Below are 55,778 nucleotides of genomic sequence, written 5' to 3'. Positions count from 1 at the left end.
GGACGTGACAACTAAATACAACCACAGTAGACTACGGATATAACAAACTCAAAGAGAGCTCTAATTCTAGTTCGTTATAACCGCAGTTCGTAATAAGCATGTATACAGTATATATACAGCATATTGTCGGGACCAAACAGCAATGCCACCGCGATGCAACCACCTGGCGGCCAAAGTAGTTGACAATCGCAATGAGGATTCAGGGGTCTCTGAAAGGTTTCACTGAGGTCGCCACAAGGTTTCGGAACAGTCGCAAATCCATTCGTTCGCAATCAGTCCTTTGCACCTGCACAAAAGACTGGCTACGACCGATTTGGTCGCTCGGAGGTTTCATTGGTCTCCTAGAGGTCCCCAAGTGGTGTTATTTTAATCGCAGTTTCGTTCCACTGTGCGGCGATAGGTTTCGTTGACCCTTTGCAACCTAGAGGCGACCTGTCGGTGATTGATCAGTAATGGTGCGGTGATCGACCGGAGCTTCGTCGGTGACAACTTGCAAATAAATGATTTAATTCAGAAAAGCACCCTTTTTATATGCATTATGTTTTGATCGGTGATCGATCGACAACTAGTCACCGGCCAGTCACTGTTCAGTTGCAACAAGTCACGGAAGATTCGCGGACTAGTCACCGATCGGTCTCAACCATTTGCAAACATTTCGCCGTATCTGCGGTGAACAGTTGCCGATCGAGCACTAACAAGTTGCAAAACCTGTCGCCGATTGATCGTCGATCCTACTCTAATTCCAAATATGGGCAGAAGTAGTTGCACCGGTCTCAGCGATCGCCAGTCATTCGCAAAGGAAATCAGTCGCCAGATGTTGCATCGCGGTAGCATTGTCTGCGTGACTGTAGCTTAACTGTAATTGTAAAAGCACTTCGAAAAACAGGATTAGGACTTCAGTCTGCTATCATTAATCATTGGATCGTTTATACCAGAAACACTTCACCTTCGATTTGGCAAATATATTCTGGGAGTAAGCAAAACAACTCATAATATAAACAAGTAGAGCCGAATTACAGCAGCGAATCCTCATTGGTTTTAAAATCAATAATCAATAGAAGTCAGTCTAAATCTAATATTCTGTTCCTTCACCCACGTAATGATATATCAACTTCTGAAGGTGCGGGAAGTAAGCTCAGGACGTACAGATTTGTGAACAGGTGAAGTAAAATTAGAACCATATCTCAGTCACTGTCAACTTAGAGGTGAGGTGGAATTGGGTTTAATGTCGCGTCCAAGATTATTGCACCTATAGAGCGACGTGTATGTGTGTGTGTGTGTGTGTGGCTGCTTGTACTAGTCCGGACTGATGCCGATTTATAGTGCTAGCACACTGAGATACCATGCCGCAGTTTAACCTGAATACCCCACTCAGACACAGTATACTGACTCCGAGCCAACCAGTCCTTGTTTTAGCCCCTTAGACAGGGTAACAACACGTACCATATTTTAACGTCTTTCGGTATGACGCGGCCGGGATCGAACCCCGGACTTTCCGCTCTCCTGGCGGACGCTGTACCACTAGCCCACGGAGGCGATCCTGTCACCTTAGAAAATATCCCATTCATTTCGCTGAACAAAGTCTAAGTGACCATAAACTACATAAACTCCCCAGACCACCAGTGCCTGTAAATCAAGGACTTTCTAATGGAGCCATCACTGAAGATGAAAAACACTTATGTATATTACACTGTGCCAAACATAAACATCAAACATTTCTTCTGTATAAAGTGACAGAGACCAATAATTTGAGACAAATGGACGAAAACGATTTATGCTTATACATTTCAGCAAACAATTATGTCAACATCCATAAATTATATATGTCACCATGTTTAAAATTTCAGTCAATAATCTGCCAAATTATATATCCAACAAGACTGAGTCTTTGTGTGTTTACATCTTATATTTTGTTTCTTTACTTCTGTAAATATGTTCCAAATGTTACATGTATGTTTATATAAACTGATTGTGTGTATGTCTACTACAATTGTCTTTGTTCCGTAATTACTAGATAGATATACTAGTAGATAGATATTTTATTCGGTATTTAAGGCCAGATATTACTCATTGCTAATCAGATAGAGAATCTCACCCGAGTGTCTTTTGATATCAAATATACCAACACAAGTTGATAAAAGTGGAAAAACTCCGAGTGTTGATATATTTGATATCAAAAGACACGAGGGTGAGATTTTAATTATCATCCAACACCATTCTTCCAACATCAGTTTGTAGACATTAATAAACAGTGTCTTAAGTGTAAAAAATACTGCTAACAATTTCAGTAGCAGAGCCATTAGTGATGTCATTTCATTGTGATGTCATGTAACAATGACGTCACAATGGTCTGCAAAGCATTGTGATGTAATTTCATTGCAGCGATATCTACAATGTAGATATCGCACAGCAATGAAATTACATCACAATGCTTTGCAGACCATTGTAGATATCGCTTGATCCCACCGAAGCCATATCGCCTGTGGGAAACAGTTTGGGATGATAAATAGAGAATACTAAACGAGTCCCCGTGTAATACCAATTTTATGAAACGAGTAAATAGTACTGGTATCTGACGGGCGACGAATTTCTTGATAAAATTTTCTCTTTTATTTTACTTTGTATCGAAACCTATGAAGTATTTAAACCTGTAAGTAACAGACTCGCCGTTTTGTCGGGGAGTGTACGTAGGAAGGGACATAACTCTGCACGCTACTTTTCCTAATGATACATCTGTTTGCATGTCAGTGAGTCCCCGCGATGTCTGACGCCGCCCTCCCCGCCACCGTTGCCGACGTCCCCACCCCGTGTCTGCTGGTGGACATCGACAAGGTGAAGAGGAACTGTAAGAGAATGACTGACACTGCCAGGAATATGGGAGTCCAGCTGAGACCGCACGTCAAGACCCACAAGACCATGTAAGTAGAACCGCCATCATACATGCCGTCTCGGCCCCCTTTTTCTGGCTATCGAGCTGTGAGTATATTGTCAGGACACTGTCTGGCGACACACGCAGGTGATTTTCTCAGTCGCCGTGTCAAGTAACAGTTTTAGATGCTTATATTGACAGGATTGAATATTCAACGTATCGGGGCTTCAAGGATAATTAAAGTAGTGTCACATACGTCGACTGCTGACCTCGTGTCACTGGGAAAGCCGCCCTCCCACTCGGAGCCTTGACATATTTTAAGGCTGCTTCGTGTGGAAAAGTTGATAGATCAAATCAGACACCATAATTGGTATATGGTCTCTGATTCAAATCAAATGTAAGTCCGAAATTGATTAAGTCACCTAGGTTGTTTTCAATTTAGTCAGACCTGGATGCTAGTTCTGCTGTACATACCCGCAGGGAGGTTGGTACTTTCCCCTTTCCATGGATTAGCCTCGGTAAAGAAAAATGACGAAAAATATCTTGAGACTTGAATCATGGCAATTTTTTAGTTGGAAATAAAACTACAAAGAAAATTGCAGTCATTAATGAATCGGTTTATAACAACCAAAAACAATATGTACACGTTTAAAACTTATAGATATTGATGAACAGAGAATGTCATCAACAGCCCGTATCCTACAAAGTATCGTAGGCAGGGTATAGGTTTTAACAGGGAGTCTATATATTTTAACAGGGAGTCTATAATCGTTGAATATATTCCCTCAGTTAAGTAAGTTTATTATCTCTATTTAGGTATTGAGAGTGATGCCAATACAAACTAGAACAGCAGCTGGGCTGTTATTACTATGGCCAACAGCACGGAGTCATTGACATTGTGGATGAGGTGCGGGATACTGCAGGCTGACCAGAGAGGTATCGTATTCGATACGTGGCAGCTGGTTAGTGATTTGACGGGTTATAATTAGAATACTTTCTGTTAGTCAACGTTTGACCTTCGGACAGCGGCTAGGGAGGCTGGCTCTCTGACGCCTCTGATATGCTGCCTGGCCATGTCTGTCCCATTACCACAATCGTGATTATACATATGCTGTAATTATTAACTCACAAATAAAGTGGTGTGGACCCACGGATTGACTCCTGTGTTTGAAGAAGGACAGATATCCCAAACTTAACAGCCCGGGATAAAAGTGATAGGCTCCCAGATTAGTATTGTTTACACAGTGACCAGTGTACATGTCCACGTGGCCACGTGACCTGTGTCACCATCCCCCGCGAAGCTGGCGCGGGGATATATAGGTAATAGTGTTCAAAGCTGTGTTAAGCCCGCTTTAACCAGCCACCGTCCTACAATCACCGGTTGTCTGTCTCCAACCATCAGAAATATCATCTCCACATCAGCTTTGTACAATGAAGTCAACCAGTCATCAATTATTTCAAGGTTATGTTTTCATTAATGCGGACGAGTTAGTGAGTATTGCTATATGTTGTATTCGGCAATATACCACGGCGGTCCATAAATACACTACTCAAACGGGGTAGAGCGACACCCGAGTCTTTCATATTACTATAGTTAATCTGATATACCATTAACTATTATTACTTAAAACAAAGTTACGTGAACTTTAATGACAGTTGGTAGACGCAATCGTTTTGCTAACACTCCAATAGTTTGAGTATGGGTACTAAATCGTCCCATAGTTTTCCTTGAAAGGTTCCCCTCCCATAGTTAAACAAGAGCGGTCACCCTCCCATAGTATAACATAGTATAGTGAGTATCACTTGAAGATTAGTTTGGGACATTAACTTGATCGAACTTTGTTTTAAGTAGGAGAAGGTCCTCAATCCCGCGATTATTTTCGGACATTCTCCAATACATAATTAACGTAATAAGGAAGGATCGGGTGTTATTTAACTCCTTTTGAGTTGTATAATTTATTCTGGTGTAGGCAAATTAGGTGATGGTATGAAAAGTGGTCAAGGGCAACATCAAATCATCACTCATTAGCAACCGACCCGTGAAGATCCGGGATAGAATCGGTCTTTAGCAACCCATGCTTGCCGTACAAGGTGACTATGCTTGCCGTAAAAGGCGACGAAGGGGATCAGGTAGTCAGATTCGCTGACTTGGTTGATGCATGTCATCGTATCCAAATTGCGTAGATCGATGCTCATGGCGTCAATCACTGGATTGTCTGGTCCAGACTCGATTATTTACAGACCGCCGTCATATAGCTGTAAAATAGCTGAGTGCGGCGTTAAACAACAAACAAACAAACAAACATGAGCCATCCACAATCCCTCCGTGTTTGTCCTCCAGAGAGGGAGGGGACATCACGACTGCCGGCACCAGGAGGAAGATCGTTGTCGCCACTCTCAATGAAGCGGAATTCTTCGCTGCAAATGGCTACGATGACATTCTTTATGGTTTCCCGATATCGAAGGAAAAACTACCCAGGTGAGACATGTGTAAGCTTTAGACCTTACTGAAGACTAACAGATCCGTGAAATCGTTTATGGCACAATACATTTCCCTCCTTTAAAACATAATTCTTTATCGGAATTTATCGGAGCTTGATTTTTTGTAATCTAGACTGATTTGTGTTTCATAAAATACATTCATTGCACAGTCAGGGAGGATAACGAACCTGGTAGAAATTAACAGCGACAACCATCTATTGCCTTTCCGCAGCACTGAGCGTTAATAGTCTGTGTTGAGAACTTGCGTAGAGCCTGTGTTGAGTACTTAGCCTTCCTCCAAGGCTGTACTGAAAGAAAAGTCCATAGATGTGTCGTAATTCTATCCTCCTAATAGGCAAGTCTAGATATGTGGCCATGAGGATGGCTTTCTCTTATAGGGAGAACATGTTCTTATTATTTACATAATCTAGAACTTTTGATTTGAGCTAATGATTATTGCCTTAGGGACCTGTGCCAGTCTAGGTTGTGCTCAACTCAACAAAGTCAATTTACTGCTGCCTCAGATCATACAGTGACTGACGAAGCGTGACATTAATGTAAATTTAAATTGACGATGTCACGGACAGGTGGTGATGTGTACATAGTCTGCATCAACAACAGCAGCTGTTGTTGTTGAAAGATGCTTTCAAATATAACAGCAATAAATCTACTAATAAGGAACAGATAACATCTGTTTAACAATTTAACAACTGGTATAATTATCCGAGGTGGGAGATTTAGGAATGTAGTCTTCAAGTACATTCTCTTTGAAGCGCCTGTAAAATATACCGCAAACGGAGATGGTTGTGTCTGTTTAGACTGATCAGAAAAGCAAGCTCAATGGTACATTTTAAAGGGTAGAAAGCATTGTTCATTCCACACTTAACTTCAACAAAGATTATTCAGAGAGTTTCTTATATGTTCAGTCCAGTTGTTTAAACATATCATCGAAACTCATTCTATACAATAAAGCAGATAATTTAGTATGTTCGCCAGTTAGAAATTGCCCAGAATAAGATCATTCTTTGCTGGATAACAAATGGCCACCTTTCTAGTTCTCCATATTACACATAAATCGGAGTACTTTAAAAAATTAAGTATATATTTAAGGAAATCTGTAAGAACTTTTTCAATTATATCCAATGTACTAATCCCAATATTTCTGATGCAGAAGTGAATGTTGGTACAACCCTTTGGTCAAATAACTGGCGGTCTATTGGTAAATCCAGATTTCTCAATCCTACATACAATAAATACAAATGTTTTGGTCCTGTGCAAAAAGTGCATTTTATGCTGACTGACTTCTTAATACAATTCCAAGATACTTATACTGGTCAACAGTTTAGGAAGTATAACACCTAAAAATATAATTATCAAAGGACGTTCCTGGTCCAAAGATGACAACTTTTGTTTTATCTTCATTTACAGATAAAAAATTTCCAGGTTTAACAGCAATCAGCAAAATTATGCTGTAAATCGAAAGTACTTTCTGCAGTCAATACAGTATATGGTTGTATAATCGTATTTTTCCGCAGTTCTATAGCATCATCATCAACTATTTTAACTACGGAAGCATTTAAGGGCCATTTTTTTATGTTTTTCTTGAAATTTCAAGATACATACTAAGTTGAAATTTCAAGATACTAATTTGAAATTTTAAGAAAAAATATATAAATGGCCCCAAAAGGCTTCCGTACCATCACACATATTTGTATATACATAACCAATAAGATGCAAACAACACAGGTGACATGTTTCCCCCTTGTGAGAGGATTCACGTTTACTGGAAATACAAGACTTAATATCCTTATGAATATTATGTTTCAGATTTAAACACTTCCCATGTTTATTAGACTTAGGTAATGTTTTTTGCAAAAGACTTTGAGTATTTTTAAATAAAAGTACAATAAACTTGAATTGTATATTACTTAGAAGTGGAGGGATGACGAAGTAGACACAATTAAGGATAACAACTTCTTTGTTTACTGTAAAGGCAACGGTACAGATCCCTATACCTTCGTCAGCCTGATCACTAGTAAAATATTTCAAGCAGATCTCCATTCCTGTTGCTATGCATACAGGTGCCAGAAGCTGGCCAATCAGCTGTCCGAGTTCCACATCATGTATGACAGCGTGGAGGCCATGCAGTGGGTCAAGGATACCCCGCTCAACCCGGACAAGAAGTGGTCAGTCATCATGAAGGTGGACACAGGATATGGGCGAGGTGTGTGTCGAGTTGTTGTCTGTAGGAATACAGTATGGTGCATAAATATATATATTTACACGTCACAGTGACCGTATCGCTCACTCTCCTACCCAGAGTTCCATGCGACCACCCTAGTCCCGCTGCAACAGACCAGCGCCATATACTTCAGTCATTTAAAAACCTTAACAGAATTTTTTTTTAAATCTGAAAAATACAAACAAAAGTAATAACAGATATTTCAGGTCACTAAAATTCTTTATCATATATTTGGATATGATAATATACAAAATCAAATTAAAAAAGCCTTCTTGAAAGCTACGATGCCGGTTTTGGAAGCGAAAGAATACACACCGGTCAAGTCACAAAAATGGCGCTTTGCGAAACGAACAGTCTCGATTGGTGAGTTAAATGATAAATTCACAGTTTATAAGGAAACATTGTCAAAAGAATAACAAACGGCAAGAAGCGAAAGTAAAGAGGGAGGGGAAGGCTGAAGGGGAAAGTAAAGAGGGAGGGAAAGGCTGAAAGGGGAAAGTAAAGAGAGAGAGGGAAAGGCTGAAGGGGAAAGTAAAGAGAATGGGAAAGGATGAAGGGGAAAGTGAAGAGGGAGGGAAAGGGGAAAGTACAGAGTGAGGGAAATGCTGAAAGGGAAAGTAAAGAGTGAGGAAAAGGCTGAAAGGGAAAGTAAAAAGTGAGGGAAAGGCTGAAGGGGAAAGTAAAGATGGAGTGAAAGGGGAAAGTAAAGAGTGAGGGAAAGGCTGAAGGGGAAAGTAAAGAGAGAGGGAAAGGCTGAAAGGGGAAAGTAAAGGGTGAGGAAAAGACTGAAGGGGAAAGTGAAGAGAGAGGGAAAGGCTGAAAGGGAAAGTAAAGAGTGAGGGAAAGGCTGAAAGGGGAAGTAAAGAGGGAGGGAAAGGCTGAAAGGGGAAGTAAAGAGGGAGGGAAAGGCTGAAAGGGGAAAGTAAAGAGTGAGGGAAAGGCTGAAGGGGAAAGTAAAGAGGGGGAAAGGCTGAAAGGGAAAGTAAAGAGTGAGGGAAAGGCTGAAGGGGAAAGTAAAGAGGGGGGGGGGGGAGGCTGAAAGGGGAAGTAAAGCGTGAGGGAAAGGCTGAAGGGGAAAGTAAAGAGTGAGGAAAAGGCTGAAAGGGAAAGTAAAAAGTGAGGGAAAGGCTGAAGGGGAAAGTAAAGATGGAGTGAAAGGGGAAAGTAAAGAGTGAGGGAAAGGCTGAAGGGGAAAGTAAAGAGAGAGGGAAAGGCTGAAAGGGGAAAGTAAAGGGTGAGGAAAAGACTGAAGGGGAAAGTGAAGAGAGAGGGAAAGGCTGAAAGGGAAAGTAAAGAGTGAGGGAAAGGCTGAAAGGGGAAGTAAAGAGGGAGGGAAAGGCTGAAAGGGAAAGTAAAGGGTGAGGGAAAGACTGAAGGGGAAAGTAAAGAGTGAGGGAAATGCTGAAAGGGAAAGTAAAGAGTGAGGGAAAGGCTGAAAGGGAAAGTAAAGAGTGAGGGAAAGGCTGAAAGGGAAAGTAAAGGGTGAGGGAAAGACTGAAGGGGAAAGTAAAGAGTGAGGGGAAGGCTGAAAGGGAAAGTAAAGAGTGAGGGAAAGGATGAAGGGGAAAGTAAAGAGAGAGGGAAAGGCTGAGGGGGAAAGTAAAGAGTGAGGGAAAGGGAAAGTAAAGAGGGAGGGAAAGGCTGAAGGGGAAAGTAAAGAGTGAGGGAAAGGGAAAGTAAAGAGGGAGGGAAAGGCTGAAGGGGAAAGTAAAGAGAGGGAAAGGCTGAAGGGGAAAGTAAAGAGGGAGGGAAAGGCTGAAGGGGAAAGTAAAGAGGGAGGGAAAGGCTGAAGGAGAAAGTAAAGAGGGAGGGAAAGGCTGAGGGGGAAAGTAAAGAGAGAGGGTTAATGCTGAGAGTTTTGATGAAGATGGTTAATAAAGAGAGGTAAAACCGAGGATTACTACGTAGAGCATGTGGGAGGATTAATACAGGAGTTAATTCAGAGCGTTGATATACGGAGATGTATTTCGGAGCGTCAATAGGGAGAGTGTAATAGGGAGAGTTAATATTGAGAGTTAATACGGAAGGTAACTTCTCAAATGTTGTAGCCGGCGTGTTGTGGGACAGTGATGACGTCGTTACCGTCGCTAAAGCGGCCGTTGACGCCGACAACGTGAAGTTCCTCGGCATCTACACCCACTGCGGTAGCTCCTACGACTGCACGGGTGTAGACGAACTGAAGAAGTTTGGCACCACCAACACAGACAGACTGACCACAGTGAGAGACAAGTAGGTAGCACCCTTAAAGAGGCAATCTTGTACGTGTATTAATAATTTAACACTGGAAGTAGTACAAGACATAGGCATTTCCTGTTGACCGGCGGCGTGCGGGACTTTCACAGGACAGGTGTTTCTTGGCGACAGTTTGCATAAAGCACGACCGGTATTTTCATCTAGGATAGAGTTTCATGAAAGTATATTAATGTCTTCCAGGCTGAAGTCGGCGGGGATCGCCTGTGAGACGGTGGGGACAGGCTCCACCCCTTCCTGCAGTAAACCTGCAGACAACATGGCCGCCCTGACGGAGTTCCATCCGGGCAATTACATCTTTTATGGTAGGGACTTACATTTGTTTGTTTGTTTGTTGTTTAATACCGCACTGAGCAATAATCAAGTTATTTGACGGCGTTCTGTAAATAATCTAGACTGGACCAGCCACTACAGTGATTGACATCATGAGCATCGATACAGGCAATTCGGATACGCTGACATGCATCAACAAAGTCAGCGAGCCTGACCAAACTATCCCGTTTGTCGCCTGTTACAACAAGCTTAATCACCTTTTACAGCAAGCATGGGTTGATGAAGACCTATTCTACCCCGGACCTTCATTGTCGGGAGGGACTTACACTTTCACAATCTATCTCACTATCAGACAATAGTAAACCGATATCAGTGGAGGAATGACACATTAACTGCATAATGAACAACGCTCGTCACACAAACATTTGTTTGCAGCATTCATTATGTTGTGCATCACTATCAGCGCCAGTTGCAACTCATAAATGATACAACACTAAGCTGAAGGTGTATGCCTATGAAGCGACATGTTCAATACAATACAAGGCCATCCTTGACAACACTGGCAATGGGTTGTGTGTTTTCAGACTACGAGCACGTGCGGATAGGGGCGTGTACCCTGGATGACGTGGCAGTACGTGTAGCCACCAGGGTCATCAGTCACAAGCCCTCCAAGAACCAGCTGGTCACAAACAGCGGCTTCACATCAGTCTCGCACGACGGGATCAAACAAATCGGCGAGGAGTTCTGTGTTGTGCAGGGCCACCCCAATCTCAGGTCTGTTTGTTTGTTTGTACGTTTGTTTGTTTGTATTTTTGTTTGTTTGCACGTTTGTTTGTTTGTACGTTTAACGCCACACTCAGCAATATTCCAGCTATGTGACGGCGGTCTGTAAACAATTGAGTCTGGACCAGACAATCCAGTGAATGATGTCATGAGCATCGATCTACCCAGTTGGGATACGATGACATGCATCAACCAATTGAGTATTATCTTACGCCGCTTTCAGCAATATTCAAGCTATATCTCGGCGGGGGACATCAGAAAAGGGCTTCACACCAGTCGAACCAGTGCTTGTTGCTATGGTCAACGTCCTGCACGACGTGGTAGGATGAGGCGTAATCGTCCACGAAGCCTGACCACCTGACGCTCCTTACTGGGATCGTATTCTGACATTCTGAAGAAATTCGAAATAAATCTTCTTACAATACTTGGAACTGATATTGAAAATCACATTTACTCTCAGGATCATACACCCAAATATTCAATTATTATGTTCATGATAACTCAGAAAGGTGTTCACTGTGATAGAATGACACTTCCGGGTTAGAATAGGTCCCCAGCAACCTACACGTGGATCGTTGCTCATAATGTCAATCACCCGGTTTTCTGGTCCAGACTCGATTAGTTACAGGCCGCCCTTACATCGATGGAATATTGCTCTTCAGATATATATATATATATATATATATATATATATAAAAATAGGACACCGGAGGTGATATGACTTTGTAATAAAGTGGACGGAGGATATTTCTGTTTTACAAATTGCGCTGCAACGCGTGTTTATAAAACCGGAAGTGTTGTGTCGGCAAAGGTACAAGAAAAATCCTCATTGGAAGCTTGGTCGGAAAATGCCCTGCAAGTCTTGTGTCACGCACAGCAGTTACATATACCTAGTGTGCATCATTAAGTACCTGTTCCGACAACGAGCGGAATTGATGTCATTCCAATTATGACACAGTCCTGGTCTTCTGTTTGTAGACTTGTCGAGATGAGTCAGGAACACGGAAAGATCCGACCTGCCACGGGAGATCTTGACTTCGGAGAATACCCGCTAGGAACCATGTTGTTTCTGTACCCGTATCATGTAAGTTGACCAATCATAATATTTATATCGATAATCAGTATTTTATTATATTTATTAATAACAACTAACGCTATCAAATACGACAAAAAAGTATCTTCTGTTCAAATTTTAAATGTAGGACATTGTTAAGATAATATTACACGTACTTCTAATACAAGTCTCTATGTCTGCTCATTGTCTGTATCTCACCAGCGTTCGGGTGCACGGGTGGCCCAGTTGTCTAAGGTGCCGCGATTCGCTGATCAGAGTTGCGTCCCTTGGACACGCCAGAAACCTATGATTGTGGTTTCACCCCGATTATGTTTCTAGGTTTGTCAGCACCATACCCGTGCCCATGGGTTTCACCGAAGTAGTAAATGTCTCAGACCTGCATCACTTCGGGCTTTCCTCCCACATTAAGCTGACACGCCGTGATATAACTGGAACACTGTTAAAAGTGGTGATAAACTCAACTCACTCACTCACTCACTCACTCACTCACTCACAAACTTTGTGTCTGTCAACAGTTTGCGTGGCGCCATTTATTTCCAAATCAGACAATGAATGATTACCAATTACACACGGTTAGGGAACAAACTCCCCCTTTAAGATAATAAAACCAAAATTCTGAAAGACTGATATAATTAGATGCATGGCTGAATTATCTCACAAAATGCTGACCTTGTGAATGGTGTAAACACAGCTACTGACGCCAGGTTAAACTAACAATACAAGGTGAGCTTCTGTACCCCTGGCATTCTTATTTACAGGTGATATTTGACCACATGTATGACACGTGCCTTTTTTGTTGCAGTCCTGTGCCACGGCCTACAACCACCCCCTGTATTACGTCCACTCCGGGGAGAAGATCGTGGGGGTGTGGCGTCCAACCCGTGGGTGGTGATAATCAGGGTAGAGAAGAAGATTTTTTTTACGTAATTGACATTTTACCTCTTAGTCCCTGTTACAGATAATGCCTGGCATCCAGGGTGGTGCCTGGCGCAAGTAAGAAAATATATACAGACACCTGTAGAAAACACAGGCAAGGTTAAGGGTGTTGGTGTCCCTATTAACTGTAGATGTATAGAATTTGGAAAATCAAATCTCAGATCCAAGATCAGTGTCATATTTTTAATGCATTTACTTGTACAGGAAGTGGAAAGTGAACAAGAACTAAATAACATAGCAGTGGTGCTGACACGGGACACCATTTACTGCGTTTGCTAATTGGGCAGTTGTATATAGGGCCCCTCCAGTTCTGGGGCAGTCTGCGGAAATCTTTGTTTTGTTCTGATTTACGGAGCTCCAGACCCGAGAAGCCTTGTGTGTAAGTAACCCGCCATTACTTCCTGCCTGGTGAAATGTTTTAAAGTTATCAAGTTCGGAATATAGCTTGGAATCATTTTGTTAATAATCTTAAATATTTCCGGAGCCTTGTCCTTAAGACGATTGATATGAAGAAAATTAGTGTAATAATAGTAAATAGAAGTGAGCTGTCATCATCATCATAAACAAATTTAGAGGGCTCTCTCCTGATTTTCTTATCCAATTGTGTTGTGTTGGCTTTAAATGATGGTGCCCAATAAGGGGACGGTAATTAACGTGATGAGATGAATGTTTTTTTATAATAACAATCTTCCCCTGTCGCTTAGAATACTGCTGTAACTAGTTGTGTTGCGTCCTTTTTGCATATTTCAGTAATGTGGCAATTAAACATTATCATGGGGTCGATAGTAGCAGCAAGCAGGACAACACTGTCACCACAAGCTTTTTCTGTTAACCAAAAGTAAACTTTTAAATAGTAGCGCGACCTCTTTCCTGAAACTTCCCTGGGTTAGCCTTCATGTCATTGTCCTCCAACCATCTAAGTGTGTAGTTTCAGTCTTTGTAGAGGACAGATGTGACTTTATCTGTCTCCCTTTGGGAGGACGACAGCGTGTTGTTGTGCACACAAAGGATACTCACACATAACATTCAATGAACAATGATGATGAAGGTTCACAAGCAGGAGACACATCTAAAGACATTCACAAGACTAGCTATTCAGGGACTTTCAATAAAGTACCAAAAATTCCAAACCTACCAGTTTCTCATCATGAGCACAGTTGTACAATCAAGACTCACCCAGTGAATAAAATATCTCATTTCTACTAATTTTAAATAAAACGGCCTTAAGTAGAGCCTTGAGGTATTTATTTGATTATATTGAGCCAAGTCACCGAGCCTGAACGCCCGATCCATTTTGTTGCGTCTTGCAACAAGTCTAGGTTGCTCGATTTGCGATGGTAGGGCGAGGGTGTGGAGGCGCCGTCATGAACGTTACGCCCAGTGTTGTGTACAGGAAGTTGACAGATTTCAAGGCGGAAGTGTCATGGTGTGGGGTGCTTTCTGTGGCAATGCACGTTCCGGGGTTCTTGTCATCCGTGGCAACCTCAACGCTGCTGCTTACCGTACCAGGTACTGGCACCAGAACTTCTGCCTTTTATGGCAGCACATGGACCCGGTTTGATCTTACAACACGACAATGCCAGACCCCACACAGCAATTTTGACAAGGAATTTCCTTCAGAATGCGGGAGTCAACGTCATGGACTGACTGTCAAGGACTCCCGACATCAATCCCATCGAACACGTCTGGGATGCTCTTGGCAGAAGTCTGCGCTCTCTCCAGAAACCAACCACAGAATTTGCAAGATCTTGGCACCATTTTGCAGCAACAATGGCGTCTTCCCAATCATGTGTTCACAAGCATCACAAGGTCCATGTGGAGGCGTTGTGTGGCAGTTGTCAACGCACATGGTGGCCATACACGCTACTGAACTTGTGTGCCATCAGATTCTCGTGCTTGGGACTTATGATTTAAACTGTTGATGTTATTACCGAATACTGTAGGTGCTTGGAACAAATTATGGTTACCACCGTTAATTAAAATCCTTCTTTGGACATTAATGATTAAAAATTACCTTCTCTGATACATTTGTCCGTTGTATATCATGTATGGGATTACTTTTAAAAATGTGAAGTTTTTAATTTGACTCAGTATATAAATACTAAAATGTGTATTTGCATTGTAAATTGTTCATTTCCATTATGCAATATTATGTTAAACTGTATATAGGGAGAAGGCGGTAATAAGTGTTGCACTTGGGCCCAATCCCTTTGTGTTTTTGGACAATACAATATGTTTAATACTACTACTACTACTAAAAATAATAATAATCTCTTCTCCATGCAACAACGACGTCTTCATATCCCAAAGAATTGTTATATCTGGCCAAATATGTGTAAACGATGTAAAACGTTATCACCTAAAATATATCCACTTTAAAACATTTGTCCTGATCCATTGTACATATGAACACATTGTTACGTTAAAATTCTAAATCACCCAAGGCCTGTGACCATCTTGATCTTCATTGAATACATATTATAGCTCGTGTGTGCAGGGGATTTTCAGAGGAATAAACTGAATTTAACCGTTATATTCCCATGCATACCCGGATGATATCCCAATATGTTTGTTTGTTGTTAAACGCCACACTCAGCAATATTCCAGCCATTTCACGACGGTCTGTGAATAATCGAGTCTTGGCCAGACAATCCAGTGTTTGACATCATGAGCATCGATCTACGCAACTGCGATACGATGCCATGAATCCACCAAGTCAGCGAGCCTGACCACCCGATTCCGTTAGTTGCCTCTTACGACAAGCATGGTCGCCTTTTATGGTAACCATGGGTTGCTGAAGACAAATTCTAACCTGGATCTTCACGAGTAGGATGATATCCCAGAAACCTCGACTAGTTCTAAACTAAATATTTCACCTGAGCATTGCTATTTTGACGTGTGTGTGCGCTATGGTCAGTGTGTAAAATGACTAAAATTTTCACTTAAGCAATTTATTAAACGCTTAAATATTAAATTATTTTACAAATTGACTGAAAGAGTTGTCCATCAATTTTTATATGATGACGAATTCCAAACATTTTGAGGTTTATTTTCATCACCGAGTCACTGAAAATGATTTAAAGAAAACGAAAGTCAAAGTTTATTTGTATATTTTTTGGCTTCTAATCCCAGCATAATTAGTCTACTGTGATGGTTTAAGTCCTTTTGAACGTCTTAACTTATAGTCAGTCTGTTTAAAAACTGAACAGATATATCAGTCAATTTGTAAAATGACTGAAATATGTGGACATTTTATAAATTGCCCGAGCGACTCACATTTGACATATTGACTATACACGCCGACAAGCGAGCAGGCTTGTGAAAACAAGGATCAGTGTTGTCTGTCACGCATCGAGGAACATCCCAACGAAAACAGGAACAAGAATGATTCTGTTCAATACTACAGCAAATGAAAACAAAATGCAAATATCGTAATTACAACCGACAAAAGTTGTATGTATAATATCAGGCTAATACCTTATTCGTGGAATGTATCCGTAAATATCCACATAAAGGAACAATATCCCATACGTCTGCAACTGTACAAAACATTTTTAAGATGCCACGTGTTACTGAAACAAACTAATATTTTTAAACATAGATAACTTTTATGGATAATAACTGTTCACGACAGTTTGTTTCGGGTGTTTCACATTGGTTTGAAGTCTCATTGGTCAGTCGAAATAGAACACGTGACAACTATTTTCATGAAGTCCACGGTTCTTAAAAAATCCATTGAGCTATAAGGTAACACCGAGCAATCAACGTATTTTCGGTTAGTCCTTTGAACAAAGTATGTTTTTATATCGGCACTTGTCTGCTTTAGTAAACCTACACATGTAAGCACTTTCATTGCACAAGATAACATTGATTAATCAGTGAACGTATTTTCGGTTAATCATTTAATGGATGGATTTCATTTTTGGTAACTCAACTGATCATTCCCGTTGTTGCGCTGTCACGTGCATATTACATAATATACATTTCACCCCCCTTAAAACCTGGATTTAGATTGAATAATTACCCCAGACACAAGAAATGCCAAATGGAAACTTTTCTAAGGTAATGTGAGCGGTGCTACCCCTAATCATACCTGTAATAAATTCATAAACTGAGTATCAGGTGAATGACGACAAATACACAGGTGTAGGGTCATACCAGGATACATGGATGATAACAAGGGAGCAGTAATCGTCTTAGCCACGTAATCCGAAATCCGGGCGGTCAGGTAGCCTAGAGGTTAAAGCGTAAGCTTGTCACACCGAAGACCCGGGTTCGACTCCCGACATGCATGGGTACAATGTGTGAAGCCCATTTCTGGTCTCCCCAGTCGTGATACACTATACTTGCTGATCATATTGATTTACTTTGAAGTGTCAAAGTGTACCACTTATTTGCAATTGCTTCAACATTTCCAGGAACCCATTAAAAACTCCATTACTTTTCTCCAATACAGTAAGATGCATTTAGTCTTTTGGTTTGGTTTGGTTTGGTTTGTTGTTTAACACCGCACTCAACAATATTCCAGCTATATGACGGCGGTCTTTAAATAATCGGACCAGACAATCCAGTGATTGACATCACGAGCATCGATCCACGCAATTGGGATACGATGACAACCAAGTCAGCGAGCCTGACCACCCGATCCCATTTTTCCCCCTTACGACAAGCATAGTCGCCTTTTATCACAAGCATGGGTTGCTGAAGACCTATTCTACCCGGATCTTCACGGGTCGTCACTGCCACTAAAGTCTTCAGGTTCATCATCATGTGCAACGTTTTGGCAACCAGAGCAGGTGCAGTGTTCAGTAAGTGGCAGTCATGGCATGATACAAGGACACTTTCCTGAGATGACCTATGATCGGTCACTGCAGATGAGATGAATGATGTATCTGCATGGCATGTGTTGCTTGAAAGCATCTTCTGTAGGTGGAACATTGTAGCTGCCTTGTCAGTGTTGGAGGCCTGGACATAGCCCAGGTCATATATCCAGGGTGTTCAAAAGTATAGCAGGAGTTCTGCAACATGTGTCAGCGACAATTCTACCATGAATTTGGAATTTACTCGATTCTGATTGGTCAATCAGAGGCTATTAAATCACCATAAACCCCCTCTGATTGTAACAGCTGGTTTGACGACCGCATCACCGCGGAAGCTGCGCGTTCGGTTCCAAATTCAATTTAGCGGGGTTAAATCTACAGGTAACCTAGCTCTACATTGAAAACACAGTATGTTTATCTCCTAATTAACAGTTGGCTCCCTTGTTGAGTTTCCACCTTTGTTATGTTATTACGTTTGCTGTTCATACAGGAAAAGGGGCGTTCGGGTAGCCTAGTGGTTAAAGCGTTCGCTCGTCACGCCGGAGACCCGGGTACATTGTGTGAAGTCCATTTCTGGTGTCCCCCGCCGTGACATTGCTAAAAGCGGCGTAAAACTATACTCACTCACTCATACAGGAAAATATATGTTCTCTGCTTCATAGCATGAATTCACCCGATGGAGTAAGCATATACTCCGAAACCTTGTGCTCCTTCTTAATGAAGATGGTGGCATCGTAAATTCTTTTCCGTATACCTTTATGTGTCTAGAGATTGACTCCAGAGTATCATCTGCTTGTCCGTTTGAGGGAGAGCAATTACCTTGATATTGTTCTGCACATTTTTTTTGGTTTCTTCGTATACTTTTATGGGCTTTACCGTGCATACCCAGGACCATAATGATAGTTGTATGTGCACGTGTTGCATTTTTATACTGTTTATGTATTACTTTAGGGCTTGACCTTCAAAGTGATATTGACCTTCAAATTTATCTCTTAGGTGGTTGAACAAATCATTTATTTTAAGTAAACCTTTAATAATATCCGATATAGAAAAGGTATTTGCAAACGATGATATGTATGTTTTGTATAAAGCTATTATTAAATGAAATTAACAATGGGAATAAATTGACAAAATGGGGGGGATAACACATAACCAAATTCTTCGAACATCATAAGAGTGAATATGAACATTGCCATCTCATCATAAGGCGTGTCGGCTCATTATGAGATATCAAATGGCTTGGTTGATAATACTAATAATTTAAAGGGGTTCATTTTCCAATAATTGGAAAATGAAAATAGAGCGAAATTTACCATTTTTCGGCTTATTTTTAATCACAACTAAGTTTGTGAAAGGCTGTAAGTAATTATTTTTTTAATTCAAGTCTACTTTGTGTAAACTATCACATAAATGATAAAAACAAGGACTCAATTTATACACTGCTTTTTTAGGGGACTTTATGTGATTTTCTCTACTTTTACAACAAATGTGCCCCCAAACCAGTATCTGCCACCAAAACATTTGACCAGAACCATAATTTTCTAGCCTAGGATACAAAAATAAAGAAAATCTATTAGGAGGGTATGTCGGCAGTTTGAGAGCCTGGCCACTACTTTATTAGCCCCTTAGAAATAAGTAAAGGTCGTTGCTATGGAAACTCGAAAATATTTTTTTTTAAATCCCAAACTATCAAAAGGCACCATTTCACCACTAGATCTATCTGTGTGCCAAGTTTGGTAAACATATTTTTCATGGTTTCTGCTCCGGACGCGAAACGTGGCGGACAGCACCCATTCCTATAACCTCCCCCCCCCCCCCTTCCACTTCGTGGATAACAGTGAAATCCGATGAGCTTCCACCCTTCTTTTTCGGCTGATTGTTTAGGTTGAATAAATTAATTAACATGTGCCCTTTGTAAAATCGAAATGTTCATAGATCACGGGTTACCAATCAGTGTTCAGAAATGCGTATCCATATCGCCTTCAAGCTTATTTACGCTGCCCTTACAGACTGTAGCCCAGTCTCTCGTCACTCTCAGTGGCATTAGATCATATCGACTCACGGCAGCTAGTGAGCCCTAGCGGGCAGTGTTAGACAGCAGGGAAGATCTTTTGTTTGTTTGTATGTTGTTTAACGCCGCACTCAGCAATATTTGGGCTATATGACGGTGGTCTGTAAATAATCGAGTCTGGACCAGACAATCCAGTGATTGACATCATGAGCATCGATCCACGCAATTGGGATCGATGACATGCATCAACCAAGTCAGCGAGCCTGACCACCCGATCCCGTTAGTCGCCACTTACGACAGGCATAGTCGCCTTTTATGGCAAGCATTGGTGGCTGAAGATCTATTCTACCCTGAATCTTCACGAGTCCAGCAGGGAAGAAGCCAGAGATTAGTGCCTGTAAGATTTTGACCGATGCTGCTCTGATCGATGGATGTTCAACACAACAGATACTCGATGCCATACTTGTTTATTGGGTTCTACCAAAACTGGAATCACTTCCTGTTATCAAGCTGGTACAAAACAAGGAATAAAGAATTGTACAACGAATAAGAGTCATAGATATTACATCATCCCTAAGGCTTCTTTTAGAGATATTGCACACGTCTCTGAGGTATGTAACTGATTACTAAGAAACAAAGGCAAAAACAAAAACTAGATAAATTATCATGACTATACTAATAAAATAACAAGTAAGAATACTTTTTACTTAGAAACTTAAAATGAAGTCAGACAGCTTACGTCCTTGTCAAGCCAGGGGATTGGTGTGTTCCCATCTACACTACTCAACACTTTCCCTCTCTATGGTGCATTAGTCACACTGATAGTCTGCAAGCTTCACTGGCGGCTGGGTTTCCCTGGAAGAGTGTTGCAGCACATTCTGGCTGGAACTGCTGTCTTATCAACACCTGATGTTATATCACTACTTCCGTTTACAGGTTTGGCATCGGGTTGGTGATTTATAGTTTGGAAGAAGGATGATTCCTTGTAATGCTTCTTTCTTCATTTGCCATTGTGACCATCGAACCTTTCTTCGATGAAACTGAGTGGTGTAAGGGCGTAGCAGCTTTCCTGTTTTGCTGTCATCTGTGACTGTGTCATCAACATGAATGTTGGGAGGTTGACCATTTACTTATACATCTGCATAGTGTTTCATGCATTGTTTGCCTAGGGCATCCAATCTTTCTGTCATAGAGGACAAAGGGAAGTTCTGGAAGCATGGTCTTCATTGGTCAATTGAACAACACTGTAGCTGCTGGGGTGAGTGTTGCACAATAGTTCCTGAGAAAGTTGTTTAGTTCTTCTTTCCAAGGCTTGCCTTCCATGTGCGTGTCCTGACTGCCTTCTCAATGGTCTTCATGAAGCTTTCTGCTTCAGTACTTGCTCTTGGCCACTCTGGGGTGATTTTTCTGAGTGAACTCCTCCCGGCCATTGTTAGTTTTAATTATGTCAGGGATGCCAAGGGCAGACATTGCATGGTTCAACTTTGGTACAGATGGTTTTGATGATGTCTTTACAGCATATACTACTGGATATCTCGAATACTCATCTATAAGCAACAGTGGGTATTCACCAGAAGGAAACGGTTCACAAAAGTTAATGCTGATATTTTGCCATGGTCATTCAGGCAGAACAGACATGATGTTTCTCAATGATCTGTGTGGGTAGCTGGTTGACATGGTATGCAATTGGATAGTATTCTTCTACCATGTAGTCGATGCCAAGAAACCACACCTTTTCTCTGAGCAGAGGCTTGGTTTTTGATGATTCCCTAATGTCCCTGGTGTGCGATCAACACCGCATTGTTGAGATTTCCAGGAACTACAAGTTTATTCCCTCAAAGCTCCTCCCTGATGTGATAACAGGATCTGTTGGCTGGACTCTCCTTGATCCTTTGGCGACTGCACTGATCACCTGCTGCAGCGACTCATGTGTTTGAATTCCGTGAGCGTCATAGCCTTTGGTATAGCTTGTGATGCCAGAAGTTGACAAAACTTTCAGCAAAAGATGTTGACTTTTGCTATTATTGACATGTCCGCCGGGTGGCGGGACATGTAATCTGTGGGATTGTCCTTACCAGGATGATACTTCACAATGAAGTCATAGGCCTGCAGTCTGAGATGCCAGTGTTCAATCCTTGCAGGTGGCTTTGATTTTGGATTGTTGAAGATATGCTCTAGAGGTTCAGGATCAGTCACTAGGGTTAAACAGGTTCCAAAGAGATATAGATGAAAGTGTTCACATGCCCAGACATGGGTGGCGATAGGATTCTTCATAAAATATGTTCACATCAGTTCTGCATTCGACCATGGCTGATATCAGGGTGTCCATTATTTGTGAACAGCTGTATGGGGATGACATTCATGCTTATTCTGACACGCAGATGTTTCACGTGCCTCTTACTCCGTCTGATTCTAACCTGAGAAACTTGGCTGAGGATGGTTTGAGTGCCTCAGTTTAGGACACATGTTGGCAAAGTGATTTGGAAGGCCAGTTACTGCACATACTAACTTTGGCAGGGCACGCTCAATCAAGGGATAACTTCCACCACAAAAATAGCATGTGCTTTTGACACATGGTTTTTCCCATTGACTTTTCACCCCCTGGCTTTTCCCACTGTTGCTCTTTTAGTTCTTGTCTTGACAACACGGACTACATCTGCAGCATGCTTCTCCATACCTGAAGCTTGTCTGTCTGATATTTCCAACAATCCGGCAGCATAAACAAGATGTTGGAGTGACATTCCTTCTCGAAAGGCTTTGTTATGTAGATGACTTGATGAACACTCTTGAACAAGTGCATTATTTTCCATCCAAGTGCCAGTAAATTCACATGCAATTGCTGCGCGTCTCAGTCGGGTGACAGATGTGTCAATAGGTTTAACAGGTTTCTGAGCTAGGTGGCGAAATTCCTTCACAGAACAGTCAAGGTGTATAAATGGGCTGAGATAAGTGGTTAGAGCAGTCGTTGATTCAGTGTGGGGAGAATACTGAAAATGTCACGCAGTGCTTCACCCACCATAGTGAAGTGACCTCGCTTTTCTTCTGGCATTACCAGTAATGTTCATAGCAACAATCATGTTGTCAAACATGTTGCCAGTGTTAGATTGTGACAGATGCTGATCTGATTGATGGATGTTCAACACAAGAGATACTTGGATGTTTATTAGGCTCTACCAAACCTGGAATCACTTCCTGTTGTGAAACTGGAACAAAATATGGAATAAAAGATTGTACAGACAAAATACAACTTGAGGATATTACAGTGACCCTTTAAGGATCAGTTTATACAAAAGTGGAGGGAAGCTATTGAGACGAGTCCAAATGGTATATACTATAAACACTATAAGCAAATCCCAAATTATCTCCCCTAAAGCAAGTACATGCCGATATCAAAATTTTGTACTTAATTTCGTACTTCAAATCATTTGAGAGTGGGCAATAGCAGAATATACCAAGAGAACTTTTGATATACAAGAATGATTCTTGCTTGTTTCTCCGCGATCCTGATGTGTCACCGTTTAAAGGTTCATTCTATTACAAGTATTTTGGGAGGCAAGATCAAAGGCACCACCCAGCATATATTAGTCAACAGACAAGGTCGGTCTCACCCCTTTTGTCAGATACCGTAACATCACAAATGTCATGGTTGAGTTGTCCCATTAACCAATACTTGTTATCCATATATAAGATTCTCCATCTGTCAGACACCTCAAGAGAATATAAGATCTCCATCTGTCAGACACCTCATGAGAATATAAGATTCTCCATCTGTCAGACACCTCACTAGAATATAAGATCCTCCATCTGTCAGACACCTCATGAGAATATAAGATTCTCCATCTGTCAGACACCTCATGAGAATATAAGATTCTCCATCTGTCAGACACCTCACGAGAATATAAGATCCTCCATCTGTCAGACACCTCATGAGAATATAAGATTCTCCATCTGTCAGACACCTCACCAGAATATAAGATTCTCCATCTGTATGACACCTCATGATGTTTGTTTCTTTGATGTTTAACACCTCACTCAGCAATATTCCAGCTATGATGGCGGTCTGTAAATAATCAATCTGGACCAGACAATATAGTGATTGACATCATGAGCATCAATCTACGCAATTTGGAAACCATGACATGCATCAACCAAGTTGGCGAGCCTGACCACCCAATCCCGTTAGTCGCCTACTTACGACAAGCATAGTCATCTTTCACAGCAAGCATGGGCTGCTGAATACCTATTCTAACCCGTATCTTCACGGGTCATGATAATTAAATATACAAAAAGACTTTCATTGTGTATCTGTATCACAGGCTATATTTGCCAGGCAAATAATTTAAAAAGGTGCAATGCAGTACTCTATCAAGGTACATCGTTTAGCATGTTGGAACCGATTACTGAGTCAACCCAACGTCTGTACAGGTCTTAATGATGCATCTACAGTGAGCACATAGCCTCATAACTGGGTCATTCTACAGCATGTACAGAAAATGGAAAATGTTGTCACCGACTAAAACATAATATTCTTTTGTGTTCATGAAAGCAATTTTAGCTTGTTTCAACACTATCGACAGGATAAACTAAATCATAAAAACACATTCTCTCATGCTGATTCTGCTTCTCATTTTGGATGTTATTAGTTCAAAGTTCATCGTTTTAAACACATTAATTTTATAAAACAAAACACTTAAGAAATATAACACTTTGGTATGCTATTTGGTACCTGGTATATACTTAATCTCCATATTTAATACCCAGACTGCAACTTACATGTGACATCTGATGTTAATTTCAGATGTTCGTTATGTTTCATAAATTAATATCGTGCAAACTTCTCTGCTGAGGATACTTTCATAAATGCTAGTTTACAATTTATTGATTCAACTTGCGATGAAAGCATGTCAATATTGCCACTTTGGGTAGAATCACCAACTCTTGGTCCTCCTGTGTAGGTGACATTGAAATTGTGTTACATCGCACGCAGAGAGGTATACCCCAAAGTCAACTTTGTTCAAATCTGCCATGTTTGTGACAAACTCATATCTCTGAATTTAGAAAAAAAACATGTAAATTGAGCAAACACGATATTCTTGTAAAAAGCAGAGATGAGAACTAAAATTGTTTTCATGATCAAATGGTTCATTAGTTATATTCTATAAGAGTAGAACATAAAACAATACATTATCTATTGTGTTTTAGTAGATCAATTATTTTACACATTAACTTAGGCATCGTTCTTTCTTTTATCCTACTTTATATACAGAGGATGAAGTCTATTAGGTGAGGTGAGGTGAAATGGGGTTTAACGTCGCGTCCAAGATTATTGCACTTATATAGCGACGTGCATGTACGTGTGTGTGTGTGTGTTTGTGTGGCTGCTTGTTCTAGTCCGGACGGATGCCAAATTATAGTGCTAGCTCACTGAGATACCATGCCGCAGTTTAACATGAATACCCCACTCAGACACAGTATACAGACTCTGAGCCGACCAGTCCTTGTTTTAGCCCCTTAATGCCAAGCGCCAGACAGGGTAACAACAAGTACCATCTTTTAACGTCTTTTGGTATGACGTGGTCGGGGATCGAACCCCGGACCTTTCGCTCTCCGGGCAGACGCTCTACCACTAGACCACGGAGGCGGTTGAAGTCTATTAGGACTCATCCATAACATGCATAATACCATCACAGGTAAATCTCACATGATTTGATGAGCCATCTCTACTCCAGTGTCTAACAAGTGCAGTATCTGACAAATAGGGCATGGCCATGTTGTATACCTCCCCACCCTGTCAGCATGGTCAGTATGGGTTATATAATCGGTAAAGAAATAAAATTGATGCAGTGTCATTGTGGAAGCATATTGAATTAAGTCTGTCACTGGCCACAGAAATCCTCAAAGAATATTAACATTCTACAAGGCTGGTACTGTCCAAATCACTTAGCATGCTTAGTGATGCACGTAACTTGTTGATAACAGCTGTGAATCTGTCCGCCACAGCTACAAGACAATCCTCCCTGTCACATCTGTTGTTTACCTTTTTAAATCAAATTTTTAAAAATTAAATGTAAAATCTCGTGTAAGTCGTATACAGTCCTAGCTCTTATTTGACAAAAACAGTAAGTAGGCTAACTTAGAAGGTCAAGTGGATGTCACATTCCACATATCAGCTGACGACCCTGTTTGTGAAAATATGCACTAGAAATTCGATTAAAAGAAATAAAAATCAATTTTAAGACCGCACAGATAAAAGAACCAAATAAATGTGTTTTGGCCTCATCTGTTGTGTATTAGGAAGGAGAAACATAAAAGGACAAGTTCACAAGAATATGAACCTATTTTTCTTGTACTTTTTCAACATGAAAAGTATTTACCTTGAATATCCATTGTCAAAACAATACCAATATCACAAGTAACTTTATTTTTCACATTTATCAAGATTATTTAATTATTTCCAAGTACAGCGATCCCTCACTACAACGCTACCTTCGGGGTCTAAATAATTGATGAGCGTTAAAGACCATCAGCTGTTTAGCCAAATGGAGTTGTTGGAGGTAGATTACCATCAAAACAGTTTACATGCTCTGCCTACGTAACACGATCTATGTTTTCAGAGTTTTTAAAAAGGATCAGAGTAGTAGTTGTTTATGATTCATAGTGTAAAAAAAGATTTATCAAGTGTAATGCGCTTTCAAAAACACATCCATCCAGCTAATTCAGGTGAATGGACAGGTATAACAGGTCAATAAAAATAGGAAATTTGACATGAAACATCACTAGACATGATAACTTACCAATTAAATTGTATTTTCTGCTCTCCAAGGCATTGTACATATATTACAGAGCTAACATGGTCAAAGCATTTTAAGCATATTTAGTGAAAACATAAAATTAAACAATCGCATATATTGTATTTTGTTATGGAAATTTAATTTATTCGATACCATGTATACCATGGTATACTGAACCGCAAAAGAAAAGACACCCAAAGTAACATTGCATGAAAATGAAATTTGATGATAAAAAACAAAGCAGATGAAAATAAAACAGGATAAAACCGATCGCCAAAAACGCATCACGGCAACGGCCATAGTAACCCGATGCACGCGAGTTCCTTGCAAATTGAAATGCACATGTGTACCCCCATTTCTTGCCCTATAAAAATCACCCCAGATCGGGTAACATTCATTCGTTATTGAATTGCTACCATATGCCAAGATTGACAAGAAATCAGCGACGATTGCAAGCTGGACAAACCGCCCGGCAAGTAGCCAATGCATTTCAAGTCCACGTAAGGACCATATACAGGCTCCAGCAATGGTACCAGACCACCAACACAACAGGGTGGCCACCCAACGTCGGGATCGTCAGATTGTGCGACAGCATCTTCAAGATCGCTTTGTTACTGCTGTAGAAACTGCTCGACAGAGCATGGGGACACACCGACGACACATTAGTACGGACACCTTGCTTCGACAATTGACGAGCACACACCTAACAGACAGGCCCATGACCCATTCTAACACCACGTCAATGCCGGGACCGTCTTCAGTGGGCAACACAGCACCAGCATTGACGTCACCAGCAGTGGAGAAGAGTCCCCGTCTCAGACGAGACCTGTTCTCAACAGCAGATGGCAGAGAGAGAGTCTGGCAATGCCGTGGGGAACGTTATTCAGATGCTTGTGTTGTTGAGAGAGACTTGGGTGGTCCAAGCATCATGGTGCGGGGTGGAATTGGTCTTGCACAGAGGGTCGGCCCTGTGGTCTTCCAGAACATTGGTCCAGGGAGAGGCAATGGTTTCACAGCAGCTTGGTACATTGATCAAATCTTGAGACCACACGCTATACGTTCATTTGGCACGTCGCCGCAACCACAAGTTTCAGCATGATAACGCCCGTGCCCATACTGCGAGAGCAACAAGAGACTTCCTCCAGCAGAATGGCAGCAGAATGGCATCAAAACCATGCAGTGGCCTTCCCTCAGTCCCGATTTAAATCCCATTGAGCACCTGCGGAACGAGATTCAAAGACGGCCGAATGACGGCCGACCAAGGCCGACAACTGCAGCTGAACTGCATCAAGCGTTCCTCAGAGTGTGGGCTCAAGTGCCTATGGCCTTCATCAACCGCCTCATCCATTCCATGTGTCGACGTTGCACAGCAGTCATCAATGCACATGGCAGACACATGAGATACTGACTTGTGAGGCCATTTTCTCAGAGACTCGTGTTGTGTTTCACTTGAAGAATATTTGACACTTTAATTTCAACCTTGATGATCAGTTTTGCCAAGTTTCATCTTTTTAATATGTCTCAAAGTATGTTCACAGTGTTTGGATAAATAAGGTTTCTCATTAATCTATCCATGGTGATGTTTCTTTTGCAGTTCAGTATACATTATATAAGGTATGTTAACATCTAGAACACCCTGAACACAGGGTATCTGTATAGCATCCATGATATATGAAAGATAAAAACTATTAAAAAACACCAAAATAGTTGTTTTCATGGTAATAGGGTAGACCTGCATGTGAATAGATCCAGTCAGTTGGACAGAATTTTTTGGAGGTGTTTTTCTGCCAAAATTCAGGTCAGGCGGTCAGAAATAGAAAAATAAAAATTTACAACTTCAAAATCTTTAATTATAGTATTTTGAATAATTCATATATCAGTATATTAATAGTAATATTACAGCAAATGAGTTTTTTGTGAACATTGTACATATTTGTGGTCAAATCAAACCACCCACTGTTTCTGAAACTTAATAATATAATTAACACTACTATTTGTTGGAGTTTAACATTTTCTTAAAGATCTGGCCTTAAAGTGCTGGATCTTTAATACCGTATTCAACGTAATAAGTGCCCAGGGCGCACTCAAAATTAGACATAGGGGGCTCTTATTAGAATATTATTTTGGTGGGGGAAAAAACAGTGTTGAAAGATTGTTAATTTCGTGGTTAATGCCGACAGCCTGAAAAGTTTATATACCACAGATACATTTTTCCTGAATTTTATTGCCAATAATTAAGGGTGCATATAACACACGAGTGAAAATATGGCGTTCATTTTTAATTCATAAGGGGGAAAAATTAAACAGAATCTATTTTTCCAGGATGTTTCCACTCGGCAACTGACTTTAGAAACGGACCAGGACATATCCTATTTTCGTGTTACTCACGTAATCAGCTGGTAATGCATGTGTAATCTTGGTGTGACAACATTTAGCAACAGATCATTTTTGTTTCTTGATATTGCCAAATAGCCTTGATATGTAGCCTTAAGGTGATGGGAATAGTTATATCCTAAAAGGACCAAGACAAGTCTAGATTGACGATATGCCGATACCAGAGATAGGGCGTTACAGGGTGGGACAGGTTGAATAGGCCAATGACTTATTACATTTCTGCTTCTGGAAATGTGATAATGAGCAGATAGGTATACAAAGTGATATTCTTACCACTGTGTCACTGGTGATTGCTGTAGTGTACATTTTCTTTTGTTTCTTTGTTGTTTAATACCGCACTCAGCAATATTCCAGCTATATGAAGGCGGTATGTAAATAATCAAGTCTGGACCAGACAATCCAGTGATTGACATCATCATGTCCACGCAATTGTGATACGATGACAGGCATTAACCAAGTCAGCAAGCCTGACCACCCGATCCCGTTAGTCGCCTCTAATGACAAGCATAGTTGCTCTTATGGCAAGTATGGGTTGCCGAAGACCTATTCTACCCCAGATCTTCACAGGACAGTGTACACTGGTGCCATTACTACCCCGACACTAGTAGTAACAGTGGCAACAGCTGACACCAAGTGGAATCAATGTTGTAATGACAAACAAGTAAGGTGTAAAGTAGTATGTGCACTTACTTGGCTTGCTTGATCTCGACTGTCGCCATATGGAATCCCCAGCCCGCTGATTGGCTGGGTGATGCCTGGGTCCTCTCGCCTCTCTGGCACGGGTCACGGCACTCGGATAGCTTCAGCTGGTCGTCCGGACATCACCGATCACCACACTCTCCTCCATTTACAGGAACCCTTGGAGGGATGGGACCCATTCCCCCGCAGATACCGATCAGGGATTTTCCCATGGCAGTTGGGCTTCTTGCACATCTTTTGCTGACATTTGGCTCCCAAGGATAACCTGGGACACAGTGACCTTGGAAGATGTTTCCATTCCAGAATAGGTCTTCTGACCAGGCTTAACCTGGTCTCTGCTATCTGCCCAGCAAATCTACTGGGCCTGCTTCCCACCACTTCTGCCCCCTGTGACTCCAAGGCTGTAAGGTATCCAGTTATAACCTGGGACACAGTGACCTTGGAAGATGTTTCCATTCCAGAATAGGTCTTCTGACCAGGCTTAACCTGGTCTCTGCTATCTGCCCAGCAAATCTACTGGGCCTGCTTCCCACCACTTCTGCCCCCTGTGACTCCAAGGCTGTAAGGTATCCAGTTATAACCTGGGACACAGTGACCTTGGAAGATGTTTCCATTCCAGAATAGGTCTTCTGACCAGGCTTAACCTGGTCTCTGCTATCTGCCCAGCAAATATACTGGGCCTGCTTCCCACCACTTCTGCTCCCTGTGACCCCAAGGCTCTACCGTATCCAGTAGATAGCCCTGGCATTACTGGTGGTGTAATGTAGGACTTCTCTCACTGAGATGCCTCTAGCCCGGGCGACGATCACGGCAATGTCTCTAATGTGGTGCGAGTCTGTTTCGAGCAGCAGCCTCTTCAAAGGGACCGCCCGCAACCCTTCCAGTTGCAGCCAGTCAAAAGTTTCCACTTTGGTGTTGAAACTAAAATAGGTCTTCGGGAAGTCTTGGCGCCAAGCTGCGACGTCGGAAACTTTGCCTGTGAAGTTGTATACATGGACCACTTGAGTTGGTGGTCTGGCTGTTCTCATCAGCTGGATTCCATAGCGATGGACATCCGAGCCATAGGGATCCCGACTTGTACCTCTTAGTTCCAGGACAACCACCTGGTCCATCAATTGAAGCCGAAGAACCGTCTTCAAAACTTGTTCTTGCTTGGCCCAAGTATGTGGAGGCGTGGTCCTATCCAGCCCTACCACACCCAGGGCCCGGACATTCGAAGAAGAGGTCAACAGATCAACCATCCTTCCCAGTTCTGTATGGCCGAAATCCCTGACATGTTTAGGATGGATCCCAATAGCTGTCTTCCAGGAGGGATTATCGTCGATTTGACGGGGATAGGTGGCAGGGTCACAGTAGAACATGACCCCTCCCTCATTCTCCACGCGAGTCTGTGCCTGGTCTTGGGTTTGAGGATGGTTGAATAATTCTTCGACCAAGGTGTCATACCGCCTCCCCAAGATGTCTCCGCTCATCCGGTCATGTTGACAGTGTGAATCAATTGCCTCCGGTAAATTCAGCGAGGAGTGTTGCGCAGCCTCCACCGGGAACTCTTCATCCGAGCTTTCTTGACAGGACCGAGTAGGAACCAGGTCAGCAGTTCGCCTCTCCACAGGACTTGTGGACGCCTTTACAGCATGGACATTAATTCTCTCCAGCTGCCGCCGAACCCTTTCTCCGACCGGCTCCAACAGCGTCCGAAACTCTTTCAATTGATGCCAATCCAAGTCCACCAGCAGTGCCACCAGGGCCCTCCAGTGCACCAGGCATGCCAGTGAGTTCATCGGCTGCAACTGGAATTGGGCTGGCACACGCCAACCCTGGCTTCTGCACATCCTTCTCAGGTTTTCAGAAGCCTTTTGGGTCACTGTACAGTCTGCTGGTATTCGATGGCTGGTGTTCAGATGGTGCTGCAGTTCTTTCAGAGTGGATCCAGGGCCAAGGATCATGCCAGACAGACAGTAGAGGGCTCTCATGCGATCTTCCACTACCTCCTTGGTCAGGGGTTGGATTCGCTCGTCAAAATAAATAGGCAAGTGGGCCTGTTGCACATGCATTTTTAATTTTCTAGACCTTGTTGTGCATCCCGGCAGTGGGCACACTGACTTCCTGTCGCCCCTCCCCCTGTGAAAGCGCTGGGAAGCTGCTGCAGACTTTGTCCGTGGTGGAACTCTTCTTCTGACTTCCGGTCCAGACTTCCAGGATGGAGAGTGCCTCTGGGTTGGTGTGTTGTTGCGGCCCACTGCCCCAGCTTGGACATACGGCACTTCCGGCAACACTCTTCGCTGCACCTTCCGGACGTGTTCAGTGGATTCTTGAGATGAACTCAGCCTCCCCCGTTTCCTTGATTGCCTTTTCTCAGCTCTGACTGTGACAGTGACAGTGACAGTGACTCCTCTTCCTCTGGGGGTATCTCTGACTGTTTCCAAAGGGGATCCAGCTCCAAAGCTGGATATCCTTGTCCTGTCAAAGGATTCACTTCTCTGACGGACTTCTAACTGACATGGTTCAGGGGCCTTCCTGGACCGATATGACTCCGGCAAGGGGACATTGTCAACCATTAAATCCTGACTGGTAACGCTGCTGGATCCTGTCAAGGTCAGTTCACTAGTCTTCCGCACAGGGTACCTCATCCTCCTTCCGACCCATTTCACACTGGGGAACTCCATAGGGGGGAACTTGCTCATTTCTCTTTCAGAACTCATTTTAGTGATTGTAGTCTGATCCCCACGCTGATATTCCTGAAAAGAAATATACCATATTAAATCCAAAACGTGTCAAGGAACGTGTGCGCGTGTGTGTGTGAACATTCCATCATCAGGTTTTTCAACCTAGAACAGCCCTTCCGCAGCAGCCTCCCCTTACTTAGAACCCTTCCACAGCAGCCTCCCCTTACTTAGAACCCTTCCGCAGCAGCCTCCCCTTACTTAAAACAACCCTTCCGCAGCAGCCTCCCCTTACTTAGAACAATCCTTCCGCAGCAGCCTCTCCTTAATTAGAACGCTTCCGCAGCAGCCTCCCCTTACTTAGAACAACCCTTCCGCAGCAGCCTCCCCTTACTTAGAACAACCCTTCCGCAGGAGCCTCCCCTTACTTAGAACAACCCTTCCGCAGCAGCCTCCACTTACTTAGAACAACCCTTCCGCAGCAGCCTCCCCTTACTTAGAACAACCCTTCCGCAGGAGCCTCCCCTTACTTAGAACAACCCTTCCGCAGCAGCATCCACTTACTTAGAACAACCCTTCCGCAGCAGCCTCCCCTTACTTAGAACAACCCTTCCTCAGCAGCCTCCCCTTACTTAGAACAGCCCTTCCGCAGCAGCCTCCCCTTACTTAGAACAACCCTTCCACAGCAGCCTCCCCTTAATTAGAACCCTTCCGCAGCAGCCTCCCCTTACTTAGAACAACCCTTCCGCAGCAGCCTCCCCTTACTTAGAACAACCCTTCCGCAGCAGCCTCCCCTTACTTAGAACAACCCTTCCGCAGCAGCCTCCCCTTACTTAGAACAGCCCTTCCGCAGCAGCCTCCCCTTACTTAGAACAACCCTTCCTCAGCAGCCTCCCCTTACTTAGAACAGCCCTTCCGCAGCAGCCTCCCCTTACTTAGAACAACCCTTCCGCAGCAGCCTCCCCTTAATTAGAACCCTTCCGCAGCAGCCTCCCCTTACTTAGAACAACCCTTCCGCAGCAGCCTCGCCTTACTTAGAACAACCCTTCCTTAGCAGCCTCCCCTTACTTAGAACAGCCCTTCCGCAGCAGCCTCCCCTTACTTAGAACAACCCTTCCGCAGCAGTGTCTCCTTTCTAAGATGACTGACTGTTTCAGTAACTCTACATCATCTACCACCTGGGACTGCTTTAACCAGATCAGCAAGTGCATGTCTTTACAGGGCTAAATCCAGTCATGATGCAGGGCTCCAAGTTCCTATCTTTACATGTTGGCCATGCGAATTCACACAACGTAATACATGTAATATTTCAACGTCTGCCATTTAAGTTGGATAACTTTTGCCCAATCCCCTTGACCATATATGTCAACAAAATATGTTTAAAAGAAAATAGACATGTAATATGCTCATGAAACTGTACCTATCATAATGATGAATAAATGATTATGTTAATTTGAAACTTGTTTTCTTATTTACTTGGAAACGCCATTCCTTCTTTTCCAATACAACCTGCAGTAGTGAATTTAATCTTCAGTTCATCCACATCTTCTCATCTGTTTTGGTATAGATCTACTACATGAAATTGTAGCGCAATAGCTGATTTAGATATGGATGCTTTTTGTCTGTTGCATAACTTGTAGTCTCTAAATTTTCTATGTCTGTAAGAATCACTATGCACATTAATATTAATTAACTTCTGACTGCCATTAAAAAAATCAATATTTCCAGCAATAGATGACGAAACATTGTATGCTAAGATTTGTGGTATTGCAACTTACAATTTTTTTTCTTGCTCGATAGATTTATTGGTTTCAGTCGTGTAAACTTGAAAATATTATGCACATTCTAATTCGGTTTCCTTTTGAATTTCCTTTTAAATTGACAGGATTCGCCAAGTTTACGAGTCTACTACACAAGGGATCGTGGGAACCCTTTCTCATCCATACTGGGTGAACTACATTGCAGTTACCGGTACTTTTTTATGATCGATAAAAATCACTAAATTTTGCTGATACCATGGATACCGAAAGCATGTAACTCTGGAAATACCATTTAGGCAAATCTGTATTGATGTACGGAATTTATGTAGTAATTACACTGTCTGGTTATAAAAAGTGTTTATTGTAAATCTGGAATTATGTTTGTAACCTATTTTAGTAATTTTATTCAAAATTTTATTCAGTATTGTTTATATTCATTCCAGCCATATCTTGTGTGAAATGATTGGTAGATCACACAACTCACCGTTATTTACAGCAACTACGGTCAGATTACCGCTATTGACGACTTGAAAAGAACTTCAGGGGACAGAGAATGTTTATATAAATAAATATATGTATCATAAACGCCATACTTTGACTCGTTAAGTCACATTTGCTATAGTTTGACTATTGTATGTCAACATAAAGTTTTCACGATGGCAAGCGCAGGACCTTTGACGGTGATAGGTCAAATTGTTCCATACGAAAAAGAATAGCCCACAATGGCGATCAGCTGTACCAAAGTGCTATGTGCATGGTTATTAATTTATTCCAAATATGTACATAGTAAAGCTGCAACGAAAATAACATAATATTGGAATATATTATTCCTGATAAAATAATAGTTTCAGATACAATTCTTCCGATCATTGTATCAAAAATCTATAATGCTATTTTATCAGGTACTAGTATTATTAACCGAATCATCGGTAGATTCCGAGAAAACTTGTGTACAGCTGATTGCTTAGTTTATAAGACAATACACCAGTAATCTTAATCTCTGCATACAAAACAATGCCTAGCAGAACAGGAAATACAATTTAAACGGTAAATCATCCTGTCCAGTGATGTTTTATCTCAAATACAAATTGAGCAGGTTTAATTGTGATCACCTGTTCTTTTACCTGAATTCGCTGAAGGGATACAATTGACGTAATTTCTTTCTGCGGGAGACAAACACATTTTTATTACATATATAGGGATTGTGTATGTTTTTCCACACTCACCAAGAGCGATGTATTTTAAACTGTTTTGTGGCATTTCCCAAATCCTTCACAAATGTGACCAATTCTCTTGCAACTTGGAGCATTTGGATTGGTAAAAATCCTTGCATCCACAATGTATCACCAGGAAATGTCCCAAAATCACTGTACTGTTGTTGCTATCATGGTTATAGTGATTACAGCTCTAGATAACTTTTTGAGCAATTGAGTTTTTACTCAAAGGTATCTATTTTAATTGGGTAACCAGAATGTTTTCACTCATCATCTATTCATCACTCTATTGGGTTATTCCCAATATGAGTAAACATTTTGAGATTTAAAACAAATAATAACAATGTTTTAGATGTATCTAACGGTTCTAACTATAGGCTTGACTCAGAAAGTAAAACTTTGCTCGCAATTGTGTTTAGGAAATTAGCTCCATTGTACGCAAGCTGAATAAGCTTCATTGGGTATTTACATTTAGTTTTTTCATTTATTAATAATGCATGCGTTTCTGTAAGGAAGTTAATTGAAAGTAATTGGGTTTTGAACATTTTGGGGGGGTATTTTACGACAACCAGGGATGTGAGCAGGTTTTGCCGAAAAAAAAAGGAAAAGTCTAGGGGGGTGTGGGGGTATGCCCCCCCAGAAATTTTTAAAACATTTGATTGCATTTTAAGCAATTCCATGCAGTTTGGACAACATTCACACCAAGAAATGTAATAAGTCAATGGCTAAAGTCAATAAGTAAAATAAACAAGATGGCAGATGCAGTAAAATTTCGAAGTTAAATCAGTACTTTAAAAAAATCGGGCATAGCTTTCGCGCACCTGGCTACCCGCCAGGTCTGGGAGCAATACTGCCATAAACTTCAACCCCCATCCCCCAGACACAAGGACAACTGTCACAAGTGTGCAATGTCTGACCCTTTCCCCATGTTGAAGCATATTGAAAAAAACTTACCTTGTACTTACCTTTTGATGAAAAAAAACAAAACTCCATTGCAAACATAAGACATAAATACAATATATATCCCCATGACATGGGGTTTTGGACGCTGAAGAAACATTCATAAATTTCTCGCTTATCACATGAACAACTGTAAAACATCTCATTCACTTACAGGCTAAAAGACAACTTTATCTTAAAAACAAGCCATCAGCTGACTCTGAGTATTTACAATTTCTTCGTGACGCCATGCCCCACGTTATAGTGCAAGTATTCGTGACGGAAAACGTATGATGTCCGAAAACCTATGCTGTGAAAGCTCCGATCGAAAACAGGACAATCCCCGCCAATTGTCCGGTTTTCGATCATATTTTTCGGAGTGTTTTTTTTTTAATTTTTAATAATTTTTTCCGCGGAAGATGATTTTTTCCGAGGACTACTATTTTAAAAAACGCGATTTTCCGCGTTTCCGCGGAGATTTCACATCCCTGTGGCCCACAACATGCAGCTTATCTGTAGATCTAGTGAGTGAGTGAGTGAGTTGGGTTTAACACCGCTTTTAACAGTATTCCAGTCATATCGCGGCGTGTCAGCTTAATGTGGGAGGAAAGCCCCAAGTGATGCAGGTCTCAGACGTTTACCACTTCTGTGAAACCCACAAGCACGGGTATGGTGCTAACAAACCTAGAAACATAATCGGGGCGAACCGGGATTCGAACCCACAATCATAGGTTTCTGGTGTGCCCAAGGGACGCAACTCTGCACAGCGAATCGCTGCGCCTTAGACGACTGGGCCACCCGTGCCACCTTGTAGCTCTAGTGATCGAACCTCAGTTTTGGTTTTAGCGAGTCCATTTTGCATAACAATAAGGCATACCCTAAGTTCACTAATAAGCACCGTGGACAATTATTTAATTATTGAAGATAACTGAAATCACAGGAGTCCGTATCTAAAAATAGACGCCCTCATGCATATTCATGACCATCTCCACACGCGAGCCCGAAGGGCGAGAAGGAATGCAACAGAAAACTACTGCAGGGCCCGACTCGATTTTTCAACAAATTACTACGAACGATAGATTATACCCACACTGACACTACAGTTACCGATTGCTTTTCTAACTTGTGAACGGCATTTTCGCCAGTTTGGTACGTTAAAAACACCCACCTATACATCACAATTTAATTAAAATATATACAAGCATCGGACACGAAGCTGAGTCCGTCTTTCATACTTGCACGACTTCCGGAATGATACGGACTGAATGAAGAGACAATTTGAAGGTGAGTGAATTTTACATCTAAAAAATATATTCTTCTACAAAATGAAATAAATTATTTTTTCATGTCATAAGAATTATTGATGGCAACAGCAAATATCTGGATATATTTTTTTAAATATATAATTCACCGCTACTAAGGGAGGCAACTCTGTACTGGATCTACGAAAAGTCCGCGTAATGTGAAAATGACGTTATCGATGTCTATTTCTTGTAAATGGTTGAAAACACTAATGTCATTAGTTGGTAAGTGACAAAATGTTACACTAGAATTCATTTCAATACACTACTAGCGTATTGCATGTGATGTCAAGACATCATTTTGTTTCAATCGCAAAGAATATTTTTCTCTGTACGACTTACAGCCGTGTCGGGTAATGCTGCGTTTTGATATTTTCGCGTTAAAAATGAATTACAAGTAAAATCATCTGACAATATCTTTTTGTATTGTAACAAGGTTTATTTCACTAAAAAGGAAAATCGGATGGATAAAATTGCGATCTGATAGAACGTCGAACTTGGTTTTGCTTAGTGGCGATACGGGGGGTTACGAGAAAGGCCGCTTACGCAAATAAAAAAAAATCCAAAAAATTATTGAACATCAGTTATCTACCCATGAATGTTTCCTTCTTTGAAATAATACAACATGGACCAGTTATTTGAAGTAACTACGAAGTAGCAGGCAATATTTCGTTGATCTTGACACTTCCGGCGATCACGAAAACAGGGGGGTTGCCCCCGTTTAGTTGGAGATTTCGCAAATTCTACACATAAAGATACTTGTAAATTGTTATAATGCTATCAACCAGATGCTATTTAAATATTTTATCCAAAAAGATTGGGATTTTGTCTCAATTTTGGGAATAAAATCAGTTTTATCAGGCTTAGGTGCTTACCCGACAGCACTGTAACACATACACACAGGGACTCGGACAGGCCTGTTTGATTCCAATATTTTACACGATACAATACGATGACAATGTATGAGTTGATCTTTTGGAAACAAATAATGACTGACGTTATTTTCACGCTCATAAGATCTTCTATATCTTCTTTCAAATGGAGTTGTGGTTCCGAACAAAACATGCCACAACAACTACAGTAGGCTACGTTCACAGCTTGACAGTTGGAAATAATTGAACATTTAAGTCAGCAGTGTTATTCTCACATAAATACCCAAAATATGTATGTTTTCTGTCTCTATATACACACCCCTTTACTAACCCTTATTAAGTTTCCCCTTTCACATTATTATACAAATTATTCATGCAAATCTGTTATTTTACAGTATACTGTATACCAGGTAGTATTTAAACAAGCTAAATGTCTGTGCTGGCCCAATTTACTATCATACTTTCCTTACTGGCAATGCAATGCAACATTTACATGTCCAAATAGAACATAACGGCACTGAAGTCAAACTAGCTGAACCGACTGTATAGATACAGTATTCTGAGATTTTATGTAAACTGCAAAGAAACAAACAAAAAATTAAAGTTCAACAGACAAATGTTTATTCAAGAATACAATAATGGTTATTTTGTAATCATTTCCAAAAAATACTGCCTTTGATCATGACTTAAGTAATGTTGTGAATTGCGTTAATCAAAGTATCATACATCATATCTGGCCAAAACATTTATGTCTGTTTCACAACTAATAATAGCATCCTTCTTCAGTGGGGCTACGCTTTCATGCATTGTGCATAATTATTATTCATGTATACACTGTCAAAAAAAATGTTCAAATTATGAATCTTTATTGATAATAATTGAGTGAGTGAGTTTGATTTTATGCCGCTTTTTGCAATATTCCAGCAATATCACGGCGGGGTACACCAGAAATGGGCTTCACACATTGTACCCATGTCGGGAATCAAACCCGGGTCTTAGGCGTGACGAGCGAACGCTTTAACCACCAGGCTACCCGACCACCCTTATCGATAATAAACAATGAATTGAATGAGAAAACACATCACATCATCATAATGGATGTGGCATTAAATCAACTGAAAACATTCTTAATGGGAAAGATACTGAACATACTAGGTGACATGTACAACAAGTTATCAGCTTGTGTGAGAACAGAAAGTGGATTATTAAATTACTTTAGCTGCAACATTGGTACCCTGTATATTAAGCCATATGAGGGCGAATAACTCTTCAATCATGAAAACAGTACACAGTTAATGTAATAAATACGACTAAAGCAGTGAAATACTAGTGAAGAACATACATTTAGACTATTCAAGACTTCCTAATCAAGCATAATTCATGATTGGTAATAATTTCAACTTACTAATTGATTACTAAGTACTATTGAGACATAGCAATATTCCACTTTGCAAATATGTTAATTTTGTTCAACGAAAACAAACGTATTTGTTGAGAATGAATATCATATGCTTCTATGTTGTGAGATACAACAATCTTTGGAAAACATATCTTCACCAGCATTTCTATTTAAATCCCAAATTCAAAAAATGTATTAAGCTGATGCAACACTATCCAAGCTATAGCCCAATTGCTAATTTCTTATGTAAAGTTGACAATACAAGGCGAACTGAGGGAATAATTTACACCTGAATAAATATATCTATATTCAGTACTTACGAGGGGTGTTCATTAAAGATTTCCCCTTAACCACTTAGGGTTATCATATTTGGTTGAAATTTCACATGTGTAATGATACATGTATCTATGGGTTATGTCTTAATTTGCAGCACCAAACTATTAATCTTACCACTTTTACAGGTGTTATGAGTGAGTGAGTGAGTTGGGTTTAACGCCGCTTTTAACAGTATTCCAGTTATATCGCAGCGTGTCAGCTTAATGTGGGAGGAAAGCCCGAAGTGATGCAGGTCTCAGACGTTTACCACTTCGGTGAAACCCACGAGCACGGGTATGGTGCTGACAAACCTAGAAACACAATCGGGGCGAACCGGGATTCGAACCCACAATAATAGGTTTCTGGCGTGCCAAGGGGCGCAACTCTGCACAGCGAATCGCGGCGCTTTAGACGACTGGGCCACCCGTGCCCCCCTACAGGTGTTATGATCGAGTAGGGTGTGACAATAGAGCCAGTAGAATACAGAGCAGTGATTAGGTTTTTATATTTGAAAGGTCGCACACCAAAAGAAACTTTCGATGAAATGAAAGCAACTTATGGGGAAGATGCCCAATCATATGACGTTGTTAAACACTGGCATCGCCAGTTCAAGTGTGGTCGGACATCTGTGGAAACAGCTGCCATTCCTGGTCGCCCCCATTCAGCCATTGATGAGGACGCTATCCATCAAGTGGAGACCGCCATTTTGGCAGACTGACGTATAACTGTTCGCCAGTAAGCACAAGATGTCAAGATCAGTGTAGGGTCTGTGGAAAAATAATCCATGACAATTTGAACATGCATAAGGTGTCTGCACGATGGATTCCCAGGTTGCTCACACCTTTCCAAAAGCAGGAACGAGTCAATTGCTCAAAGGATCTTTTGGACATGTGCCAAAAAAACCCAGGCAAACTTTTTTGACAGACTTATCACACAGGATGAAACATGGGTTTATCACTATGATCCTTAGACTAAAGTTCAGTCAATGCAATGGAAGCATGTGGAGTCAACCACCCCCAAAGAAGGCACGTGTCCAACCCTCTGCAGGCAAGTTCATTCTCGCGGTGTTTTGGGACCAGCACAGAGTAGTGATGATGGATTTCTTGGCAAAGGGTACCACAATTACAGGAGCTTATTATGCTTCACTGCTGCGGAAATAGCGGGACGCTATCAAGCTTAAGAGGTGTGGCATGCTGACCAAGGGTGTCCGTCTCCTGCAAGACAATGCTCCAGGACACAACTCTCATGTTGCCCAGACAGAAGCGCGGTCCTGTGGCTATGAAATCCTTCCACATCCTCCTCACTCTCCTGACCTTGCACCATCTGAATTCCACCTCTTTCCAACCATGTCGTATCTTCAACATCGACCACATTCCTTTGTTCAGAAGTGATAATGCTTGCTCTTTTTCCACCTCTCACTCAATAATCCACATTGTCAACTTTGAGGATATTTTCTTCTCAACAGTTATTTTTTCAACATCGACCACATTTCTCTCTCTTTGTTCAGAAGTGATAATGCTTGCTCGTTTTTCCACCTCTCACTCAATAATCCACATTGTCAACTTTGAGGATATTTTCTTCTCAACAGTTATTTTTTCAACATCGACCACATTTCTCTCTCTTTGTTCAGAAGTGATAATGCTTGCTCGTTTTTCCACCTCTCACTCAATAATCCACATTGTCAACTTTGAGGATATTTTCTTCTCAACAGTTATTTTTTCAACATCGACCACATTTCTCTCTCTTTGTTCAGAAGTGATAGTGCTTGCTCGTTTTTCCACCTCTCACTCAATAATCCACATTGTCAACTTTGAGGATATTTTCTTCTCAACAGTTATTTTTTCAACATCGACCACATTTCTCTCTCTTTGTTCAGAAGTGATAATGCTTGCTCGCTTTTCCACCTCTCACTCAATAATCCACATTGTCAACTTTGAGGATATTTTCTTCTCAACAGTTATTTTTTCAACATCGACCACATTTCTCTCTCTTTGTTCAGAAGTGATAATGCTTGCTCTTTTTCCACCTCTCACTCAATAATCCACATTGTCAACTTTGAGGATATTTTCTTCTCAACAGTTATTTCATCACAATGACTGAGGTTTTTACTCAATGACAGGTGCCCTGGAGAATTTAGAAAAGTAGTTAACTTGGTGATGGCCTCCTGCCACTGAGAAGCTTTGTCAATAATCGTACCTGACCGCTGACTGAGGAGCTTATTGACTTGATGTTCCAAAACAACAAAGTGCTGTTGAAGATTTGCTGCCAATGGATTCAGAATAATTTTCTGCTTATCTCTTTTCTTCAAAAAGTCAACCAGCAGCAGATGAGTTCTTGTCTTATCATCTTCCGTCAGTTCCGGAACTTCTACAGCAGGTGCCTGCGCAACTAATGGTTCAGCTTCATCTTCAGCAGCATCATCCACATCCCTATGGTCACCATCACTATCATCTCCACTTTCGGTTTCCTTCATTTCATTGTAGTTTCTGTCCTTCTTGCAGCATGTTAGGTCAGTCATTGTTGGAAAAAAGGGCGCATCATAGAAATGATAAACTTCATCTGTGTGTTGTTTTGATGCAACATCTTCCTTGTAATTCTTCACCTGTAGACCCTCTTTGCTGATGCATCTCCCTACAGCTACACCAAGTTGTCCCGGAAGGAAATAGCTTTCACAATCAACTATGAGAGGGTCGATGGTCATACCCTGAGCTCGATGTACTGTCAAAGCAAAGGCCAGGCGTAAAGGGATCTGTTTTCTGTTGGCTTGCACTTTCTTCTTGTTAGAGTAATAAATTTCAAAGTTGAGGGGTTCAACAAGTACACATAGGCCATCAAAATCAACAACTGGACCCTTGTCTGTGAAAGAAAGAACAGTTCCTTTTGAACCATTCACCAAAGAATGTTTCACATTTCTTATGAGGATAACAGGTGCTCCCACTTTCAACTGTAAGTTCTTCTTCGCTTGACATCGCTGCAGCAACAGTGTCTCACCCGAGTCCAGCGCTCTATATCATATTATGTTTTCCCCATCTTCATGCAGTGCCATCTGATTTTCATATTCTACATCAAAATTTGTCCCAAAGAGCAAGGTTGGTCTTTTGTTTGTGTTGAGTGGTCTATTGAGATTCTTCATTAGTGTATGAGTTTCCTCCGATGGGCGTCCATTACAGAGTTCATTGATGGCGACAATCAAATCTTGGAAATTTAGGTGGTGAGGAAATATATGTTTGAACACACATGACTGAAAGCAGAAAAGTCCTGGATCATTATGAAAGTGGTCAGGAACTGGAGGAAGTTGCTTGAAATCTCCACAAGCAATGATCTGTTAGCCACCAAACCAATGTTCTTTACTGCGGCAATGACTGCATACATATTCAAGAACCTCAAACAGTTTAGCGCTGAGCATTCCTATTTCATCAATGATGAGAACTTCTGAAAGGGTTATGTTTTTGAGGCAATTCCCATATGCATCATTGTTGAGTACGTTAGTAAGGACCTCCTCCTTGGAAAATCTTCCATCAAACAGCCCAGCCCAGTGATGCAGCGTCTCTCCTCCCAAATCCTGGTACTGTTTGCTGGCCAGACCTGTGACAGCAGTTATTCCCACTTTCCGTCCAGCTGACTTGAGAGCCTTGATGATATTCCTGTAAAGCAAACAGAACTTTAGTTTCATTCATGCAGATAATGAAAATACAAACCAAACCAAAAATGTTAATGTTTTTCAAAATAATTCAAATCTCTTTCTTAGCTGTATTCAACCTGAAGTTTGTACCTGATTTTGTATTTGAAAATTAAGACTAATGTAAAAACTGAAGACTGAAGCTCACCCCTCTAACAAAGAAAGCTCTTGTAACATTTACAAGACATTTTACATAACCATGGCACTTGTTTTGTAATCAGAGCATCATGGCACTAAACTCATGTTGAATTTGTCAAGGTGAGCTAACAATGTATTAACACACCATAGTGTTGCTCATGTTCTTTTGTATAAATAAAAGCCCAAATTAGAATATTTATGTGCAAATAATATCAGTGCATACAGATATTCAACAAACAGCAGTTCAACAAACTTTCTATCACATTACACATTGACACATGGTCATTAAATGTATATACTACCAGTGATGCTGGAGGACATTCTGAATAATCTCTTGATTTAAACAATGTTTTTAATAAGTTTAGTTATGCACAGTGGCCATTCAGTTTTGCTTAAAACACACATTTTTTTACTTTAGGTCTGACAGTTATATTAGTTTTCATTAAGCTTCATTGTACTTTTCTCTTTGCTTTTAGGTTAACAAAAACAGTTGAATATAGAGAAGAAGGCTGCATATCAGTTGATCAACTACATCATCTTTATTCAGAAAGTTGTAGTAAAGACTCAAGTGTGAGATTATTGTGTAAAGACAAATTTTCTAATGTAATCACAAAAGTTTTTCAAGATGTAAAAAGACGGCGACAATACAGAAATGGAATCCAATGTGTAACATACAATTTAGGAATCAGATATAACCTGCCGAGAGAATCATGTAGTGATCTAGTAAAACTTCCACAAGAATGCACTGTTTTATCCAACAATCAGAAATTGCACCTGAAGTATCCTCTGCAGACCTTAATCAATGGGAAGTTCCAATATACAGAATTCATATTTAAGGAAGAGTTTCAACTAGTCATCAGAGGTCATGTCATAGATCATGTGCATCATGGCATTGAACGCAATCCATCCAGGAACAATCAAAGTATTAATGACCTTGTTTATGCCACACAACAATTCAGACTGTGCAAAGGGAATGTGGTGGATGACAGTTCTTCATATAAACCATCATTCATAGTGAAGGAATCTTGGTCCCTTGTTCATGATGAAAATTCCCACACGTTTCACATCAGGTCCAAATCTTGTAACATTGTACTTGACTGTCTGTCTGTTGGTGAAAGATGTGCCAAATGTAACAGATATTTAAAGAGGGCCAAGTGTATCGTTAACAATGCACAAGCACACAAGGTGAAAACTGAAAGTCAGAAGACCCCATGTCACACTCCTCCTCTGCCTGAACCATGTGAAGCAAACTGTGATCAAACCAGTGACCTCCTACCAACTATTAACTTGGTTCCACAAGATCATGAAGATTTGTTAAAAATATTAGAATCAGAACTACCAAATGCGCCATCAAACTTCAAAATATTACTGGAATCTCAGGTTCAAAATGCAAGAACAGGATTGGATGTACATCGTCGGAGATGGGATCCAAAAGTCATTACGATCTGCCTATCTATGTATTGTAAATCTCCTAAGGCTTATAGCGACTTCAAAGGAAGTGGCGTCCTTGTCCTACCATCCCAGCGCCTTCTTCAATATTACAAGAATTCTGTCAAGCAGTCTCCAGGAATTAATGAGGAGCATCTTACCTGGATGGAAGAAGAAGCCAAGAAGAATGGAATAGAGGGTTTTGGTCGTCATGGTGGTTTGTTCCTGGACGAAATGCAAATTCAAGATGATCTGCAGGTAAGAATAAAATGACAGACCCCAAAGCTACTTTTCTCTTAATTTCAGTGCCATTTTCAATAATTAGCACAGAAATCACATTGGCCAATTACTGCAAGGGGGAATGGCTGCACAACTAGAGTGTTTGAGTGATACAGCCAAGCGGGATTGGAACTTTAGAACACTGCAATATAACCAAAAAACTTTGATAATGAAATTATTTATGACACATGAGTTACAATTATTACTCTCTGAACAACTGAGTGAGCTTTTTTTTGAAACCATGATCATGCTAACGAGGAATTTTACTTGTTCCAGGAAGAATGTTTCTGCTATTCACTCATTCATGGGATTCTTTTTCAGATTGTCCGTCGTGGGAGTGACTGGTCCCTTGTTGGTGCAGTTGATGTCGGGCCATTATGTAACAACATAAACATCCTCATCAAGAAGAAAAAGAGTGTACAAATGGCAACACATGTCCTGCAATTTGTATTTCATGGCTTGTATGGCTTTAGATGGCCAGTAGCTTATTTTGGTACCAACCCAGGGTTGTCACATCAAATATACTTCAACTTTTGGAAGATTGTAGAGGCCTTGGGTGATCACGACTTCATCGTTGATTATGTCATGCTGGATGGAGCTTCCACTAATAGGGCATTTCAGACCATGCTTCTTGGTACCAAACCATCACTGTTACGACAAGACCTATTTCAGACAACGAATATCTTTGATCACCACCAAATATCCGTGTGTCAAGATATAAAACATGTCTTCAAAAAGCTCAGAAATGGCCTGGAGTCCAGCAAACTAAACTTCAAGTCTTCAAAAGGACGTTACCTTCTGCTTAACACCGAGCACATCATCTGGGAACACTGGGAAGGGGCCTTTAGATTCAATGTCCAAAATGGACTACGGGTACATTATAAACTAACCACAGAACATATTGAACTAACAGCAGCCAACAAGATGCGGAATAAGTTAGCTACAGATGTACTGGACAAGAACATGCTGTACCTGATGCAGTTGTATCAGAGGTCTCTTCCTGATGGTGATTCTCTTAACAGTACTATTGAGCTATTGAAGATTACCAGCCCCCTTGTGGATTTGTTTCATGATACAACACGGCACGTCAAAAGCCTTCATGACGAGAGACTAACACATGTCCGACAAGCCTTAAAGTTCTTCAATGGGTGGGAAGATCAGATTACAAGTTCTACTCAACATCCAAATCAGAAACACCTCTTAACAAGAGAGACAAGAGATGACTTTAACTCCTCCTTGGTTGGCTTCATATCTGTGTGTGAAAATCTGATACCAAATGGCGCTACCATTAATCCAGGCTATTTCAATTCAGACTTGGTGGAGAATTTCTTTTGCCAACAGCGAGGTGTGTGCCATGGCTTGAACAATAATCCAACCCTGTCTCAATATGGCCCTGCTGTGAATGCTGTCTGTATAGGCCAAAGTACAGTGTCCAACAAATGTAACAGTGGATCAAAATCACACATGTTTCGAGCTACAACACCTGGGCCTTTACGGCCGTCTAAGAAGAGAAAAATGTGCTCAAAGACCAACTGACTCATTTCAAGCTGAAACTTCATGCTGCAGTTATGTATTGTTCTGATTTCTGCATGAATAAAGACAATTATTTACAGAAGCTTCAAGGAAAACGTGCAAATGCCATCAGGTTGCAATGTGAACAAAAAACTGTACCAATTATGTGACAAGATCAGACTGGAAAGGAGAAATTGTGGTAAAATTCAGCCAAAAACATGTTCAAATTGGCAGATATTGCCCGACTTTAAAGCTAAAGTTAGCCCTGTCAGATAATTTTCAAGTATACTCTTACACTAAAGTTCACCAATTTCTCACTCTTTATCTATTGCATTTATCATAGTTCCAAAATCATTGTTGGTGTGGGAATGTTTTTAAGGAGGTCTACTTTGGGAGCATCGAAGCTCCACCTGGAAGCCTCCATGTTCCAGTCATAAACAGTCTTGGACATAGCATTATCTGCAGATATTTCCTGATTATGCCTTAAAAAAGCAAGTGAAGGTTTGAAATGGGAATCCAGCATAAAGCAGTAAGTATGGGTGACACTACAATCATGAATTGGCCATGATTATTTTGCAATATGGGCTATAAAAAGGGAAACTACATGAAATTTAACAAAACAGGAAGTGACAATCAGTGGTGAAAGTGGAAGTGTGGACACTTCCAAAGTTAACCGTTTAATCATTCCCACACCAACACTGAGTTTGGAACTATGATAAAAATAATTGAAACAGAGAGAAAAATGGTTAATATTTAATTTAAGAGTATGCTTGGTTACTTGAAAATTGTCTGATTGTACCAACTTTGGCTGTGAACCTGGCCAATTTGGGGCATTTTAGGCTAATATTTTACCACATTTTCTCCTATGGATACATCTACGGTAGTCACATAATTGGCAAAATTTTATGTCTACAATGCAACCAGATGACATTTGCCTGGTTGATCATGTTTCTGTAAATACCTGTCTTTAATCATGCAGAAATCACAAAGATTGGGCCTTACTGGAAAAGATTTGAACTGGGAGCGTGGAGGCTCCAGATTTGTGGGAGCCTCCACAATCTAATCTCTGACTGTTAAACCCAGTGGCACAAAGTGCTCGGACAATTATAAGGTTGATCATGAAAAGAAAATGGTTGTAATTATTATCATGAATACTCACCTACCACAATGATATAGACATTGGTACCAACCAAATTATTGTTTACTCTATGATATGCCACATGCAAGTGTATAGTCTTATATTGGTTTGTGAACAGTTTTTTTGTGTTATGTTGATAACTTGTTTATTGCTATCTTCATGATCTGAATCACATGATTGAGATTGTGGATAGAACGATATGGAACGAAAAAGACATTCCATTTTGTTATTTCTCATGGATCAGTGTCAAGTGTTTTTATCTCCTGAACAGTCAGTTCGATGTTAACATGTTAGTCTTGTTATTTTTTAGTGTTTTTTATTGTATTGATATAAGTTAAGTATTGTTATGACAATACTATAACTGTAAATTCACTTCAATGCCTGTTCAGTATTGTTAACTTGTTTTTAACATTGGACTCTTCATTGTGAAGTAATCACAAATTTATGACCATTTAGGCTAAAATGTAAAATTTGTAAAAGGTGCTTTGACATTTAATGAAATCAGACATTTCAGTATTATTGGGTGTAGCAAATATCTGTATATGGTTCCAGTATCGTCCATTTATGTCTTCAAATACATGTAATCAGTTCAGTACTAATATTCAAAAGAATTCCCTAGCAATTTATCACTTATGTTTGTGCCATGAACAATTCCTCTTCAGTATTATCAACTGTAACTAGGACCTGTTGTTTGATCAGTTTTTTTGGTGCCATAAAAATGCCAGTTCAGTATTATAAGATGTAACATGTACTGTAGTTTTATATCTTATTTTTAATACCAGTTGACTATAACAAATATATGGGTTTTTTATTTTTGTTTTTGTGACTTCAACAATGTAAGTTGAGTATTATAACTGTAGCTAATACCTGTTTATTACTTTCCACTTAATTAACAGTTATTTTGTGCGCTGAACAATCCCAGCTGAGTATTATGACCTGTAGCTAGTATCTATTGTTTTATGAGTTATGAACAATGCCAGTTCATTATTATAAAATGTAGTGCAAATACCTGCAGTTTTATCAGTTATTATTGGACCATAAAGCCAGTTGACTACTTTTGACTATAACAAATATCTGGGGAGTTTCACATATTTTTTGTGCAACTTCAACAAAGCCATTTCAGTATTAAAAACTGTAGCTAGTGTCTGTTTTATCAATAATCTTTGTGCAATGAACAATGCTAGTCCACTAACATATCTAAGTATCTGTGTTTTTATCAGTCATTTTGGTCCACAAGTAATGTCAGTTTTTCCATCATTACTAATATTGTTTATGTATTATAATTGCCAGTGAGTATTCTATTTTCTGCATGGACTGTACCAACTATTATGGACTGTTACGTGATGAACAAAACCGCCCAAATGGCGTGCTGGTTTTCTTGGGGGAATTAGTCAGCATATAGGAAAACTTAGTATAAATATTATATCATGATACAACTATGGATTGTTAACAGTAGCCACATTTCTCATGCTCACTGACATTACCATTGTAGTACATGTATCGTACAATTGTAGCTAGTTAGTCGTCATATTACACTTTTACACCATGTACACCGTTACAAACAGTAGGTAGCTAGTAAATATATATACTTAACGACTACAATAAATAAATTATTAAATAATTTTAGAACCTAACTACCAGCTCATCTTACTGTTTGTTATGTGCAGCTATGCACTTGATGTATAACAAAATCAATGTTATCTCCTAATATTTAGACACATTTATGCCGCTAGGCATATTTATGATTTAGGTATAATGAGAGGGTTGTAAACTAGTAAAGTAGGTTGTGAAAATTTAACATTTTTTTAGATCTCAGGGTGCTTGCTCAATTTTGTTGTATGTAGAAAATGTTTATTTTGAAATTTATTCCGTCCCTTGCAATAAGTTAATACCATATTTTCTGACATTGTCTCAATATTTTTTTATATTTTGTGACATATTTCATGTTTATGATTACTTCTTATGTAGATGTAGAGTCATTCATGACAAGTCATTATAATACAATGAAACAGGCCTTCAGCTACAATCAAAGTGTTTTGTTGTTTTCTTTGTGTATGTTTCATTTTTGGAATTATATAAATATATTCAAAATGTGTGTTTGTTTTGTTTATGATGGTTCAAATATATGAAGAAATTCACCAATAGTATTCATGGTATTAGCATTTTACTGATTTGTTTTACAATGTTTGTTTTTCCATATTATGAACTTTTATGTATAGATCTGTATATACTTTTTTTTATAAATTTTGTTTCAATTTTTTTTGGTGCTAATTTCGAATGACTGCACACATCGCAGTTTAGATAAGTGTATGTCACTAGTGCATGCTATACTAATGAAACATTGCAATGTACTGAAATTAATACTTACCTTCTACTCGATTTTACAAAACACGGCGTTCTAGAATTTAGAAGGCCGTATATTTGGCGGGCTTTGTTCGCAATGCACGAAAACAGAGGGTCTTAGTATTCAATATTCGTTACAAGCAAAAGAATATGCAATGAATTTCTCACCTCAGCGTATACGTTTTTCCGGTGCCGCACTGTCCCGTTATAAGCAGATTGTGGCCGGATAGGGCGATATCCAAAGCTTCTTTCTGCTCCAAGTTCATCTTCAAGTCGTCGGTTAACAGTTGTGAGATCGGATCCAGTGAGCACGTGCGGTAAATAGCGTTGGGATTAGCTCCCTTGTCTTCATTCAGTCCCAAGCTCCTTCCCAGCGCGTGACACCATCGTTACACTCTCGGTATAGAGAGCTCCGGGAACGTACTATCGCTGTGAGGAGCTTGCATTCAGTCCGTATCATTCCGGAAGTCGTGCAAGTATGAAAGACGGACTCAGCTTCGTGTCCGATGCCTGTATATATTTTAATTAAATTGTGATGTATAGGTGGGTGTTTTTAACGTACCAAACTGGCGAAAATGCCGTTCACAAGTTAGAAAAGCAATCGGCAACTGTAGTGTCAGTGTGGGTATAATCTATCGTTCGTAGTAATTTGTTGAAAAATCGAGTCGGGCCCTGCAGTAGTTTTCTGTTGCATTCCTTCTCGCCCTTCGGGCTCGCGTGTGGAGATGGTCATGAATATGCATGAGGGCGTCTATTTTTAGATACGGACTCCTGTGCTGAAATCCAAGTCCAAGATATTCCACAGAGCTCCAGATAACTTTTTGAGCAATTTAGTTTGTACTCAAAGGTTTCTATTGTAATTGGGTTATTACACTTTTCATTGGGTAATAAAAATGTTTTCACTCATCTATTCATCACTCTTTTGGGTTTTTCCCAATATGAGTAAACATTTTGAAATTTGAAAAATAATAATAATGTTTCAGATGTGTATAACCGTTCTAACTACAGGCTTGACTTGAAAGTAACTTAGCTTGTCATTGTGCTTCGGAAATCAGCTACACATGCTATAAAAGCTTCATTGGGCATTTACGCATGCTGATTTTATACATTTAAGTGTTTCATTTAATGCATACGTTTTTTTGTGTGTTTTTTTTTTTTTGGGGGGGGGGTATTTTACGCAAACACGCAGCTTATCTGTAGCTCTGATTCCAGAAGAATTGAAGATTCCTATATGAATCCTGGAAATGGCAAGAAATCAGTCAATGATCAATATTCACAAAGTTCACAAGCAGTTTGTGCTTCTTGAAGGCGAACGAATTCTAATCCGACTTCCAGTCGAGAAATACTACAGTACAATTACAGTTATCAATGAAATCGTATCTAAAACACTTGAGATATTTGTATTTCCCCCGTCATGACCACAACATAGAAATGTCAGCGTGACCTAATGTCTGGACACGCGGGCAGTTGTGTTCAAACAAACCCACGTGCGCAGGTTTCTATTTTATTATTACACAGACAGTTAGGAATGGCAGCTGTTCTAAAGTGTCAGAACAGATGCACAACGCAGCTTAGAACAAAGATGCGACGATTTGTCACAGAATAATCTCCGTGAAGTCGGCGAATTGTCTGTCTAACCTATCAGTCACCTCGTTTTCATAGACAAAATGGCGGACTTAAAAAATGAATGCGATGACCGGGACCTCGTGTCAGACATTTTCTACGAAGTCCGAGTTTAGTTCATAGTGCCATTATAGTGTAAACTGAAGTCAATACTACACAGACTCTAGTAGTAACAGTGGCAACAGCTGACAGTGTTTAGAATTTATATTGTAATGACAAACAAAAAAGGTAAAATGGTACCACACTTACTTGGCTTGCTTCTTCTCTACTTGCCGCTATAAAGAATCCCAGCCCACTGATTGGCTGGGAGCTGCCTGGGTCCCCCTCTCTCCGACCAACTCGTGTTATTCCGTTGGAACATTTACAGACTCGTGACACTATCAATGACTGTTATGTGCTAACTGCCAACATGGAGTTATCAAACAATAGTTGGTTTCTAACCAATGTTATTTTAAGTAACAAGCTCCAAATATTGAGAAGAATTAAAATGTTACACATAGTAAAAGGCAAGTAAAGCAATAAAATGTTCATAGAAAGTATACAATGTCAGGCCATAAGTGAGTGAGTGAGTGAGTTAATATTTAACGTCACATCGGCAGTATTTCAGCCATATCGTGACGAGAACTGATATAAAATACAAAGATTCGAATGGATTAAATATCTGTCATCGAAGGACAGTAAAAATAACTAGAGTATCACAGTTTGGATTTTAAAACTAGTTGAGAACATTAAAAAGAATACATTTTCATCAGGCCATAAGGCCTATAAGACACACAAAACAGCATATCTACAGATATTCGTAAAATAACAGGATGCATAATATAGCTTCCCATTGTTAATTATAACTTTTACATTGGCGAAAGTTGGATTTTAGCGAAAGCTTTAGTTTTCTTCTTTAAAACATGGGGGGCGGTCGGGCAGCCTAGTGGTTAAAGCGTTCGCTCGTCGAAGACCCGGTTTCGATTCCCGAAACGGGTACAATGTGTGAAGCCCATTTCTGGTGTCCCCGCCGTGATATAGCTGGAATATTGCTAAAAGCGGCGTAAAACCATACTCAATTACTCACTCACTAAAACATTGGGGATAATGACCACTTGCGGCTAGGGTCTAATAAACCATTCGATCCGTATTAGGAGAACGGTCTGGTCGACAGAGGACATCTGCCAAACTGTACGATAATGTTTGGATGCTAATTGCCACTGGTCGTATCTCAGGTGTGAGTGGAAGCTGCCATCAGCTGGGACATGTACTTGCACAATGTTCCTGTTACACATCAACATAGTCTGTCTTCAATAGGAGTCTTTGGGCGAGCGATTCTATCTAGTTCTGTGGACCCGTGAAGATCCGGGTTGGAATAGGTCTTCAGCAACCCATGGTTCCCGTAAGAGGTGACTATACTTGTCGTAAGAGGCGACTAAAGGGATCGGGTGGTCAGGCTCGCTGACTTGGTTTGACGCGGGTCTTCGTATCCCATCGTTGATCGATGCTGACGATATCAGTCACTGGATTGTTTGGTCCAGATCGATTATTTACAGACCGCCTTCATTTAGCTGGAATATCGCTGAGTGCGGCGTTAAACAACAAACAAACAAAGCTAGAACTATGGCAGTGGCACTGTGCTCTGTGGCACTGTGCTCATAATGCTACGCTGAGATCTACAAAACTTACATAAGGTTCAATAGTCGATGTGCCTTTAAACAATCTATATACACGTAATTTGTTGCCATGTGCTTGGCCAGTATCATTCCAAAGACGTAATAGCAGGATAACAAGAAATATTGTACAAATCGAAAACAGGTAGCTGAAGGCTGCTATAAGCAAGGCATTCGTTCTTCCAGGAATTACGGTAATCAGCGTTCCACCTGCAAATAGCGCTGAGCATTCTTGATTGACCAGCAGCAAAAAAGCTACAGCTTAATTCCCTTGCATCTCAAATAGCTCAGCCATAATATAATACAGGCTGGACTAGATTATCATATAAAGAACTGTATACATTATAAGCCAAACCACCAATAATATAAATTTCCATATCAAAAACACTAGGCACTAGCTATATTGGCAAGATTTAGCAATTTGTTTAGGAGTCAAGTTCAAATTGAGGTTTTCATGTAACCAGACGCCCACATATTTCTGAGCATGCGTACTTTCAATCTGATCACAACCAATGACAAAGTTAAACTCAGATCTTTTAACTGCGGGGGGTAAATTAGACTTGATCGCTATGTATCAGGGCATAGCTTATTATCAAAACTGTATGTAAACAATCTGAAAAATTATTAACACAAGTTTTATTTTTTAATGACTCTTCTGGAAGTAGATCAAATCCAACTGATTTCCCACGTTTAGCACGTGCAACTACACTCTCCAACCCATTCGTGACCAACTCGTGTTATTCCGGGACAAGCCAAATAGCCGCTCGTGCCAATCTCGTTGCCATTTTTTGCGAATGGGTTCCGTCTTAACGCAAACGGGCGTAGCTAAAAGAATTGTTAACTCGTTGCGTAATGATTCAGGTATATTTGCCCCATGCATATATATTCCAGGTGCTATTGAAAACACATCGTAACATACAGTATATTTTTTTAATGCAAGACATATGTAAAATAAAGAATTATTCCAGAGGGATTCTTTGACCGAAGTACTTAAAGTCATACACGCATTCTGATTGGTTTGTCGCATTTCCGCACATAACATTCAACGATAGGGGGGCGAGTCTTCTTGCAGGTTACGGAAAGGAGCGAGTGGTGACGAATGTCTCTATTTAAACGCGAGTGAGGGGAATCGGCTCGCTTAGCAGGTTGGTTGTACACGACCAACCCAAACAACAACACAAGACCTGAGTGAACAAACAGTCAGTTTGTTAGACAGCCACGGAATCTGTGTTTCATCAGTCAACAATAGAATGCTTACAGTCAATTATTAGAAAATGTTTTTAATCAGTTATAGAAGTACATATATGCGAAGAACGTCAGATGAACATGACAGAGAATCATTTGTCACGATACTACATTTGTCACGATACAGTCTACCGTACCCGACGTAATACAACAGTTTACATATGACTGAATATAGTATACCCGACACACTCTGAGTAATACATTACCCGAATGGGCATTCATGCAAGATACGTTCTAGTTCCTATTCATATTCCAGAAGGTAAACAATGTAATACAGCTAACAGTATTGACATAATCTTTTCACAGCATTAGTACAATGGAAATATATCAAGTATACCATTTTTAGTCACCAATAGACTGGCAGATATTGCCCTGGGTAATTTCATATATACTGAACAACAAAAGTTCCTGTGACATTGAATAAGATTTAATGCGTCCCCAAACCGATCTTCCATGACACAATGATTGACGTAACGTTCACCTCGACGTCGGTCACCACATGGACACAACAGGAGAACTGAAATCACCACATGGACACAACAGGAGAACTGAAATCACCACATGGACACAACACGAGAACTGAAGTCCCTAATTGTAATACAGATGTTTAAATGAAGTACCTCCGCCCCCGGAGCCCCGCTTTGCTCGCCTGTG

General features: G+C 40.6%; 4 protein-coding genes across 5 annotated transcripts; 2 read left to right on the top strand and 2 right to left on the bottom strand.

The window, feature by feature from the left end:
* The first annotated feature begins 2,716 nt into the window (after nucleotides 1-2,716).
* Nucleotides 2,717-14,371, top strand: LOC124149911 (D-threo-3-hydroxyaspartate dehydratase-like). Its single transcript, XM_046521755.2, has 8 exons — nucleotides 2,717-2,918; nucleotides 5,211-5,348; nucleotides 7,432-7,574; nucleotides 9,641-9,821; nucleotides 10,026-10,147; nucleotides 10,700-10,889; nucleotides 11,877-11,982; nucleotides 12,776-14,371. The coding sequence occupies exons 1-8, from the start codon at nucleotides 2,761-2,763 to the stop codon at nucleotides 12,863-12,865; spliced, it is 1,128 nt and encodes a 375-aa protein (XP_046377711.2). The 5' UTR covers nucleotides 2,717-2,760; the 3' UTR covers nucleotides 12,866-14,371.
* A 5,843-nt stretch (nucleotides 14,372-20,214) lies between these two features.
* LOC124149909 lies at nucleotides 20,215-32,326 on the bottom strand. Its single transcript, XM_046521753.2, has 2 exons — nucleotides 29,616-32,326; nucleotides 20,215-22,943 (listed from the first exon to the last, which is right to left on the bottom strand). The coding sequence occupies exon 1, from the start codon at nucleotides 32,324-32,326 to the stop codon at nucleotides 30,344-30,346; it is 1,983 nt and encodes a 660-aa protein (XP_046377709.2). The 3' UTR covers nucleotides 20,215-22,943; nucleotides 29,616-30,343.
* Nucleotides 32,327-41,328: 9,002 nt separating this feature from the next.
* On the bottom strand, nucleotides 41,329-50,952 carry LOC125372344 (ATP-dependent DNA helicase PIF1-like). Of its 2 annotated transcripts, none has more exons than XM_048382001.1 (2): nucleotides 50,773-50,952; nucleotides 41,329-43,731 (listed from the first exon to the last, which is right to left on the bottom strand). In XM_048382001.1, the coding sequence occupies exon 2, from the start codon at nucleotides 42,786-42,788 to the stop codon at nucleotides 42,117-42,119; it is 672 nt and encodes a 223-aa protein (XP_048237958.1). In that variant the 5' UTR covers nucleotides 42,789-43,731; nucleotides 50,773-50,952; the 3' UTR covers nucleotides 41,329-42,116. Both variants share the same exon structure in this region, with proteins under 2 accessions (XP_048237958.1, XP_048237959.1).
* LOC125372343 lies at nucleotides 45,562-48,451 on the top strand. The gene is made up of 2 exons (XM_048381998.1): nucleotides 45,562-45,590; nucleotides 45,933-48,451. The coding sequence occupies exons 1-2, from the start codon at nucleotides 45,567-45,569 to the stop codon at nucleotides 47,145-47,147; spliced, it is 1,239 nt and encodes a 412-aa protein (XP_048237955.1). The 5' UTR covers nucleotides 45,562-45,566; the 3' UTR covers nucleotides 47,148-48,451.
* Nucleotides 50,953-55,778: the final 4,826 nt, after the last annotated feature.

This window comes from Haliotis rufescens, unplaced genomic scaffold (genome assembly GCF_023055435.1).
Source record: "Haliotis rufescens isolate VD_foot unplaced genomic scaffold, xgHalRufe1.0.p SCAF_4, whole genome shotgun sequence".
In the NCBI taxonomy this organism is placed as follows: domain Eukaryota; kingdom Metazoa; phylum Mollusca; class Gastropoda; order Lepetellida; family Haliotidae; genus Haliotis; species Haliotis rufescens.
Note: the sequence above shows the minus strand (reverse complement) of the source record. Positions and strands in the feature narration are given on the sequence as shown.

Bases quoted from the DNA above. Each gene is read 5' to 3' on its own strand.
- LOC124149911 (XM_046521755.2), top strand. From the start codon at position 2,761: ATGTCTGACGCCGCCCTCCCCGCCACCGTTGCCGACGTCCCCACCCCG. The intron at 2,919-5,210 runs GTAAGTAGAACC...TTTGTCCTCCAG, and splicing joins GTCAAGACCCACAAGACCAT to AGAGGGAGGGGACATCACGA. The intron at 5,349-7,431 runs GTGAGACATGTG...CTATGCATACAG, and splicing joins TCGAAGGAAAAACTACCCAG to GTGCCAGAAGCTGGCCAATC.
- LOC124149909 (XM_046521753.2), bottom strand. From the start codon at position 32,326: ATGAGTTCTGAAAGAGAAATGAGCAAGTTCCCCCCTATGGAGTTCCCC.
- LOC125372344 (XM_048382001.1), bottom strand. From the start codon at position 42,788: ATGACCATCGACCCTCTCATAGTTGATTGTGAAAGCTATTTCCTTCCG.
- LOC125372343 (XM_048381998.1), top strand. From the start codon at position 45,567: ATGCAAATTCAAGATGATCTGCAG. The intron at 45,591-45,932 runs GTAAGAATAAAA...ATTCTTTTTCAG, and splicing joins AAATTCAAGATGATCTGCAG to ATTGTCCGTCGTGGGAGTGA.